General features: G+C 39.5%; 4 protein-coding genes across 4 annotated transcripts in view; 2 read left to right on the plus strand and 2 right to left on the minus strand.

The window, feature by feature from the left end:
- The window catches only part of LOC104419238, a 1,971-nt gene extending 1,451 nt beyond the window's left edge, over positions 1-520 (minus strand). Inside the window, exon 1 of the mRNA XM_010030843.3 lies at positions 1-520. This exon is cut by the window's left edge and continues 272 nt beyond it. The gene's annotated coding sequence lies outside the window, so the exon portion shown is untranslated.
- Positions 521-28,034: 27,514 nt separating this feature from the next.
- Positions 28,035-30,145, plus strand: LOC104419237 (glutaredoxin). Its single transcript, XM_010030842.3, has 4 exons — positions 28,035-28,231; positions 28,388-28,476; positions 29,599-29,697; positions 29,815-30,145. The coding sequence occupies exons 1-4, from the start codon at positions 28,176-28,178 to the stop codon at positions 29,889-29,891; spliced, it is 321 nt and encodes a 106-aa protein (XP_010029144.2). The 5' UTR covers positions 28,035-28,175; the 3' UTR covers positions 29,892-30,145.
- A 700-nt stretch (positions 30,146-30,845) lies between these two features.
- On the minus strand, positions 30,846-31,979 carry LOC104419236. Its single transcript, XM_010030841.3, has 4 exons — positions 31,661-31,979; positions 31,434-31,539; positions 31,267-31,344; positions 30,846-31,150 (listed from the first exon to the last, which is right to left on the minus strand). The coding sequence occupies exons 1-4, from the start codon at positions 31,739-31,741 to the stop codon at positions 31,098-31,100; spliced, it is 318 nt and encodes a 105-aa protein (XP_010029143.2). The 5' UTR covers positions 31,742-31,979; the 3' UTR covers positions 30,846-31,097.
- A 1,957-nt stretch (positions 31,980-33,936) lies between these two features.
- LOC104419242 (tRNA (adenine(58)-N(1))-methyltransferase catalytic subunit TRMT61A) lies at positions 33,937-36,982 on the plus strand. The gene is made up of 4 exons (XM_010030847.3): positions 33,937-34,102; positions 34,437-34,940; positions 35,723-35,967; positions 36,138-36,982. The coding sequence occupies exons 2-4, from the start codon at positions 34,492-34,494 to the stop codon at positions 36,371-36,373; spliced, it is 930 nt and encodes a 309-aa protein (XP_010029149.2). The 5' UTR covers positions 33,937-34,102; positions 34,437-34,491; the 3' UTR covers positions 36,374-36,982.
- Positions 36,983-72,089: the final 35,107 nt, after the last annotated feature.

Genomic DNA, 72,089 nt, shown 5'->3' on the forward strand with positions numbered 1-72,089 from the left:
TTTATCCGATGGAGATCCAAGTGAAGGGCCGAAAGAGCACCATCAATCTCACCCAAACTTTCTGACGCCCTCATCTCTTTTCAATCCCTCTCGCGTTACGCGAGCTGCCGTAGCTGCTCTGCTTGGTGTCTCGAGACTTGGGTAATCGGGGTGCTTTTAATTTGACTGTGACCTTTCCATCTCTTCGCAAGTTGTCCTCTTCGTCCGTAACGACCAGCTCATCCGTTAGAATCCCTTTTTTTTCTTCTAGATCACCAAGATCCATGAGGTCTCGGGTTGATTCCCATATTCCGCTCCTATACCTATTAGAAGGAGAGAATAAACAGAGATCTATAGAAATTTCCGGATTTTGTTTCCATTAAAGCATGCGGAGATCCTCGGTTTTCGAAGTGAATTTCGTCTCTGAACTTCATTTTCTACTAGTGCATCGTGTCGAGTTCGGGATTGCGAAGGCCTGGTTTGGGGGGATTCGGCCTGCGATACGCGATCGTCAGGCTCCCCAATTCGGCTATGGATTCAGTATTCGCACGCTGAGTGGGAGGAGCTTTGGTAGAGCAGGCAAGTTAAGAGCATTGTCCTTTGGCCTTAAAAAGGGTCTTGTTCCATGTCGTTGCTTCGGGTGGAATTTTCATGGTTCAGTCTCTGGAAGAATGATGAATGGCGCTCCTTATCGCGGCTGTCGCTGCTGCTAGCCTTGTGTAGCAGTTCTAATTGCGGCATTTGGCTCTGTTCAGTATATGCTTTATATAACGTTATGTTAATTGTCATCAAGAACTACATGGCAGGATCTCCATTTTCAGCTGGAGTCATAGCCGCTGATGGCTTTCGAAATTCCGCTGCTGAAGTTGGAGAATTTGCAGTCCGTGGAGAGCCCTGCACTTCTCAGCAACATTTTTCGTACTCGAACCAAACAACCTCAACTGAATGTTTTACTCGATCACCCTTTTCAAGTCTTAGAATTATAGAAATGATTTAGTATGAGATTATTAAAAAAATTAAAAATTTCGAAAATGTGCTAGAACTGGAGTTTGAAGGACACATGGATCAATTTTCTTGCTTCTGTGAAAATGGACAGTTGGATCTTTCTTAGAGATTCAAAGGGGGCACACAAAACACATATCTCAAGGCCTTATATGACCTTATCGAGAACATGCTCCTTGGAAGCATGCAAACAAGAAAAATTATTTATTTAATCTATACTTGAGATGACAAAAACATTGCACGTCATTATAATTTACAATTTGCTACTTTCTCTTTCTGATATGCAAGAGAATTTATAAATGAAAGATATGTCACTTTGAAGCTGAAATCATTTTGCTGCATTTGATGATGTTACTTTGACCGCCCCCCACTTGCTGTCTTGGATAAGAAGTCCCCATCGGCAAATTGGCATCGCTCTTTTCCCAAAAAAGAAAAAGGAAAAAAGAAATTGGCATTGCTCCTTTTTTTCCTTGTCTTGTGCAGGTGGGTCCTCTCGATGATAAATTTTGAAGAACTACAATAAAGACTTACATGGAAAATCGAAAGCTAAAAACAAATGAAATAAAAAATAAAGAGTGAAGTACATCAAGTGAGAGTCAGCTATTTTGATGACTGAATTGGTCAAAACCTCAACCAAACGCATCTTTTTCGCTGATTTTTTCACTGCCAAAAGTCAGCTCAGGACTTGCAAATCAAAGTCGGGTGCGCTGGTAATTTGAAGATGTGATTGGGGGGTCATTTGGGGAAGTGCCTGGTGGCTACACTAATGAAGAAGCTGACCGGTTCAGTCGCCGGAAAAGGCATTTTTTTCCTCCTCGCCGGTCAACAAGTAAGGGAAGACCTCTTTATTGAGTGATTTGATGGCATTTAAGTTGATTTGTACGAGAACATTTGTTTTGATTTGAATGAGAGAGAGAAGCCGTCTTTCTGTTTTTAGTTATCATAACACCTTTGCAATGAATTGATAAAGCAAAAAAAAAAAAAAAAAAAGAAGAAGAAGAAGAAGAAGAAGAAGAAGAAGAAGAAGAGAGAGCAAGAAGTTATCATCTATCTTAATTGATTCTTAAACATTTTCTTTATCAGTGATTCTTGAACATTACACAACATTCATAAGAAATGAAATGTGAGGTATGTATGACGACGTGAACTTGGTAGTGTCTATATACTAAAGGTCAAAACCCGAACATTTAAGCTCTTTTACAACAATAAATCAAGATTCGAGTGATCTAATAATAAATAAAGATCTTGCTATTGGAGATAAATCCATTGTGGGAATGATTTTTATAGACCAATATTGGTTTTAATGATAGATTGAAGACATTGTATGATGTGATGGGTAATGTGACTATTTCATACGTTTTTTTTAAGAGTGTCACTAAGCTTTCTAAGTTGCCTCACTAGATATTTGTCAAATTCCCGGGGAACCTAATTGAATTGACTTGATAATGATTGCTATCATATTAATTTATCACAAGTGGTCCTTATGGGCCCGTAATAGAAAGTTTGTGTGGATGGCCTTGGAAACTATTTCAAATCACTTCAATAAGAAGAAATCTCATGATTCTTTAGATTAATTTTATTTATTTATTTATCATATATGTCAAATTTGGATGCTTTTGAAAGTGCCGGACAGTATTATATATATCTGAAACAATTGATGTTTGTAGAGATTGCTAAACTCATTTATCTGGGGTGTCATTGTCTTCAAATCTTATCTTATAATCTGTAAATACCCAAAGGATTAGGAAAAATATAGCTGTTGGTGGGCCATAACCCTATCCACTGATTTGTATCTATAGTCGTTCCCTTGTTTTGCTGATTTGATCTCTATGACTAGGACAGTAATTAAGGTTGCCGTTATACAAGCAAGCTGGAACGTTTCCTTCTTCTTCCTTCTCTTCAATCTGTGTTACTGTTATTGGATCAATTATTGGAGAATCCAAGATGATTGAGTTCAACCATATGGGTGCGTCGTTTTAGGCATAAAGATAAGACAAGCTATCTCTAGTTTGAAATATTGCAAGTCAACAAAATATCTAGAGGTTTCAGAGAGAGACAACATGTCAACGTATGACAAACTCAACCATAGAGACGCATGAAAAGGAAAGGAGGGAGAAGAAAATAAACGACGAAGAAAATAAACACGTTACGATATGTCTTTGTCTCGTATACTGATCAATGTGCGAAGGTTGATGCTCCTTTGGGTATGATGGCGTCGTTCGTGGACATGTCTGGTCGGATGTTTAATGTTACCCAATTTGTTTATCATTTTTCCCGACTGTAGCCAGCGAATTCATGAACATTGCCCTGAAAATACACCGCCAGAGAAAGTCAAGAGAATAAAATTGATTTTATCCATCGAAAATCCTAGATGGGCATTGATTTGGGTGTTTAATGCTCAAGAAAGAAAAATTCTGACAATCGCAGAATGGAATTTGTTTAATCTCACCATTTATCTTTATATTAGCATCTTTTTTTATGCAGATCGGTGGAAAATGCATATGTCTGACCCGATATAAATGTCCGAATTAATGACTATAGAAAATTATTTGGTCAATGAAAGTATATAAAGCAGGTGGGATGACCAGCAAAAACAAGTGATGTGCGACAATTTCAGTCAATAATTACTATTTAATCTCAATTGGTTACAATTCCAAAACTTTGGTCTCCGATGATCTTAACTCCTATCTCTTTTTGTGGTTCCATCCAAAACGAAGACAATATCCTCGAATATTTTCAATTAAGAACTTTGAAGATTATTAGGCTCCTCTACGGCCAAAATGTTATCACTACTTATTCCAACACGTAACATAAGATATAAAAAAAAAAATCTACTTTGATGCTATAATTCCATTCACTAGTTAGGCCCAGTGTTACATTGTGGTACATTTGGACCTTCTCGGCCAGTTATGGGCCATCTGGAATGATTGCAGGACCAACCGCCTACTGGGCCCAATATTCTTGTACGTCCACATCCAAGTTCTGCAATAATTTCCTTTTTCGTTTCTATCTTCTTTTTTTCGGGGTAAACAAGTTCGCTAATATATTACTTTCATTTTCACAGGAGTCAGTCGTTAGAGATGCTCAAGAAAAGTTGAAGTTTGATAATGAGAAGCCGACCAAATGAGGGAGGGGCTAAACTCGTTAAGCTATATAGATATCCCCACAAGTGGACCTAAAAATTGGTCCCAAAAATTGAGTCATTGGACGATGACCCAAGCAGGCCCAACGCCAGGCAAGGAACGGTGGACCAGACACTTATGCTACTTTATTTGTGTTATTCATTTAGTTTAAGTTCAAAGACCTGCTTTGCTCTCAAAAATGTGTTTTCCCAAGGCAATGGCGCTGAATCTTACATGAGGGATCTGCACCAGTTCACTAGTGAATTCCAAGCAGACCATTGACAAACTCCCCACTTACGTATGAGGCAATCTCTCGCAGCCTTACCGGAGACGGCACTCTCCTTTATTATTTTTTAGTCAAATTATTTGAAATTTGAACATACTCTGAGTATATCACTAAACATTTTTCTGCTCAACTTTGACCTATGTTTACTATCAAAGATGATGTACAGTAGCTTACAGTTCACAACCTACTATTCACCTGCAACTTCAAAGATTTTAGTGTTGATTCTTCAGGATACTTTTCCTCGGCACATTAAGTTATTAGCTACTTTGGCTGAATGGGTTAATTCTTCACATCTAATTCTGCATGGATAAATAAAAGCTACGCACATCAAGGAAAATATATCTGTAAGGTTAATGACACTTGCTATTTTTCTATTTTTAGCTTCATTTTTTAAAGTCATGTGCTTGATAGATCTCATTATTCATCTTCTCAATTAGATACATATAGTTGCAACAAGAAACAACAAGACAAGACATTGAAAACAAGCCTCTATAAGGAAAATGATATTTCAAATTGGTTTCAAGACATTTTTATTCAGTGAATCTACCTTGCGATCAAAGAGATAACTCCTCAAACAATTTCATTGTCCATGAAATTTGATGGCCTTCCACTTTGGCCTCTCCATCCACTCGGCTGCTCTTCTCTCTAGCATTTTCACACCTCGCGTAAGCCATTTGGGCCTTCCTATTTCAAATGCAATGTATGCTATGGAAATTCCAATTACGATTCCAGATGCATAACCTATCCACACTGTTTTTTGTTTGAACCAACTCTCATGCCCTTCACAATTGAAAGTAGATGACGGCGATGGTTGAGGAGGTTGAGCATTGCTAGGGCATGCTTTTGGTAATGGAGTTCCACATAAGCCTGGATTCCCACTAAATGAGTTGCTTGAAAATGTGCTCAATTGCTTGTCTTGAGGTATGCGTCCTGTGAGTTGGTTCTTCGAGAGATTCAAGCTGCCAAGGAATGACAAATCTCCCAATTTTCTAGGAATCCCCCCACTGAGCTTGTTTGAAGATAGGTCGAGCCATTCAAGATTAGTCAAATTCCCTAGAGTCAGAGGGATGGAACCTGTAAGGTAATTGTGTGACAGGTTGAGCCCTATGAGAGAGCGAAGATGTCCAAACACTTCGGAATGTCTCCTTGGAAAGAATTATGTGACAAATCGACAATTGTCAAGATGGTCAAGATTTTCACTAGCTCAATCTCTAGCCCTTTTATGGTTAGTGTCATAGAATTTTCATACGACATCGTATATTTTCATATGACTGCATTGTCATATACAATAATTTGTCTTGCCCACTTTTCCCATCCGTCATGGCTTTAAGGTTCATCAATAGGTTGGTTGGCAAAGGGCCGTGAAAGTTGTTGTTTGATAGGTCCAAAATGTGTAAATTGGAAAAGAGGTGAGCTCCCCTAGGAATATTCAAAAGATCCTTAAAATTGTTTGACCTCAAATTGAGAACTTTTAGTTCTGGGAGTTTTCCCAACCAACTCGGGAACGTATCCTCAATCTGATTGTTACTGAGATCTAGAACTTCAAGATGTTTACATTTGACTAGGGATCGGGGCAATGTGCCTTCAAACCAATTTTGACTCAAGTCAAGAGTTGCTAAGTTACTTCTCGAAGAAAATGATTGAGGAATTGTGCCCTCAAGGTGATTTTTTCGCAAGTTCAAAACCAATAGTTTGGTGCTAAAATTTGTTAAACACTGAGGCAATCTCCTTGTTAAGCCATTGTTTGACAAGTTGATGACCTCTAGCTTGGTAGCATTGCATATCAAAGGATTTATCTTTCCCGTAATATCATTCCTTGCAATGTCATAATAAAATGTGATGGGAGATGGAAGTGGAATTGACCCTGTAAAATAATTGTTGCTCAAGTCTAGGACTTGGAGATTGGTCATATTACTAAAACATGGTGGCATATTCGCAAAGAGACTATTGTTCAACAAACCTAATATCTTTAGTGAACTCAACTGCAAAGGATCTCAGAGTGGCCCTTGGAGGCTAAAAAGTATTTCTACTCAAGCGATTAGGCCGAGAGATTGGTCATACTACCAAGACATGGTGGTATATTGCCAGAGAGATTATTGGTAGACAAAGATAAATAATCGAGTGATTTCAATTGGCAAATCGACAAGGGAATTTCACCGGTGAACCCATTGTCGGAGGCAGAAAAGTAAGAAGTAGAAGGTGGAAGGATCGGGAGTGGCCCTTGGAAGTTATTTCCACCCAAGAATAAGTGTGAGAGATTGGTCATACTACCAAGACATGGTGGTATATTGCCAAAGAGATTATTGGCAAACAAATTTAAAAGACTGAGTGATTTCAATTGGCAAATCGACAAGGGAATTTCACCAGTGAAACCATTGGAGGAGGCTGAAAAGTAAAAAGTAGAAGGTGGAGGGATCGGGAGTGGCCCTTGGAAGTTATTTCCACTCAAGATTAGGTCTGAGAGATTGGTCATACTACCAAGACATGGTGGTATATTGCCAGAGAGATTATTGTCCGACAAATATAAATAACGGAGTGATTTCAATTGGCAAATCGACAAGGGAATTTCACCAGTGAAACCATTGGAGGAGGCATCAAAGTAAGAAGTAGAAGGTGGAGGGATCGGGAGTGGCCCTTGGAAGTTATTTAAACTCAAGATTAGGTGTGAGAGATTGGTCATACTACCAAGACATGGTGGTATATTGCCATAGAGATTATTAGCAGACAAATCTAAAAAACTGAGTGATTTCAATTGGCAAATCGACAAGGGAATTTCACCGGTGAACCCATTGTCGGAGGCAGAAAAGTAAGAAGTAAAAGGTGGAGGGATCAGGAGTGGCCCTTGGAAGTTATTTCCACCCAAGAATAAGTGTGAGAGATTGGTCATACTACCAAGACATGGTGGTATATTGCCAGAGAGATTATTGGTAGACAAAGATAAATAATCGAGTGATTTCAATTGGCAAATCGACAAGGGAATTTCACCGGTGAAACCATTGTTGGAGCCATCAAAGTAAGAAGTAGAAGGTGGAGGGATCGGGAGTGGCCCTTGGACAAAGTTTCCCAACCAATTCTAAAAGTTTCAACTCATTACTTATGCCCCAAAACAATTGCAACACTTCAAGCTTTGGGAGAATGAGGGAAATATTGGAATGGAGGGTGCCACGAAGCCAACTGCAACTAAGATTGAGACTGATGACGTTACCGGTGACATTGGCGCAAGTGACACCGTCCCATGAGCAGCAATCCACGGCCTTGTTCCATGAGTTTGTCTTTGGATAAGATGACATTTGGTAAAAATCACAAAAGTCCAATGCCTTGGTATCAATCATGAAGGATTTTTTAAACAGGAGCAAGGAATCACGCTGGTCAGGAGGGCAAAGGGGTGAGGCAAAAGCATGTGAGGAATGTAAGAAAATGAGGAAATAGAGGAGGCCGAGAATTTGATGCCACCCCATTTTGCAATTCAGCATGTGAGGAAGTTTATTGACGATGGAAAGTGCTTCAACTTATATAGCCCTTCTTACTTGCATGTTGGTGGGCCCACAACATGTGCAAGCCATTCTAAAAGCTCTACTGGTCAGCATACGACTAATTTCATGTAATGTTATAGTTCCCAATCAGTGCACATGGAGCAATGGTAAAGTGTCTGATTAATTTGAAATGAATGTTTGATATGTAAGATCAATATGTAGTGATATGTAAGATCAATATGTAGTGTTCAACATTGCAATCTTTCAGATTTTTTCTTTTTTAAATTCAAAAATCTAGAACTACAAGATTAAATTAGCCACAAAAGGAAATTGAATTGAAACTGAGCTGTTCTAATTATAAAGAAAGGCTACCTAATCAACAACCCGTAACAATTTGAAAGCCTCCAATGATTTTTTCATGTACAAGAGCAAATAAATGCCTAGAAAAGTTATTTGACACTTCACTCAAAAAACAATTGATATAAACACGTCCAATAAAAGCGTACTTCAGATTAATACTATTCAACATTAAATCATTGTAGAATTTAATATAAATCGATAATGTCAAATATTACACATTGGGAGATGAAGTAGGAAGTTCGTGCATAAGGTATATAAATGAGATATCCCCTATTACCAACTTTACTCCTTCGCATTGGCAAAACTGAAGGAGATTTTGCAAGAATTGTAGGTGTGGATTATCTGGAAATTGGTTGCAAGCCATAACATCTGATTTTGGCAGAATTAGAAGGAATCTGTGGCAATTGAATTGGCATACTAATCTTTTTAATAATGATTGTCTTGTGAACTTATCTGGGTTTGACTTGGTGGAATATGAAATGCAAGTATCAGATCATCATCGCATTTCCAACATGAACTGACTCTTGGTGACCCATACTCTCATATTTTAAGTCAAAAAGTCTGTTTTTACATGACAAAAGTATGATCAAACACACTTCAATCAATCGTTCGACAAGCTTAATCAAGGGGAAAAGAAAGTGGCTTTAGAAAAAGTGAGAGGGCATTGTTGTATGCCCTCGGGGTCGTTGTTCTGCTTTTCGTTTCACCCATCCGGATGCAAGTCAAGTCTCCTCCATAATTGATAAGCAAGATATATTGGCAATCGGTCCATGCATTCATTATTCATCGTGGTTGTTGGATGTCATACTCTCTCTCTCTCTCTCTCTCTCTCTCTCTCTCTCTCTCTCTCTCTCTCTATATATATATATATATATATCCTGCTTACGGAATCCTTCAAGCACTCGATTAATTATGATTCGTATTAAGCATGATAGTCCTCTCATCCTATATGGATGTTTCTACGCACATCCAATAAAAGTTGCTTTTTATATATAGATTAGTATGTCCATAATAGTTACCCAACTTAATCAAATAACTCTTTCTCAAGTTAGGTTCTTTCTTTATCATCCCTCCAATCTTTTGACTAGTCATTTTTCTTTTCATTTATCAGGGCAAACATGAGCAGTATATGAAAGTTAATCTTATGTAAGTGATGGTTTATACATTAAGATAATCAAGATCAATTGAGGATTAGCATTTCTAGAATCCTCACGTCATTGATTATTTTGGTTTCGTGTAGTCCAGATAGACATTTTTGTCATTGGCTTTGGCTTGAAGTTTCAAAAATCTTCCCATGCATGTTATTCTGAATAAGAGCTTCATTTTTTTCACTTATTGTGACAGGAGAGTGTGCATTTTTTTATAGGTATATCTTAGTCCCTTGATGATATAAACACATGTTTCGAATTATCCACCAAAGAATAAGGATCACAGTTTTTTGGATGAAAAATTGGTCTTGCTTTTTCATTTGTAACTTTGAATGTAATTTAAAATCACTAAAATATTATCTTGTGATGAATCAATCACATGAGAGTTGCTGTTATGCTTTTTGTTACTCTAAAAATGTTTGTTTCGAGTGAAAAATGCCGCGTGCAAGCAGAAGCAAGATTTTTTTCGGCTTCATCGTTCGCTATTCATAATAAATAATTGTTTTGTGTGTCAGATCGAAGGGTCGAGTGTATATGACGTAACCAAAGTACTTTTCACCGACAAAATTCTCCAATCTCGCCTTACAAAAATGGTTAATATCATGAAAAAATTTAAATCGGTAAACCTATAACAAATTTACCTCAAAGTAATTTTTTGACAACGAAAAACTCCAAACTAATATATTTGCGATAAATTTACCAAAAACTAATTTTTTGACCACTAATAATGTCAAATTGATATATTTGTGACAAATATATTTTCTAGTAAATTGAAGTAATATCATAAAAATCACAAAACTAGTATAACTGTAACAAATGAAGAGTAAAATTTTAAATTGATACATCAGTCAACTGTCACATGTCACCTAACTTAGTAATTTGACAATAAAATTTAATGGAAGGCAAAAATTTATCACAAGTGTATTGATTCGAGTAAATTTGTTAAATGTGTAATGGTTTAGGTTTTTGGTGGTAAAAAGAAGTTTGATAAATTTGTCAAACTAATTTGAGATTTTTTTGTTATTAGTCCTTACAAAAAATGTTGAAACAATTAATTTTTAAAAGATCATAACTAAATACACACTAACCTGGCGAAGTGGATAATCATGATTCAAAAAATGGCATGTAACATACAAATTTTCAAGAACTCGAAGCCTGTTCAATATAACAAGCCACAAAATGAAATCAAATTTCGGCAGGTTTGGATTAAACCAGACATACTATGCCAAAACATCTTTTGCTTCTTTTCTTGTACCTATTTCACCAACCCACGTATCAGCTGAGTAAACTGACCAGAAGACCTGAACGAATTCGAGACGGACCTGCGCTATCTTTTTATACTCACGACAAAGTAATCTTCACGTTTGTGCCGTTCAAATCACTTTCTTCCCTCATCAACGGCAGGTCTCTTGATTACTATTATGACGATTGGGGGTCCAGAGAGAATATTCTGATACCGAGGGAGCGTCTGATATACGATTGTTTCAATATAAAGCAAGAAAAACTTCCAGAGAGGCTGATTTTATTTGTGATGCTTCCAGAAAGCATATGGAAACGCTTTACTGCTTTTTATTCCAAGACATGTGAGGTCCACATTTACGTACAATTAGTCCGAGCATAAAGTCCTTGTGGAAAGGCCTGGGTAATTACTTGGGAGACCGAGAATTTGATGCCACCCCATTTTGCGCTTTGGCTTGGGAGTGAAGGTGGGGGTAGGGATTCATCAACTTAGGTAGACTTCCAGCACAAGTCTTCTCTGGAAAGTCTGTTGGTGGGCTCACATAGACTTCGAACTTCTTCTCCCATCGTCTCCCACAAGACCACTTCAACTTGCCTTTCGGGTTGGGAGTTGAATCAAGATCGATCTCGCTTTATTTTAGAGTAAGAAGGTGTTTACACTCTAAATTACCCCTGTTGCCACGTGCTGGCCACGAGGGGAATAATATGAATGATACGCCCTGTTTTGTTCATAAAAGTTGAGGGCAGCCAGTGTTTGTGAAGGGTATTTAAGCTAAGTGTCGATACGATTCTAGACAAGTATACCAGAGTCGACAGCAAGGTAATCAATTGCCACATGTTAGGCTATGAGAGCAATGCATCAGACTTGGAATTTAGGTGGAATTAGCACTAGAGCTCAGGCAAGAATAATGCTGTGTGAAATGTGCATAAAAATAGGAAAGCTATTATTTACTTGATGGGCAAGTTGTGTGAGCATCGTCGATAAGTCAAGAAATAGTTGCTCATGAACAATGTTGCTAAGAAGAAAAGGAAAATGTGGGGAAGGCTAAGAGTGGTGCCCAAGGAAAAGTAATCGATTGATGGCTACGAGCTTGCCCTATACATACCGCAACCTGTTCAACGAAGAACCCCCTGAACAATGCAACAACTATTTTTACTTTTTCCATCGTTGATTAGATTCCGACATGTGTGTTTATTCGGTTTAGCATCGTCGATTAAATTCCGGTGGAACTGTTGTTCCACAAGCTTAGCATCGTTGATTAAATTCTGACATTGTGTTTCCTATACATGGATATTGATGTTGATTAAATTCCAACTATACGCCTAATACAAGCTGTGTCGTAAATTAAATTCCAGCACAGTTTGAGCCCGAAGTGTAAGCTATCTAGCTACTTGTGTTCAGATTACATCGTTGATTAAATCCCGGTGTAATTTGTGCTTGAAAGGTGTTGGTCTTTGAGTTATTTAAGTATCAATTTTCAAGGTTGTATATATAAGTTGATAATAAAATTTACTCTTGCATTTGACATTCTTTTTCCGGATTTAACACAGAACCTGAGTCTCCTATAATAAAACCAAAGCACATTATTTGGGGAAAGATTTTTTGTGGGAAACGAAAGCAGTGAAACATAAGGTAATTATTCAAAATAATCTTTGTCGCTCGTTAGTAACACCACTACTTTTTCTATATACTAAGTAACCTTGAATTGCTCAAGGTAATGTTCAAGAAATCTATAGTGAATTTTTCTCAATTTTGATAGTAATAAAAAGCATATTTCGTTGGGCAAATTGATGGTATTAACAAAATGACTTAATTGCACCAATTTGACAAATTTGAGTACTTAATTGCACTTTTTTTTGAAAATTTTAGAGCTTAATCACATTTTCATGATAAGTTTTAGGATTTCTAGTATAGTTATCCTATTTTTATATGAATAAGTGAAGTTCGACCATTCAAGTAACTAGTAACTTCTTCTCATCAATTAGTAACTTTCAATATAGAATGATAACGTATTTCGCGTGGCTAATAGCTTATTCATCCAGCTATTAATATTTTTAAACTGTTCAGCAATTTTTACATGCGCTAAAGTAACTCAAACTATGTCTACATATATCAATAATTTCTTATACGAATCAAATAATGTTTAACTACACCCAGCATCCTAGAATAAATCCTGGATGATGGCTTCTTTTTTTCCTGCTCATGAGACGAAGGGCTATTCATGATTGACCTCACTAGCGAACCGACATAGGTTTTCCTTGCCAAATTCTACGTCTCGACAGCCATAAAAGTCCTACGACTTCGGCATATGTTGAATGGAACCTTGCTAAAACTGCACGACAGTCGTGCTTTTCGTGGCGTCTAGCGCAAGTTCTTAAATGTATCAGCTTGATTTAGTAGACTAAAATTCCGTTTATTTTGTGAAATTTGAATGATTTAACGATCGCTTATATGACTTGAAATAATAAGTTAATGGAGAATATTTTCATTATTAATAATAACTTATGGTTAAATATTTTTATGAATGATAAAAATATTTTTCGTTCATTTATATATATTATATAAGTGATCGTTTTTAAAAAATTATTTTTTGAATTTTTATTTTTTCGCGCAACAAGTGGTCACCTTATAAGTCTATTAAGTACTTGTTCCAAGTCTTTGCAGAAGGAATGGTGGGTAGGGACGGATAACGACTTGGAGAGAGAGCGGGAGACTTTAACTCCAAAGCACGATGATGAGTCATGCATAATCGATCTTTTGTTCGAAGTCCTTAAGAGACTTGACTCTCAGATAGAATTGTGGACAGTGAAGAGGAGCTAATTCAGAATTTTTTTTTTCTAAAATTTGGAAAATTTGAAGAGAAAATTACTAGAAGTTCAAACTTTTTTCCTTTCCGTCTAATACAAGTTTAGAATTTTTAACTTTGCTTCCTCTGAGAGATTCCCTTTGACGAGGCCAACAAGGCGCAGGACTACGAGAGAGAGGTCTGATAATTAATTGGAGATAAATTATCATCTTTGATAATGAACCGACATAGGTTTCCCTCGCTCCAAGTCTAAGTCTCGAAAGCCATAAAAGTCCTAGGACTTCAATGTCAACTTAGCCTATCAGTGACATGGTGAATAGAACCTTGCAGAATTGCATGACAATCATGCTTCTAGTGGCGTCCAACATGGGTCGCACAAGTTCCTATAAATGTATTGGCTTGATTTAGTGGATTAAATTTCTATTTGATTTGTGAAAAATGAATTATACGAGAAACATTATCATAAAACGAACGCTTGTATCACTTGAAATAATTAGTCAATAGTTAATATTTTCATTATCGACAATAATTTATGTTCAAATATTTTTCATTCATTTACATTTGTAAACTATATAACTGATCATTTTAATTTTTTTTTTAATTATTCATTCTTCTCGAAACATACCGTGTCTAATAAGTCTATGCATACCGTGTCTAATAAGTCTATGCAGTGCTTGTTCCATGTCTTTGCAAAAGTCCATGGTGGGTAGGGACGGAGAACGACTTTGGAGGGAGAGTGGGGAGATTTTTTTAACTCCAGAACATGATGATGAGACGTACATGATGTTTTGTTCAAAGTCCTTAAGAAGACTTGACTCTCCGGAAGGATTGTCGACAGTGAAGGTGCTAAATCAGACGAAGAAAATTACTTAACTTTGGAAAATTTGTTGAGAAAATTACTAAAAATTTCCATTTTTTTTTTCCCTTCCGTCTTATACAAGTTTTGAATTTTCAACCCTGCTTCATCTGAGAGATTCCCTTTGATGAGGCCAACGAAGTGCAGGACCACGAAAGAGGGAGGAGTCTGGTAATTAATTGGAGATAAAATCATCATCTTTGATATATCCTCGAGAGGTTACCTCATTAGAGAGATCTAATGAATAAGATTGGATAGGTTAATTTCCAGGACAATGAAGTGCTTACCAACATTTAACTATTCAACAATTAAAATTTGGGTTACTACTAATAAAAACCCCAAATTAGTACCTTAAGATATGTTATTCCAAATAAATTTTCGTCTCACAAAAATTTTCAAAACAGTACCGTTTATCCAAATTAACCTTCGTTAGCATTCCGTGTAATCGTGTTAAAATGCGTATGTGTCAACACACTGTACATTTGTCAGATATTTATCTGGAAGTTTTCCAATCTCCAAAGCCCAAAATCCAATCTTTCTCATGTCCACTACAGCCCAATGCCCTATCTGGAACAGAAAGCTTTATCTGCATCAGTCTAAAACATATACTTTTCCTGCAACACAGCTTGAATTCGAACTCTATCAGAGAAAACAACCCACTTGATAACTTTGAACAGCCCACCGTGAAAAATGATGAACGAGCGAAGACGTGGGATGAGCCCAATCTGGAAGATAATCCCAAGGCCTTGTGAGCCCTTGCGAGAAAACTTTGGCTCCCCATCTTTTTCCTTGTTACTGTATTTTTGAACTGGGACCATCCTATTGAACTTGCAATGAGAAGTTTCTATTCCTTCTCAGCACAAAGCCCAGTCCTTTATCAGTTTATCTTCCTATAGAGAAGGTAAGTGGTGTGCTTACTTGTGTTTTATTGGTCTCTATACTTGTACCTGATTATAGAGCTAGTCTAGGAATCAAGAATACAATATGGACAAGGGCGTGGTCCATGCTTCAGGCTTACCAAGATCACCAAGATCCATGAGGTATTGGGTTGACGCCCATATTCCGCTCCCATACCTATTAGAAGGAGAAAAAAACAGAGATCCATAGAAATGGACAATTATAAGTTTGTTTTGGTCTGTAATATGTCGAGTTGACGGGCAACTTCACATGGGCTCCTCTAAGCATCAAGAATTCAAATTTTCAAATTTTATTTATTGACAAAGCTTTTTTGTTTTCTATCATTCTCTTTGGTATCATGTGAGTGCATCTGTGATTATGAGGGGGATATAATTGCTCTTTTGACATAATTCCAGTATTGAGAGAGATGTTTGATCTGCTTCATTAACTGTTGACAGTTACTGAATTGATATAATATGTAATCAACCTGTGTTACTTAGAGCTCTTTCTCACGAAGTATAACTTCAAATGGAAAGATGGCTCGATTTTAATGATCCTTGGAAGTTCCATCCCCAATAATTATTAAATTGGAGATGTGGAAACATTCGATGCTTTAGGGTACATTTGGTAACGATATTCTCGGGAGTAGATTTTGATCAGAAATTATTATTTTTGATTATGTTCTCGGAATTGATTCTAAGTATTTTAAACCGTTTGATAACTATCCAAAATTTCGATTACGGAATAGAATTGCGTTTGAGACCGTGCTTCATTAATTACTCCAAATCAATTTCTTTTAATTTTTAAATAAAATTTTTACTTTTTTTCCTTTTCTTTTTCTCCTATTCTTCTTCTTCTTCTTGTGGCCGGTCGCCGCGACTAGCGACGGCCGATGAGGGTTGGTGACCATCGGAGCATCGCCGGCCCTCGTCGGCCGAGCCTTGCCGGTAGCTGGGCGAGGCTCGCTTAGCCTCACCGGTGGCCACGCCGGTCTCGTCGGGGCTGGGCGAGGCCTGCCTGGCCATCGGCGGGGCTGGGCGAGCCTTGCCTGGCCATCGGTGAAGCTTGGCCTCGCCAAATCTAGGAGGCTGAGCCTCGCCGGTGGATTAGGCTTGCCTCCGGCGAGCTCGCGACGTCACCTCTTGGCGAGCCTCTGGCGAGCTCGGCGGACGGCGGCCGTTGGCGGTGGACGGCGGCGGATGGCGGCGGGCGGTGGTGGACGGCAGTCACGAGATGGCCGAAGGGAAGAAGAAGAGTTGTTGGTTTTGATTTTCAAATTTGTTCCCGGAACAAAAATAAACTTTTTTTTTTTTTTATTCTTGATTCCACTCCCAATCTGTTTTCGGGAACAAAAATTTTATCAAACGCGATTCTAGGCTCAAACTAATTTTGGAAATAAAGAATCAGAATTTGGCACTGTTTGGATGGTTACCAAACAGGGCCTTAATGTTCATGTGGCTATGTCTTATATTTCTTTAGATATTTGAAAGGAAATGGACTTTTGTCATTGTCGATTTATTAAAATCTACTGCTGTTGTTTAGCAACTGCTTGACATCGAATCTTTTGTGTTCTAGCTGTGTAGTCAATCTACATCAAGAGTCTGACCTATACAGACTAAAGGTATGTTCACTACTGCCATAAGCTTTTCTGATCTTCCACTTTGAGCCATGAGTGAGGAGGCGGATAATGGAAGATGTTTGAATGTGCCAATAGATATCTGTCCGAAATCTTCATTGAAAGCTCTCTTGCATTTGCTTATAGATATTATCCTGGGATCTTCATCTGCATATCATTTCTCAATTAATCTGAGAAAAATTTCATGACTGTCCTGCAGCCACACATGTCTTATTGATCCTTCATTTGTTGATCATGATTTGCATAGTAATCTGAAAATCATTACACTTGTTATGGAAGTGAAATTTATGGGTTGATGTTTCAGCAAAAACTGTCATTTTGGCTCTCTCCTGGATGGGCTCTGAGTACATCTAAAAAGTATTCATCTCATATATGACTCTAGTCTACGATTTTTTTTTTTTTTTTTGAGGAAATGTTGTGAAGTATACTTATGGGTCCAGTGCAGTAGCTATTTCTTTTTCTCCCTTTTTCTAACAACTCAGTTCTTAGAGGCAAAAGGTGGTTCTTTTTTTAAACCACCGGTTGCATATTCAAGACTCGAGACAATTTGGAAAAACAAGCATTTGTAAATCAAGGAAAAGATTCATCTTTTTATGGGTTAAACAGTTCATCTGTAGATTGTGTTTGTTTTCATATAGTGGCACCCTGCAATTTTTTGCCCCTTTTTCTTTGTCCGGTGATGATCATGATTGACAGCTTCTTGGGCATTCACATGCATTTGTCTTAACTATATTCACGTTGAGATTATCTATGAGTTTCCTAGAGCATGTTCTCTACCAATGACGTGAAGAACCATTGTCTCTTCTTAACTCTAACTTATATATCTGCCGGTCATCCACTTTATAGTCATTATGTGCCAAGAAGGTTGAAGTTCAGGACTATAAGTTCTTCTGCCTTGTAAAGATTGAATCGACTGGTCAGAAATACATTTTGGTCGGAATTCTAGGTGGTTGGCGGTCTGTATAATCTTTTCTAAGGGAGGGAGCTCTTTAACCGAGAGAAATAGTCAAAAGAACGGCTGACTAAACATAGAGATATGGTAATAACATTGGTATCCCTAAATGCACATTTCATTGGGAGTTCCTAGTCTTGAATTTCTTCCATAGGTTTTGCAGTTCATCCAGCAGACGTTCTCTTGTATAGTATTTTGAATCAATGGGCCGATTCCTTTGACTACTTTTGCTGAAGAGGGAGCGGAAAGTTTCCTCTCAAAAATTACTTGCAGAATTGCCTTGTGGTGTTGGTTTGTGATGTGGCATACTCAGAGGATTGCTTTCATGTCGGCAAAGTTTTGTCGGAATAAACGCTGCATAGTTCAGCTGCACTTGGTTGAGAATCGAAATTACTAGTCTAGCGGGATAAATGAATTATACTCAGGAAGCAAAATTGCAGGCAGTTGAGCATGTTGGAAGACATTTTCCTGATTAATTTTTCCATGGCTTTCCAATTAGTTTTAGTTCCTTTTTGGGGCTTGAATGATGTTCATTCCTTCTAAAAGCCAGTGACTGTCTGAGATGGTTCTACAAATCCCTAATTTATTAACACGTTTGGAGAGTTACTCATGTAGCCATGATATTTGCTATCATGAAATAATAACACAATTGAGAATCATCTATGGAAAAACCGTGATTTCACTTCATGAATTTGTATGATTTTAAGATGGTTTATGGTGGAGGGAGAATTATAGCTCTTGTCCTTGGCTGTGTATTCAATTAGAGAAAATGTATTCTTACAAAGTGTAGTGTACAGGCACAACATATGTTAAAAATTTTTCTGTCGGGATTAATGATGCAACTAGGCATGAAGCCCAGTGATATGTTAGTAAGATAAGCTCATAAGTTATAGGGGATAGAGGAGGAGAACATAACAGGTCCTAAGGTGAAATTTAGGGGAAAATTATTAAGAAAAAAAGTCTTAAATTTATTATATGAATGACAATTTGGTTTTAAGCTTTTTAATTTGGCCAATTGAATCTTAAATTTTTAATGATTTGTCAATATAGCCCTTTTAGTCAATTTTAGTTGGTGATTGTTGACGTGGATGTTGTACTTTCTACATGGCACAATTGGCATTGATATGAGCAATGTTATTGAAATGATCATAATCTTTATGAATTTTTTTATATAGATTTTCTTTTCTTTCTTTTTTTCCTTCTTTCTCCACTAGTCACCGGGCCTTTGAAGGCCAAACTCGCTAGCTTTAGGTGAGGCTCACTATCGCAAGATCCAGTTAGGGGTGAGTGGTTCCAGATTCCACGTCTATTTCACCTAAAATTTGGAACCTACCCGTTGTAATAGGTTTTTCATTATTTTTGGAATCTAGAACCTATCTTAAATACCTTAGAAACTATAACTCACCCTTTCATAGGTTTTAGGATCGGTTCCAGAATCTATCAAGTTCCAACTATATTATTAATTGAACGATTACAATGAATTAAACCTTTAATAACCACCACTTGCTGTATAATTCACTAACCATAAGGGCATATGGAAAATATGAACATTAATAAAGTAAAAATCTCAGTCATAAAATAGAAGCTCAAACTACATCACAAGATCGCATGAAGACATAAACTAAGAAAAAAATTAGAACTTGTTATATGTTCCTTTAATTAAGAATATGGAATTAACCCGTCAAAATAGGTTCATTATTTTTTTTTTGGAATTTGAAATCTACTTTGTATACTATGGAATCTGGAATCTATAGGTTCCCATCGATCTAGTTCTCAAATTTCAAGTTCTACTCTAAAACCATACTTATCCCTAGATCCAGTGAGGTTGAGCCTTGCTGCCTTCGTCTATGGCCAGTGGCCAGTCGGCAACTAGACATGGAAGAAGAGAAAAAAAGAAAATGAAAGAGGGAGAAAAAAATTAGAACTTGCTATTGAGTTCATGCTCTTATTTAAGACTAAATTATCACATCGGACCCTCAATTGAAATAAAGTTCACTTTAGGCTCTCTTTTGAAAAAAGAGAGAGTCAATGGCCCCAATTTGAATTTTATGTGACATGGCATGAAGGGATACTCCACAAAATATCTATGTTACTTTCACTTTTTCGGTAGAATTTGGTAAATTTTGAGATTACATGAAAATATAACCGTGATGATACTAAAATGAAAAGGATCAAGTTTAGAACTTGAATATATTATGATAGTCACAAGATACTCAATCCATATATATCAACTACTCATTTATCATATTCATCCGGAATTTGAGTATAACATGGCTCATCAACCCTGAAACAATGACATGACACAATATGGTACAATTTTGTAGTTAATGATGTTTGGCATTGTCTCTCCTAGAATTTCCGCATCTAAATATTGTGCACAAAAATGAGACAATAATCAAAGTTGCACGTTTTTGCAATCTTCATGGGTTTCACCTTTTTCCATTTACTTATGTTGGCCAATTACTAAAGCATACCATCAATGAGACTATAAATTCTAGCCTGGCCTTGGTTTGATTATCTATTTCACTTTTAAACAACTATCTAAGTCGATCTAGCCATCCGAACTTAGTTCAAAGACCATTTGATAAAACTAGGTCTTAATTTATATATCACTTCAAAGTCCAATTTTTCTACCGATTGAAAAATACTTTGTTGAATTCATATCAATTTGAGATAAGACTCGGGCGTGACTCAGACTAGTGAACTAACTCAATACTAATCGACTAACTAAATTGCCCAATTTATCTTATTGATTTTTTTTTAATTTCAAACTAAGTTGTTATTGTTCTCTCTTAAATGTTAGGGGTTTTCAGTCTTTTGCTATTGTTTTCCCTAAACCTAGCGAATCTCTTTTTTAATCTCCAATTGCTAAGTTTCTTCTTTGACAATAAATTGTACGTATATGTCCTTCTCAATCCCCCATTAACCACTCAACCTCAAAAAAATGGAAAAAAAAATAAAAATGAGGCCAATGCTATTGCCACAACCAAGATTGCTCTTGCCTTAACCTTTAGTGACCAAATTAACCTCGTCCTGGGACCGCTATGCTGATCACATATTCCCCTTCCCTCTGGCCTCCTCTCTCTTAAACACATACATTTGAGAGGATTTCTGCAGACCTCAAAAGATCATCATGGGGGAAATTTCCACGATGACATCCTTCGAGATCTAAAAAGAGAGAATCTGCTTGTATATGGATTAACTTCCAAACTCAAAGAGACAATACTCTCCCCGGCAAGAGCATCATAAGCACAAGATGGAGAAATCATTTCTCGGGGACTTGATTAGATTTTGCTGGACTTTGAGCTAAGGAGACACGATGGAAACCTAACGCCGTAGAGATTTTCGCCATCAAAGCCGGTTGAATGCCCCACTAGACAAACCGAAAAGGCTATATTCCATTATAAAGCCCACCCATTCTTGTAAATACAAAAACTAATCTGATAAATTTTTCCTTTCCTCGTCCCTTCATTTGCTCTTTTGCCGCGAAAGAGCGCCTCTCAACGCGTTCGTCCTCCAAGCAAAAGGGTATTTTGGTCAAAGTACTTTAAAGGGCGGTACCCTGGGTCATCTCGGCCGTGGCGATAGTGCCGCCCAAAAATGGAAAGGAGAAAAAAATAAACAAATTGTTATGAAATACATGAATGGATAGAATACATGAATGGATATTCATTATATTCATCTTATCCAATGTACTTATTATGGTACATTTGTATCAAATGTTCTAAGTACATCTCCCTATACAATAAACATTCGTCTCCCTTATCCTGTACATGTATCATTCGATACATTGATATTAATGATAAGTACATTCTTGTTCTCCTATAAATAGGAGTTTAGTTTTGATGTACAATACACAATCACACATAAACACGACACGTGAGATACTAGAAATAAAGCTCTCTCATCTTGCTACTATCTCTAGTGTTCACTTGCTTTCTCTTCTTTAATCTCTTCTCTATTATATATTCGCCACGCGATATTTTACAACACGTTATCAGCACGAGGATCTACCGATTGAGTAAGTAACTTTTGCAAGCACGAAGATCTACCGATTGAGTAAGTAAATTTTGCAAGGTGGGTATTATTTTTATTAATCAACTTATACTTCATCTTCTTCTATCAATTCTTCATTTTTATTTTTCTTGGCCCGAAGCCAAAATTCAAATCTAAAAGTATCCTTCTGCTCCTGAAGTAGCGGTGGATATTTGGAAATCCTTTTAATTAATTTAAGGATTTATTTTTGTAAGGATTATGGCAAATATTAAAAAACCCAAATTCCACATCCTGAAAGTGAGTGGAAAGAATTATCTATCCTGGCGCCTTGACATGGAAATGCACCTCCAAGGGCAAGGTCTCGCTAATACAATTACAGAGGATGAAACCTCAAATGAAAATGATAAAGCAAATGCGCTGATTTTTATTCGCCGTCATTTGCATGAGAGCCTGCAGACTCAATATTTATCCGTTCGAGACCCGCATATCTTGTGGAGGAGGTTGAAGGATAGGTATGATCATACCAAAACTGTTATCCTCCCTCAAGCACAATATGATTGACAAAATCTCAGGCTGCAAGATTTTAAATCAAAGTGTCACTATAATTCTGCTTTATTTGATATCATTTCTCGGCTAGAGTTATGCGGTATCAAACTCACTGATGCAGAATTGCTTGAGAAAATTTTTTCCACCTTTCATGCTTCGAATATTGTATTGCAACAGTAATACCGGCAACGTCAATTTGCCACATATTATGAATTAATTTCTGTGTTTCTTACTGCCGAGCAAACTAATGAATTGCTGCTCAAAAATCATGATCTTAGACTTGCTGGCTCAAAAGCATTGCCCGAAGCACATGCTAACTTTGAGAAAAATACTAGCCATTTTAAGGGCTATAAGCGCAGCAAGAACATAATCCTAGAAGGGATGGCAAGAAATTTAACCGCCCTAGGAAATCAAACTTTGGCCTGAATCACGGCAAAGAAAAGAAGCAAAAGAAGGTGATTAATGAAAGTATTTGTCATCGCTGTGGCATGACTGGGCACTGGTCACGTACCTGTCGTACGCCAAAACATTTTGTTGACTTATACCGAGGCATCTTTAAAGAATACGGGCAAGCGTGATGAATCTCATGCCATTGAAATCAATCCTACTGCCATAACCACCGTTGAGGCCAACAATATCTCCGTTGGTGGGACTCCTTTTGCTCTGAAGTAGCAAATGCATCATTGGATGTCTCGATTTCTTTGAGGACCTCGATTACTTTGATGAATCGGATTGGTGGATAATAATTTGAACTTTGAAATTTATGTTGTTTCGCTTTAAATGTATTACTTTTTTATTGTTCTTTATGAAATACTTATGAACCTTATATAATATTTATCTTCGAAATTTTATTCGACTATATAACTAATATGCAACTTTTATGATACTTGACACCTGAAGTTGTCAACATAAATGCAAATGGAAAATACCGAGAAAAAGGAAGATGTTTGTTTGCTTGATAGTGCAACAACACATACTATATTTTGTAGTAGACACTTTTTCTCGAGTATGACATTGCGTAAGGCACAAATCCATACAATATCAGGTCCTATTTCGATTATTGATGGTTTTGGGAATATGCTACAATTATTTTGCCAAATGGTACAATCCTGCATATTGCGAATGCGTTTCTAAGCATTCGATCAAAAAGGAATCTGCTCAGTTTCAAAGATGTACGTCGTAATGGGTACCATATTGAGACTATTTATGAGCAAGATAAGGAATATATTGGCATTTCCTCTTATAAGATGGGCCTGAAGACCATCCATGAGAAGCTAGAAGCTTCTTCTATGGGTTTGTATTGTGTCATGATTAAAGCTGTTGAAACCTACACTACCATATCCTGGAGATTGGTAAGCCCTGATCAGTTTGGACTGTGGCATGATCGCCTTGATCATCCTGGTGCTTCAATGATGCGTAGGATAATTCAAAATACAAAAGGGCACCCTTTAAAGGATATAAATGTATTGTTGTCCAAAGATTATAATTGTGAGGCTTGCTCACAAGAAAAGCTCATTATCAAACCTTCTATAACAAAGGTTAATTTTGAATCTCCTTTATTCTTGCAAAGAATTCAGGGTGATATTTGTGGACCAATACAACCACCAAGTGGACCATTTCGATATTTTATGGTATTAGTGGACGCATCCTGTAGATGGTCCCATATTTGCCTATTATCTACGCGCAATGTCGCATTTGCACGTTTACTTGGGCAGATTATAAAGCTCCGGGCACAATTCCCTGATTATCCAATTAAGAGCATAAGGATGGATAATGCTGGTGAATTTACATCAAAGAGTTTTGATACATATTGTGCTTCACTCGGAATCGAGGTTGAGCACCCGGTTGCATATGTTCATACTCAAAATAGATTGGCAGAATCCTTGATTAAACGTATCCAAATCATTGCCCGCACTCTATTATTGAGAACGAATCTCAACGATACAGCATGGGGTCATGCAGTTTTGCATGTGGCAGCTCTAATAAGATTATGCCCCACTGCTAGTATTTTACAATCTCCCCTTCAAATGGTTTTTGGTTATGAACCAGATATTTCACATCTACACACCTTTGGTTGTGCAGTACAGGTGCCTGTAGCACCGCCAAAAAGGACGAAAATGGGTCCCAAACGCCGTTTGGGCATTTATGTTGGGTTTAATTCACCATCTATCATTAGGTTCTTGGAACCAACTACCGGTGATCTTTTTACTGCTGGTTTGTAGATTGTCATTTCGATGAGACTAGGTTTCCATCAATTGGGATACCTACAACTTCCATGACTGCAAAACAAAAACCAGTTAAGGTTTTTTCCTAGAATGAGAAAAATTTATCTCAATTAGACCCAAGGACTCCTGAATGTGAAAACGAGGTGCAGCGCATAATCCATTTACAAGCTATGGCCAATAGACTTCCTGACACATTTAATGATGCTACTAAGGTAACGAAGTCTCATATTCCAGCCAAATGCCCCAGCTAGGATAGTCTGTTCTCGAAGAACAAGGCTAAAATGGATCAAAATCCCCGCACTTGAAGCGTGGTAGACCGATAGGATCAAAAGATACTTGCTCCTCGAAAAGAAGGGGAAAGAATCAGGAATCCGCTCCCGAAGAGCACTGGTTGTGCTCGCTCCCAAAGAGCTTATTGCCCTTGAAGAGGTGCAAACCCATGAAAGGAGCACTAGCCCCGGAATGCGAGAATTCCATTACATACCGTAATGAAATTTGGGATCGAAATGAAATCATCATTGATGATGCTTTTGCATTCTCGCTTGCTCATAAAATTATGGATGATGATTGTGAACTACAATCTATTATTGAATGTCGTCAAAGGCAAGATTGGCATAAGTGGGAGGAAGCAATTAAAGCTGAATTAGCTTCCCTAACTAAACGAGAGGTTTTTGGACCTATAACTCGTATCCCCGATAATGTAAAGCCCGTTGGATATAAATGGGTATTTATCTGAAAACAAAATGAGAAAAACGAGGTTGTCAGGTATAAAGCCCGACTCGTTGCCCAAGGATTCTCCCAGAGACCTGGGATTGATTATAATGAGACATGTTCATCTGTGATGGATATGATTACATTTCTTTTTCTCATTAGCCTAGAAATCTTTGAAAGATTGGAAATGCGTCTTATGGACGTTGTGACGGCATATCTATATGGCTCATTAGACTTTGATATTTATATGAAAATTCATGAGGGATTCAAAATGCCTGAAGCATGCACTCCCCGCAATTTATTCTCAATAAAATTGCAAAGATCCTTGTACGGGTTAAAGCAATCCGGTCGCATGTGGTATCAATGCCTAAGTGAGTACCTAATTAAGGAAATGTACAAAAATGATCCTATCTGCCCATGCGTGTTTATTAAGAAATCAGAAACCGGATTTGCTATTATAGCAGTTTATGTCGACGGTATAAATTTAATTGGAACTCTAGAAGAGTTAGCTGAAACTGCTGAATATTTGAAAAGGGAGTTTGAAGTTAAAGATTTGGGTAAAACCAAACTTTGTCTTGGTCTAGAGCTTGAGCATAAAGCAAATGGAATAATCGTCCATCAATCAGCATATGTTGAAAGATTGCTTAAACGTTTCAACATGGACAAATCTCACCCATTGAGCACCCCTATGGTTGTAAGGTCTCTAGATCCCCAAAAGGACCCATTTCGTCCTAGAGAATCTGATGAAGAGATACTTGGTCCTGAAGTATCATATCTCAATGCAATTGGGGCTTTGATGTACTTGGCACAATGTACGAGACCAGATATCGCTTTTGCGGTAAATTTATTGGCACGTTTTAGTTCTGAGACAACTCGGAGACATTGGAATGGAGTTAAACATATTTTCCGTTATCTTCAAGGAACCATAGATTTGTGATTATATTATTCAAAGGATTCCACTAACTCTGGTTTAGTTGGATATGCTGATGCTGGATATATATCCGATCCACATAAGGCTCGCTCTCAAACCGGGTATTTATTTTGTTATAACGGCACTGCTATTTCTTGGCGTTCTACGAAGCAATCGCTAGTAGCTACATCTTCTAACCACTTTGAGATTATTGCTTTATATGAAGCTGGAAGAGAGTGTGTTTGGTTAAGATCCGTTATAACACATATTCATAATTCTTGTTGCTTAATACCGGTTACCAATTCTCCCATTATAATTTATGAAGATAATGCTATTTGTGTTACACAAGTCAGGGGAGGATCTATATCCAGTTGATGCTGGATATAGATCCGCACATAAGCTCGCTCTCAAACCGGGTATTTATTTTGTTATAATGGCACCGCTATTTCTTGGCGTTCTACGAAGCAATCGCTAGTAGTTATATCTTCTAACCACTTTGAGATTATTGCTTTATATGAAGTTGGAAGAGAGTATGTTTGGTTAAGATCCGTTATAACACATATTCATAATTCTTGTTGCTTAATACCGGTTACCAATTCTCTCATTATAATTTATGAAGATAATGCTACTTGTGTTACACAAGTCAGGGGAGGATATATCAAAGGTGATAGGACCTAGCATATCTCGCCGAAATTTTTCTATACTCATGAACTTCAAGAAAGTCAACTAATTGATGTTAAACAGATTCGATCCATAAATAATCTTGCAGATCTTTTTACCAAATCATTACTAACATCAACCTTTGAGAAATTAGTATATGGCATTGGTATGAGGTGAGTTCATAAGATGTAAGATTGATTAGCCCTAGAAGTGGCTATATGGCTCAATTGAGGGGGAGATATTATGAATTATACATTGCAGCATTGATATGTGACTAGTTCACAAGATGCAATAATGATTAGCCCCAGGAGTGGCTATATATGCATTGCACTCTTTTTTCTTTATGTCTGGTTTTTTCCCATAGGGTTTTTTCGGCTTAAAGTTTTTAACGAGACAATTAATGCATCCATAAAGGGAGATATCATAACATTTGTGCTCTGCACTCTTTTTCCCTTTTGTCCTTTTTATCCCATTTGGTTTTTCCTACTTAAGGTTTTTAATGAGGCAGTATCATTCAATACACATTCGTAATGAATATGATGAATATTCAGGGAGGAGTGTTATGAAATACATGAATGGATAGAATACATGAATGAATATTCATTATATTCATCTTATCCAATGTACTTATTATGGTACATTTATATCAAATGTTTTAAGTACATCTCCCTATACAATGAACATTCGTCTCCCTTATCCTGTATATGTATCATTCGATACATTGATATTAATGATAAGTACATTCTTGTTCTTCTATAAATAGGAGTTTAGTTTTGATGTACAATACACAATCACACAGAAACACGACAGTGAAATACTAGAAATAAAGCTCTCTCATCTTACTACTATCTCTAGTGTTTACTTGCTTTCTCTTCTTTAATCTCTTCTCGATTATATATTCGCCACGCGATATTTTACGACACAAATCTTTTTGGTCCGCAAAAATAAAGATAAACATTAAGGTGGACGACCTTGACTCGCACTTGATTAGTGCCCCGGAGTCTCGGGGCGCCCGTCAGATCCGCCGTACGAGGGGCAAATCCAGCGGCAGGTGATCCGCCACGTGACGTTCCCAAGCCCCCGCCCGACAGATCCCCACATAAAGACAAAAATCTAGCACCGCCGGTAAAAATTCCAGCCTTTCTGAACCCTTTCCGCGTCATATTTCCAGATATACACGACTAAAGTAAAACATAAAAATAAAAAACTGACCAATCCAGGAAAACGGGATTATCCAATCCTCTCTCTCCCCACTACTACAAGGACGCGCGCCTCTGTGAATCCGTATTTCGCGAAGCTTCTTCCGATTTGGGGCTCGGACTGTAGAGAGATTTTCTCACAGGCGAAGAGCAGCGAGAGAGATCGCGAAAATGGCGATGCCGAAGGCGAAGGAGCTCGTGTCCGCCAACCCCGTCGTCGTCTTCAGGTATTATTGTTGTTATTAATCTCCTCGTCCGGTTTCTTTCTCTCCACCCTCTTCTTTCGTGCGGTGCGGGCGGGCCGAGCCGCGCGACCGCCGATCGTCGTCGTGGTGTTCCGAGTTCTGACGGCGAGAGGGGGGGCGTGTGTTTTTGTGGCGCAGCAAAACGACCTGTCCCTACTGCGTCAAAGTGAAGGAGCTGTTGTCTCAATTGGGAGTCAATTTCAAGGCCATCGAATTAAATCAGGAGAGTGAGTCCCTCTCTCTGTCTCCCTCTGGATGTTCCCTACAGCTTCTGTTCTGGACTTAGTTTCGTTTGAAGTTGTTACGATGTTTTGTGTTCACATCCATTACGAGATGTCTAGCTGTGCTTGTATCTTTGACGCGAGAGTATTTGTTTATTCGGTCAGGTCTCTTATTTGTTTCACAGAAAATAATGAACGATTTGAAAAATATTTTCCTAAAATTGATCAGTTGCATTGCTTACCAATTGTCGTCGAGAAGAAAAGAGTTTCTTCTCGACTGATCTTTTCAGGTGATATATGAGATCTTTTTTAGGAAAGATTTTTCAGATTATTCATTTTCCATAAAATTAATGGAGCCTACAGTCGATTAGAGTTGCTTCGTGAGTGTAAACTGATTTCGATCTTGGTCTGTTTCTTCATTGATGCGAACTAGAATTGTTGAATTGTTGTGACCCTTGAGGATGATATTGGATGTTTGATCTGTGATTTGTGACTTCGTGCCTCCAGGGTGTTGATGCTGGAAATCGTTATATTTGTTTTGATCGGCTGGGTATCCTTTTTGCTTGAAATTTGTCTCGTGGTGTCATGATGACCTTGACCGACGACTTTTGGTTGTTCAAACTGTTTCTTTGCAACTTATGCTCTAAGCCACAGTTGTTATGTCTTGTCACTGGCCTGGAGGTCGATTTGCGATATGCAGACTGTGAGAAACACAGTGAAGGCTCTGGGGAAGAAAAGAACTTAATATTGATGCTGGTTTCCTTGTGCTGGATTAGATTTTTTTATTTAGCGATGCTTATTATTGAAATCAGGGAAGTGTGTATTGGAATTTTAGATCTCTAATGTGAGAACTAAGGGAGCAAGAGATCGGTTAGCTGAAGATCTGCTGAACGTTTACCACTAGAAATCCATGAAAGATTCTCTGTATTGGATAGATATAGGTATAGTGAAGAACCAAGACCTGACTGTCTAATTCTGTTGGACATGAAAATGCGTGTGATTTCGTTCTGTTCGTATGGCTTATTCATATTTTCCACTTAAACTGGTTGACAGCAATAATCTTATGTCTTTAGTTCTTCATTCTTATGTGATAAAGCTGCTCAATGCATCTAATTTGGTTTTCTATAGATGATGGGAGTGAGATTCAATCTGCACTGGCTGAGTGGACTGGACAAAAGACTGTGCCAAATGTGTTTATCGGGGGGAATCATATTGGTGGCTGTGATGGTAAGTCTCTCATTCCTAGCTGAAATTGCAATGCCGAGTTTTAATTTATTTTGTTTTGTGATATCCGTCTTTGGTTGGTTCATTTTGACGTTTTTTTTTTTTTTAATTGTTTTGCAGCTACAACTGCAATGCACAATGAGGGAAAGCTCGTGCCCTTGCTGACTCAGGCAGGAGCTCTCGCTGAAGCTGCTTAAGGAAAATTTCAGCTACTTGGTTGGTCTGTCCAATAGTAAATAAGTGCAAACTATTGCCATATGGTGGTTAAGTGTTGTCTTTTGGCTCAGTTTTATGCACATTGACCTGGCCTTGTTCTAGTCGACAGAGTGACCAATTCAAACTGTGTGTATTACAGTGATTGGACAGGTTCTTTATAGAGGCTGTCTTAAAATACGGTAGCTTGTATTGCTCTGCTCAAGGTGCTAATGGATAAGTCATTCTGTTGGAGCTATGCCGTTGGTGTTCTTGGATGGGGACATCTTGTTATTTTCGCATTTTGCTCCTCACAGTATTTTTCTTATCCTTCGAACGGATGATACGCTCGCCATTTAGTATGTCTCAGCATACGGTGTGGTGCAGTCCTTTGATACCATGAAAAGCCTAAGGCCCTTAAGCAACGAATATTGTGGTAGTCCATTCTGGATCAGAATTCCAAACCTTCATCAATCAACTGAGTATTAGTAGGCCAGGATATCAATTCCTCTGCAGCACAGGACTCCCTGACTTATACATGTGAATGCTCAGATTCGAAGCACCTCACAATCTTAGGGGACGAAAACATAAAGATTACCTCGCAATCCTAATTGCTGGGTCATAGCTATTTATTCCTCTCAATAAGTTGTGTTGTTCAATTCATACTGTGGATTTCTTCTTCCATTGGAACAGAACAAAACTGTCGAAAATGGTTGTGATCAACTTATCCGACCTGCGTGTTTTCTTTCCAACCTTGCTATGCTGGGTCAAGCTTTGCTTGTGATGTCAAATGCCGATAGCCCTCCCTATCTTACATGTCAAGTACGTTCTTGAAATGGCTTATGCTTTACATGTGTCATGTTCCCACAATTTTTTGAGAAACGTTGAGAAGTCTTTTGTCTAGGTCAAAAATAGGAATGCTTGTCCATCATTTTTAGGTCCTAGAAGATGGAGCGTCATTGCTTCAAGGTTGAGATCTCATTGGCAAGGTTGCTATTGAATGAATAAGAGAATTACAACCATGAAATATACTCGTTCAATTCAACGCACAAAATGCATAATCCCTGATTCGTCTATTTTCTGTCTAAGCCGATATAAACCTGGGTCGTGGGCAAACCCAATCCCGAATCTTGGCTGTAACTTGAGTCAAGCATCGTGTAATCCTAAACAAATACTCTTTTTTCTCCTCAACATGTCACTTTCTTTATTCTTCACCTCCATTGATTTCTGCTTTTCCCGTTCGAGATTCTCTCTGATGGCTTATCTGACAAACGAGCAAGCATATGTAAGAGCTCAGAATGAACATATATGTAAGACCAAAATGATGAGAACCTTTCAACATGATCATCGAAGAACTTGCACAGTCTGTTGATGGCTTACATTGCGGATAGCTTTGGGGAGCAACTTGGTAATACGCTTCAAAGAAGCTTTTATTCTCCTTCAGCAGCCCTTTCCACACTGCCAAAAGCACAAACAGTCAAGTACTTGTTATGGAGAGAGGGAGGGAGGGAGAGAGAGAGAGAGAGAGAGAGAGAGAGAGAGAGAACCGGTGAGGGTGACAATGGGCTGAATGCTTGCGTGTTTGGCTAGAGCTTGGATGCAGTCATCTCTGGTCATATGGAAGAGAAGGCATCTCTCGATCAAATGTTGCACCTGCAAACACATCATTGATCAGATGAGCTTGAAAGAAGAACCAAAATAACAGAGAGAAAACCCATCAAAGTTTTTAGACAAAGCCGAGTTCAGCTTAAGGTATATGAACGCACCCACATACCATTCTTATGTAGCTTTGCGGGTGGCAGTGCAAACAGGGCTGGTGGTGGTGGTGGTGGTGGCGGCGCTCACGGTACACCATGTTTTTCCCTCCTCAAGCAGTAGCCAGATACGATAGAGAGAGAGAGAGAAGTGAGTGTGAAAAAGTGCAAGGTTTGGAGATATTTTGGTGGGAGATATTTTGGTGATACGTACGTATGTATATATATGCTGTCGAGGTGCGTGCGCGGAGGGATGATGGAGGATGGAAGAGGAGGGCAGAAGAGGAGATGAGGTGTGAATTTTATCCGATGGAGATCCAAGTGAAGGGCCGAAAGAGCACCAGCAATCTCACCCAAACTTTCTGACGCCCTCATCTCTTTTCAAACCCTCTCGCGTTACGCGAGCTGCCGTGGCTGCTCTTCTCGGTGTCTTTGAGGGATTGGGCAATTGGGTGCTTTTAATTTGATTGTGACCTTTCCATCTCTTCGCAGGTTGTCCTTTTCGATCCATAACGACCAGCCCATCGCTTGGATTCCCTTTTTGTTTTCTTCAATTGGGCCGCCGCCACGCGAGGTCGAACTTGCTCCGGCTGTCGATTTGATGATTCGTTCTAAAAATAAACTCTATTTCTGTAATCGAACAACGTATCCATTTACTTTAAAAAGTGGACTTGAAATTTCTCTTCCAACATAAAGATTGATGACAAGATGGAAGTTTGATAGATATGATCGCAACATGTGCGAAAGAGAGAGATTCGAGTAATCGAATAAATCAAACCAACTTTTCATTCGTTGTGATTGTGATTATAGAATTATAGTGTATAATGATATTTGAGTTTCATAACCATGGTGGCAACATCAAATTTGTACTAAATTATAGATTTGTTGAAAGAGCACACGACTCTTGATTATTTAATCATCACGGAATTACAAAATCAAATTTGTTTGTTTGGCAAAAATATGTTTTTCATGTTTTTCAAGAAGTCATTTTTCAAGGAAAAATAACAATATTTTCTTTATTTTTCAGTATTTTGCTAATATTTGAAAATGAATTGAAATTTTTTTCCACCATTTGCATAATTTGGTTTGATTTCTTAATAAATATGCATTATTCTTGCGCATGACAACTAGGGAGTCGACTATTGGTACTAGAATCTCAAGTCCGACCTCGATGGACCCCAACCTAGGTGCATGGAATCCAAAAATGGTTACTTAGGCCTCGAGTGCGACCTCGATGGACTTACGCATGAGCATTGGGCCCAACCTTGATGGACCAAAGCATGACCGTTGTGGGCCTAGGTTTGGGTGTTGGGGATCCAAGTTTGAGTATTAGGATCCCATACTTGACATTTGTGAACCCGGACACAGGTTTTGGGGCATTTAGGATGGGCATCGGGGTTTCGAGCTCGACCTTGATGGACTTGGGCCCAAGCGTGAGGGACCTGATCTTGGATGCGAGGGATATCGGAACTTGCATTAGGGTTTTCGTGCCTAAAGCTAGAATTTCGAACCAAGCATAAATGCCTAGTTATATTTAGCATTATAATTTTCAATTTTTTAAAGAGAAAATTATTTTTTTAAATTAAATATAATTTTTCTATTGATTAATTTTTCTAAATTTCTTAAAAACTTCAAATGTTAGGTCTAGTCCCAAATCTATTCCAAATTTTATTTTGTCTAAAAAAATATTAATTTTTAATTTATTCTTAAATCTATATCATGGTCCAATTCCAACTTAATGTGACATTTCCACATCGATGATAAATACACATTGACAAGACGGCATAGAAAATTATTTTCAAAATAAAACCATTCAAAAATATAAAAATTAGGGGCGACTAATCGAGATTTTTGGACAAAGGGCTAACTGAGGTAAATTTAGGATTAGAGTAAAAATTGATGGTATTCTTTTTTACCAAAAAATTGGGGTACATATTTGGGATTGGCTTTGGGGTTTTTTTTCAAGACAAAAAAAGTGTAGGGCAGACTTTAGATTAGATCTAAATTTGTAGGTTATTTCTAAAACAAAAAAAAAATATTTTGGGCAAATTTGAGACTAAGATAAAATTTGAGATTTTTTATGAGATAAAAAAAGTTCGAGATAGAATTGGGATTAAACTTAAAGTTTGAGAATTTTGTAGGGAATTAACCTCCTAGCCAAATACTAAAAAACGAATAAAAAATTAGCTTTTGCGAAATTAACGGGAACTTTAATAAGAGCGATTACCAATTTCCTTTCAATCCGAGGAAATATGTGAAATACCTTTGTTAAGTTTAGCCCGCACATAACCCAAAATATTCCTACTAAAAATTGAGGAAAAGAACGCAAAAACCCATCTAAAACCCCAGTCTTCCCTCCTCTCAATCCGAACCTAATTCGACCAACACCACCGCCGCCGCCGCCGCCGCCCGAAACCACTACGACCGCCTCCGTCGCCGGCCTCCGCATCTGCCGGCTCTGGGTGCGTCTCTCTATCTCTCCGTTTCTCTCTCTCTCTCTCCTCCGTCTGCGTCTCTTGCTCCCTCCGTCTCGCGGCTCCAACCGTCGCTGGACGGAGCTCGATGACGCGCGAGCTCCGTCCAGTCTCCCTCGACGAGCCGTACCTCATCGACGGCGGCGAATGCAGCGGCTTTGGCCCACGCGATGGACCTCAAAGGCGTCGATCTCCCCGCCGTCGACGGAGCTCGACGCTCGGAAGAGCCCGAGTTCCTCGCCGTCACGATCGCAAGAACAAGTATTTTTCTCACATATGCGCTACGCGAATTGGCTAATCCTTGTACTTCGTGCTCTTTCAGCTGATCGTACCGTGTCGATTTGCGATAAGCGAATCGAGATCTTCAACAAAAAAAGATGTTGGCGCTCGACACCTCGAAGAAATTATCCTTCAATAAGCTCATCGCCGATGGAGATTTGGCGATCGTTTACGAGAGACACGATACGATGAAGGCCGTCAACGTGTGCGAGGGGTCGGTCTTTCAGAACCGTTTCGGCGTGTTTAAGCATTCCGATTGGATCGGGAAGCCCTTCGGGTCCAAGGTGTACAGCAACAAGAGCGGATACGTCTACTTGCTGGCTCCGTCTCCGGAGCTGTGGACTCTGGTGTTGAGCCACAGGACTCAAATACTTTACATCGCGGACATCAGCTTCGTGATCATGTACTTGGAGATAGTTCCCGGTTGTCTGGTTCTCGAATCGGGGACGGGAAGCGGGTCGTTAACGACCTCGCTTGCGAGGGCTGTGGCTCCAACCGGTCATGTCTATACATTTGATTTTCATGAACAAAGAGCTGCCTCTGCTAGGTAATATTGATGAATCCCTCACTATGGTGGTGTAACTTACAAGTTGGAAATAGGTGTGCTTTGCTGTTTTGTTTTGGCCGTTTGGCTTGATCTTTTGGTTCTTAGATTCTGTGGCTACATTTGTCAAACAGGTTTGGTGATTTCTTGTTAGGAAATTGAGTATTTTGGCTTTCTTAAGTTACTCCTTGAGATCCTCTAAGCTAAAACAAAGTTATGCATATGCAATTGTTCACTGTTTTCTCCGTGTCTTCCATTTGCCTCCAAAAGGAAGCTTCTACAGTTAGTAGAAAGGACGAGGAACGATTTACATAATTACTGGAGAAAAGAAGAAAAAGGGTTTGGAAGGATCTGAGTTAAAATGTTGTCTGAATGCTAATGACTAATGAGGGGAAAAAATGGAATAAGAATGCATTATGGCATAAATACCCTTTTATGTATTTGGAAAAAAATATAAAACAAGGATATAAGTGAGAAACAAGAAAAAAAAATTGTTTATTAGTATACAAGTCCTTTCCTTTTTCCTTTTCCCCCATCCGAACACGATTGTATTTCTAAAATCATTTCTCTTCCTTTCTTATCCCTCCTTCAAGCTATGTGTTAAATTGGCGCTGAAATAGTCATGGGTGAAGTCATAGCTGTGTAATTGGACTTTGAGAGTTTATCTGATTTCAAACGTTAAGAATTTGCTAGAGAGAGTTTCTGGTTTAATTGCTTGAAAACTCGAAACTCTGTTTCCCTTCATAATGTCTAAACATGCTGGCTTGACTTTTTTCTTCCTACAGGGAGGACTTTGAGAGAACAGGAGTGAGCAGCGTGGTCACTGTTGGGGTTAGGGACATCCAGGGAAATGGATTTCCCGATGAACTTTGTGGCATGGCTGATGCTATGTTCTTGGACCTACCGCAACCTTGGTTGGTCATAGCATCGGCTGCAAAAATGCTAAAACCAGATGGCACATTATGCTCCTTCTCACCCTGTATTGAACAAGTGCAACGCTCATGTGAAGCACTCAGGATGAACTTTACTGGTAAATGCTCTCATTTCTACCAACTCTTCCATGTTTTGATATTTTTTATGGATTGAGATGACTGTACAAGATTTCCCTTGTCTATAAGTAATTCATTTTTGGTAGATATTCTTGCTGTAATTCTTTTTCACTCTAACATCAATGGCCATGCGTCTGTTTCATGTGTCTAGACATACGTACCTTTGAGGTGCTTCTTCGCACATATGAAGTCCGGGAGGTTAAGAACGATAGTATGCGAGGTCACGGAGGCAGCCCTAGTCAGCAGCCTCCATGCAAAAGGAGACAGACTAATGAAGGAAGCAACAATCAGGAGAGCATCAGTTCAACTATCATGGCAAGGCCTTCTGCTGAAGCCAGAGGCCATACTGGGTATTTGACATTTGCAAGACTCAAATGTTCCGCATAAAAGCTGTAGCAAGTCTGATGATACTACTAAGAGTTATCAATTCTACATGCGAGTACCATCTTTGGAGCAGGATGCGGTTGGTTGGTGGCATTGTCTGTTCTTGATTCAGGCAACCTAGAATTGCTGCCGCCTGAATGATAGGAGTCACGATATTTGCTTATAGAAGCTTGTTCAAAGGTGCTCTATGAAGAAGCTCAGGAGTTGCATCTCAAATCAGTGAACTTTTTCCCCAAAGAAATGTCTCCTTTATGCTGATCCTCATCTGTGGACTACTTTCATTTCGCATTCTCATGTGCAATATCTGAGGTTTCACGAAGTTGAAGTTGAAGAACTTCACAGTTGATGAAATGAAACCATTATTCTTTGAAGGTCTCTTTCGTCCAGTTCAGATATGCTAATGTTAACTGGTCTAGCAATCTGTTGCATGATATAATTTTTGCACTCCTTGAGGTGAAAGATGTTTGTTAACACGTGGACATGTATTGCCAATGACTAGTTTGACATGAAATTTTGTCTCCAGGGTCTTCACTCTGTGAAGGCTTATACCTAATACCTTTCTTGTGACGGAGATCAATTCAAGTCCATATATCCTCCAAGAGGTTTATCCAACTTCCCAGGTCTTTTATGATGGATAATTTTTATATCCAATAGTGGCTTTTCCCTCTATGTTGGTCAGGCATTATATTATATCAATGTCATGGGTAATCCATGCACGCAGATTGATCATTCTTGTATTTGGCTTATGTTTGTGCATCAAGCTAGGATATGCATGGCGTCTTCAGTTTATTCTGTTGATCTTTTACAGTTGGTGCATAGAGTCTGGAATCTGACTTCAGGGGGCATTCGTTGACGATTAAGCTGCTTTCTGATCTTTCAATAAGTCAGCTAACGATTGATAGTGGTACTTGAGGTCTGCCTGGAGACCAACTGAAAAGAACTTTCGGAAGTTGAGTTCTCTTTCTGATCATACTGTTGGTTAAGGGTTACTAGTTTAGGTTGCACACGATGGATTGTCCTTACCTACGTCCTGCCATCATCAGGAAGTGGAGATTCTCTTGCTTTCACTTTAAAGTGCTTGAGTTAGGTTCGATGCTCTGCAGGTATCGTTTTGATATTATATGGCAGTTGCTCAAGTACTTTTCTTTTCCATTGTACAGAGTCTCACCCAGTTTACCAAGAGCATATTCAATGGTTGTAAAGGGCCATGTCAATTGTTAATGTGGCGTGTTTTTTTACTTATACACAATAATACATTGTCACGTGTCAGCTGAGGTGGAACAAAAAGTAAAAATCCGATTTTTCTCTTCTTCCTCCATCACTCACTTTCCTCTGCCGATCCGGTTGTAGTCTGTGGCTAGTGGCGTCACATTTAAGCTTCTTTTTGGCAGGCTCTTCAGATCTAGCTATCCATGGCCACCGGTGTCAAACGAATGGTTGTCACTTGTGGCCATGGTGAGCAAGGACGATGGAGGGTGTTCGGCTTGGACGCAGCAGTGTCGGGTTGGGCTGCACTGCAGTCCTTAGGTATGGAGTGATGGTAACCAGATTTGGACTTTGTCGCTTGCAATTGTTACCATGGCGACTAGATCTGGACTTTGTAGCTCGCCTTAGTTGCTTGCAGTTACAATCACAAAAACCAAATCTGAACTCTGTTGCTCACTCGTTGCCTTCAATGGATGGGCAAACTCAAGTCACGGCTAGAGGTGGCAAAATGAGTCATAGACCCATATATGATCAATTTAAATCATAAATGGGTCATATATGGGTCACTTGTTTTTTGAAGGAATTAGTTAAATGGGTTTAACAACTAAAGACTTAAGATGGGTGGGTCTTAAGTGGGTTTTAAATGGGTTAAATTTAGAATCCATTTTCATCCAAAACTTCACAATCTCTCTCTTCTCTCTTTAACTTTACAATATATATAAAAACCAAAATTACAATTATTTTTATTTTTATTATTTTTTTTTCCTTCTTCCTCCGGTTGCCAGCACGGCAATGGTCAACGATTGATCAGGTGAGCCTCGAGCTCGCCGGATCTGGTGAGGTAGAGGCCTCGTCGACACCCGGGGAGGCTCGAGCCTCGCCAATCTGGGCGAGACTTGAGCTCACCATATTTGGTGAGGTGGAGGCCTCGCCGACATCCGGCGAGGCTCGAGCTCACCAGTGTTGGGCAAGCTTGAGCTCGAGACTTGCCTATGGCCGGCCGTCGGTATCGTCGTGGTCGGCGGTCGGCCAAAGAAGAAGAAGAAGAATAAAAAAGAAAAAAAGAAAAAGAAAATTAAAAATTATATTTAAAAAATAAAAAATAACTAAAAATTTAATCTTAAAAATAATAATTAAAAATTGATTTTTAAAATAATTAATTTAAAAATTATAAAAATTGTCCATTAAATTTGTGTTGTATAAACTATTTTAGCAATACCACTATATATATAAGCTTTCTTAAGTTTAGTTAAATGGATCAGGTATGAGTCGAGTCGGGTATGAGTAAAAAAATTTGCATTGATTTGGTCACACCATTTATGACCCGACTCAAACCCGATCCGACCCATCCGTTTAACGGGTCTAGTCACAGCTTGTTGCAGTGTTGTTGTGGTTTGAGTTGGTGGATGGACGAGCAAAGCTTGCGGCCATATCTGAGTCCAGATTTGGACGAGTAATGAGCCGACCGCGAGTGATGACAGAGGGGTTGCTTGGGCTGACTCCAAGCGACACCGGAAGGGGTGGAGATAGGTGGTGCTGTGTGATGAAGAGGGAAGCCGTAGCGGCCATGGACGACAAAGCGGAGGAAGGTGGGTAATGGAGGAAGGAGAGAAAAATCAGATTTTTAGTTTTTGGTTCCACCTCAGTTGACTTGTGTTGATTTATCATTGAGTATGAGTAAAAAAACGTGCGTCAATTGATTGCAACTACCGAATATTTTCTCCGGTTTAACCTCCCTTTTGCGCACACTTGCTAGGAGTGCCTTCTTTACCTGGATCCATACCTTCTGGCAGTGATTCTTCAACCCCGTCGATGAATGACAAAGGACTCCAAGGCCAAAGTGGTAGACGTGGAGTGTCTGATGACAGTTTGTGATTCAATTCTGCGTACTCTACCGCTTCTAATGTTGTTAGAGCCGAGTAATAATGGTCCCAAAGGCTTATACCTATATTATTCTCGTGACCGAGATCGATACAAGTCCCTATATCCTTCGAGTGGGAAGACAACTTTCCAGGCCTTTGCTTTACCTTTTGGGCAATTGTATCAATTGATCTACCAAACGAGGGGTTATCATTAAGTACATTGAATTCATTATTATCAACAGTGGCTTGCTTGATTTTACTAACAGTACACAATGCACATAATGTGTGCCCGATTTTTTTCTTACGAAGAAGTGTGAATATGATATCGTTATAGTTTTTTTGACTCTCGGGATCAATTCTTACATATAAATGGGATTAGTTCTTACATACAGATGCAGAGAAAAAGTGGGTTGGAGATTGAGAGCAATTTGTAAACTCACAGTTAAGAGATGGATTTAAGAAACGCAGTTATGAAAGTCGTGTAACAAGCAATCTGATCAATTCTAAAGAAAGCCGCTTGGGTTTCACAATTCTTGATCTATGGCAAGTTTGATTAGACTAGTTAGGTTTAATCGTATAAAAAAAGAGTCAAGCAAAGCCCGTTCAAATAATGGGTTCAGTGGGCCTTGTGATCCAATAGTATCTTGATCAAGGATTAGCTCTAATGGGACCCTCAAAAGCCCTAAAAGGGGAGAACGCGACCATGTTTTCCATGCATATTGTCTTATCATCGACAATTTTTCCCAGTTGGAAATGCATTTTGAGCTTCAAAGGTGCATATTCGAGTCCACCATTTGCGGCTAAAGATTTGAAAGTTTAGACTATAGTTATTGTTGGGAATAACGGATCCCGAAAACCGGATTCGACACTAAATCGAACCCCTAAATCAATGCGGAAGCGAAGCCCGGGAAAACCACGTATCACCGATCCTAAAGCACACCACGGATTCGAGCGTACCTTGTTAGCCACAGATTAGACACCAACGCTGAAGAAGAGGAAGAAATTCTGATCCGATGATGTCAATTCGCCTTGAAGGGAAGACGGTGTCGCCGTTTGCGCTTCACTTGTTTTCTTCTTTTGGGAGAGAGAGAGCGGGAGAAGGAAGACGTACGTGCGTTCCAACCGATGCCATCTCTCTCTCTCTCCTCCCTTTTATACCTTCCCCCATCCACGGGCCCTATTCCCGTGGGCCGGGCTTTTTGGGCCTAGCATGGGCGGACGGGCCTTAAGCCCATCACCAATTAAATCCATCATCTCCCACTCGCACATGGTGGGCCGAACAGAATTCTTTTTACCTCTCTTCAACATTCATACCGGTGAATAATCCGTGCGACCAGATACTTTGAGAGCTCGTTGCTATACATCTCGTTAGGAATATATAGCAGCTCATAATGGGCATCACATCCTCAGTAGATTTAGTATGCAGTACCCTAGATCGATCGATCACATTTATATCTCTCTTGATCTCTTTCAAACAATGATATATATATATATATATATATATATATATATATATATATATTGTATTCACAATTATGATTATCCCAAAGATAGTCATAATTGGTTAACCGTGAATACAAAACTACAATGTGATTCTCCAAAATCGATCTTCCTCTTTCCTTCAAACTCTCAATTTCAGTTCAGCTTGCTTTTCTAGAAATGTCCCATTAGATCGAATCAAACTCATGACCATTGGCAACATCCTAAGATAGCAAACACTAAATAGAAATCTTGAGAATAAGTAAGAGTCATGAGGGGACTAAAAAATTGAAGAACTCTTTTCCTCAAGAGTCTCACACGACATAAAAGTTGAGATCAAACTTTTGCCACTCTTATTGGTCATCTCATGCATACATAGTATGAAATACGTATTACGGTATTAACTCATTTCCCATGGAGCGTATGTCTACACCTTTCAATACCGTACAGATGATAGTTCGACATACCCAATGTCTAACTTGAGTTCACGTATCTACTCTTTTACAAAAATCATCGAACTCACATCGGCATCTTAGACGAGATAAAGTAAAATATGTGGGTATTTTACTTTCGGACATCGTAAGTATTATGTCCTCATCTTAACACTTAGTTAAGGCGACATACGTGTTTTAAGCTTGAGCTCTCGATTATCACCTAGATAATAAGCTTAAAAACAGTCTCATCTCTATTTATCACACAAGAAATAGAGGCGATTACCCGTGTGAGTGGGCTAATCTTATATCTGTCCGACATACTTCTCTTAACTTAAAGTAATGCACTGAGCATTAAGATGCATAAAGATCAAACAAAGATTCATAGGCATTAATGATGAAAACACAAATTCATCAAATTGTGAACACTTAGGGAAATTACAATATTCAGTACATCAGCCTCTACGCAATCCTAGATATTTCATATAGCCACAAAACACATCTCTAGGTATTGGCTTTGTCATAGGATCTGCTACCATTCTATGCGTAGTATGTACTATAAGTTCACATCTTTTCGTGCAACCATATCTTTGACGAAATTATACTTGGTATATATATGTTTGGTCTTGCCATGATATTTTGGATCTTTGGTGTACACTTTTGCTGCTTGGCTATCACAGTTAACCAACAATGAATCTGCAGCACTTCCAATAACACCTAAATGATCCAAAAATCTCTTAAGCCAAACACCTTCTTATACTATCTCTTGATAATGCCACGAACTCAACTTACATCGTGAACAAGGCTATGCACTTTTGTTTCTTACTGCTCCAACATATGGTGCCATTATTTGGTAAGAAAACAAACCCAGAGATAGATTTTCTTTCATCTAAATCTCATTCCCAATCAGTATCAAAATAGCCTTTGAGTTGCAGATCATTTCCTTAATAACTCAGCATATAATCAGCAGTTCCCTTTAGATACCATAGTATTCTTTTTAACGGCTTTCCAATGTGCTTGACATGGATTGGATTGGTATCTTTTCACCATTCCAACTGCAAAACATATGTCGTCTTGTACACATCATAGTGTACATCAAGCTTCCAACAGCACTAGCATAAGGAACATCTTTCATTTGTTCCTTCTCTTTTGGAGTCCTTGGACACAGTCTATGGTTCAATCCTTCACATTTTGCAATATGAGTGTCTATGGGTTCGCAATCTTGAAATCTTAACTCCAAGAATGTATGCAACATCACCCATGTCTTTTATATCAAAGTTGGAAGATAACCAATTCTTCACAGTATTAACAAACTCCATATTACTTCCGGCAATCATTATATCATCAACATATAATGATATGATCACAAATTGATCATTGGATCTTTTGATATATACACAATGATCATTTGTCTATCATTGTAAAGTCATATGCCATTATGGCATTATGAAAACGTATATACCATTGTCTTGACGACTGCTTAAGGCCATATATCGACCCCCAAAGTCGACATACCTTTTCTTCTTGGCCTTTCACTATGAAACCAGCAGTTGTTCCATATATATTTCTTCCTCTAATTCTCCATTGAGAAAAGCAGTCTTTACATCCATATGATGTAACTCAAGATCCATACTAACCATTATTGCCGAATAATGCGAATCTAGGTAAATCTTACTACAGGAGAAAATGTATCTTAATAATCAATTCCTTCCTGTTGATTATATCTCTTCGCCACAAGGCGAGCCTTATGCCTTTCTATCGAGCCATCAGTCTTTTGCTTTATTTTGAGAACCCACTTGTTCCCAATAGCTCTGCGCCCTTTTTGGAAGATCAATCGGTTCCAGGACTTGGTTTGATTTCATTGACTCCATCTCCTCTTTCATTGCATAAATCCATTTTTTCCTTACTAGGGCAATTCGAGCCTTATTAATATTTCTTGGCTCATCCTCATCTTGTGGAGCAATTATAAAAGTGGCGACTTGTTCGCCGTATGGGAGATAGTACACTTAGCACATCATTCCCAATTATGCTCCCACTCGGATTAGATAATGACGATATCATCTCATCATGTGGTTGTAATTGAGAATGAGTTGAATTCAATTCATCATTTCTCATATTACTCCCACTTGGACGAACTCCACTAATATCATTATCTTGATCCAAGGTTTCAAATAGGGAGTAATATTCCCTTATTTCGCCCTTCTTAGGAAATTCATCCACTAAGAATGTGACATCCCGTGATTCAAATTCAGTTATACTCCCACTTTCCTGCTCACCTACGAACACATACCCTTTCGAGTGTTCGGAGTATCTCATGAAAATACTCTTATTTCATTTGGGACCATATTTCCCAAATTTGTGAGAGGATTCATTATAGGCAGCACAACCCCATGATTTAAGAAAACCTAAGTCCGGTTTTTCTACTTGTCCATAACTCATATGGAGTGGAATTAACTGATTTGGAAGGCACCCGGTTAAGTATATAGGCAGCAGTTAACAACGCATCACTCCAAAAAAAGTGATATGTAAGTTAGCATGCGCCATCATGGACCTAACCATTTCCAGTAGGGTTCTGTTTCTTCTCTGCAACACCATTTTGTTGAGGAGTATATAGAATAGATAATTGTCCTTCTATTCCTTTTTCATCACATAATTTTCTGAACTCATCAGATAAATATTCTCAACCTCGATCGGATCTAAATACTTTTATTTTCTTGTCTAATTGATTTTCTACCAAGTTCATAAACATTTTGAAACAACTTATGCTTCAGATTTATGAGAAATCAAATAGACATATCCGAATCGAGTAGAATCATCTATAAAAGTGATGAAATAAATAGCCTCATGCCTTCCTCTCACATTCATTGAACCACAGACGTCAGAATGGATTAAATGCAGAGGAAATTCAGCTCTTTTACCTTTTTCAAATGGTTTCCTTGTCGTTTTCCCTTCTAGGCAATGCTTACATATGAGCAAATCGACTTTTTCAATATTGCCCAACAAGCCCTCTTTGGCTAGTCTTTTCATATGTTGTTGGCCCATATGACCAAGTCTAGCATGCCACCATATTCACATCATTATCATATAAAGTAGAAGACGTGAAACAAGGGAATAACATATTGACATCACCACAGTCAACATTTAGTACAATAAAACCATCCAGAAAGTGACCAAAATCATAGTAGTTTGTATCCAAATACAAATCTACACATCTATTATGGAAGTTCATACTAAAACCAAGCTTAACCAACATCAAAACAGACACTTAAATTTCGACGAATCTCTGGAGCATATAGGACATCATGTAGGAACAAGGTGCATCCACCACGCATATTCAATTGGTAGGTGCCAATCCCTTTAACTTCAACTCTGAAATTATTTCCCACATAGATCCACATAGTTCTAGTTGGTATCGTCGGAATTTCACGAAGGATCCTCTATCCTTCCTTACATGGTCTGTCGTTCCTGAATCTACAGTCCACAAAGGATTGGATTCAGCCAATAATGCAGAACTCGACACATAAGCAAAGTTCTCAAATGTGCAAGAGGTGTTTATCCTTTTTTTTGGCTCACAACAGTTGCGAGCATAGTGACCTCTCTTGTCACAATTGTAACACCTCACCCTTGACATTTTCTTTACTTGAGGACATTTTCCTCTCTTGTGTTGGTTAACTCTTGACTTCTTGCAATAAGGACTTGATCTTTTGCATTCCCACATATTGACCGAATCAATACACTTGCGCTTAGAGCACAAAGTCCTTTCTGAGCTAGAACTAGCATTGAAAATATCTATTTTCGGCTCAAATGCCGTCAAACGGTCCTCTACCAGCTCAAGGTGGCGCACAGCATCCTCAAGATCTTCCATAACATGGTCAAGAGCTTTTAGTGTTTCTAGCTTTTCCAGCACATATTGAATCTTAGTACTCAATATTCCACAATTGTTGCCGTTCATATCAGCAATTACGTTCTTAGTTGCTGAAACTATCGATCTGAACACATCAGACTTATATGCACGAATAATTAATGCCTATCATTTATGCATCCCTATTTGCATAGACCCATCATATTAATGAATAATTTCAAGTAAGGCTTTAGAATCAAAATGTCACTATGTTTCCAATTATCCTCCAAAAATCCTAACTCAAAATTATTATTAATATAATTGTCTTATGCAAATAAATTCTATGAAGTTACAAAAACTTCTATTACTACCCACAGCTAATTACCCATAGCAATCATCAATAACAGAAGGCAAATAAAATCTAACATCCAATAAAATAACAATGCTTTCACATGATACAACTAACATATCGATTGCTACATCAACAACAATCAGGTAGTAAGCATTACATAATTAATCAAAGAAATAAATAGGGAATGTCCCTTCTAATCTATCAGTCAAAACATCTGAGAAAACTGAAGGCACACTTGCCAACCATGGAAAAAATTTTGGAGAGCTCTCTTGTCGCCACCAAGGCGCATTCACTCTGCGCCATGTGGCGCTCAATCTAAGGGTTGAAGTTTTGGCCAACTCAATCCTATAGTATTCTCTTACAAAAGCTTCCACTAGCCCCCTGTAATCCGGGACCACGTTGACCTCCCATAACCGATCTAACACTGCTTGCCATTCGGGTGGAAGAGTGTTCATCAAAGCCGGCACCTTCTCAAAGTCCGGCATAAGATAACCATTCCGAGATGATTTCTGTATCATCTGATTGACCTTGACCATGTGTGATACTAAATCACCATCAAGCCACCGATAATCAGCTAACTCTTTCATCAGCCTTTTCAGTCTAGCTCTTCCTTCGTCCGTTCTCGGGATTGCAGGTATCCGTGCATAACGCATCATAGTTCCTGCAACAAATGCAGAACCAATAAATGGATCACTTATAATCCACAATAAACAAAATGAAAAATACATAATTTTCCATGATTCATGCAACAAATGCACAATAAAAAATGGATTATCTCTTACCCACACAAACATAATTGAAAAAGAAACAATTTTTTTTTTTTTTTTTTTTTTTTTTTTTTTTTTTTTCCGGGTCAACGGTCAGGTCAACGGGTCAACGGCCAAGTCGTCGGACCGGTCGGGCCGGATCGCGCGAACCGCCCGCACGTGCCGCGCGTGCCGGGCGTCCGCTGTCGGGTCGGGTCGGGTCGCCGGCCGGTGACCGCCCGGCCAACCGGCGTCATTGCTGACGTCATCAATGACGTCACCCCAACGGTTACTAATCGTTGGGTGACGTCATGCTGACGTCAGCACGCGTTGGTCCGTCGATCGGCGCGTGCCGGTTCGCCGGCCGCTGGCGCCCATGTGCCGGTTCGCCGCCGCGCGTGGCGCACGCGCCGATGCCAGCGCTTCGGGCGCGTGACGCCCACGCGCGGCGGCCGCGCGCGTGTGGCGCGTACGGCGTCGTCTGGCGGCGCACGACATGTCGCCGGACTTGCCTCAACGACCTCTTTTACCCAGTGCTTTCAGAATTCGATTTTGACTTACGAAAACTCAAAAAAATGGCCGAACAGCGCTCGGGTGTCGGGATTTCTCGCCCCAATCCGTACGGCCGAAGGTTTTCGCGAAAAATCAATGAAAAAATGTCAAAACAAGTCGGGAAAAACGTGAACTAGGGCTCTAATACCAATGTTGGGAATAACGGATCCCCGAAAACCGGATTCGACACTAAATCGAACCCCTAAATCCAAATGCAGAACTAAAATGGATCACTTTTAATCCACAATAAAACAAAATGGAAAATATATAATTTTCCATAATTTATGTAACAAATGCAGAATAAAAAATGGATTACCTCTAACCCACACAGACATAATTGAAAAAGAAACAAATTCCTTTTTTTTTTTTTTTTTTTTTTTTTGTTTTGTTTTGTTTTTTTTTTTTTTTTTTTTTTCGGGTCAACGGTCAGGTCAATGGGTCAACGGCCGGTCAACGGTCAACGGGTCAACGGCCAAGTTGTCGGATCGTCGGGCCGCCGGGCCGGGTCGGGCCGGATCGCGCTTGAACCGCCCGCACGTGCTTTGCGCGTGCGCCGGGCCGACGTCACACAAACATCGATCGGCACGTGCCTCACGCGTGAGCGTCTTGGCGTCACGTAGACGTCGGCCGGCACGTGCGTGGCATGCGCCAGGTTGATCGGGTCGGGTCGGTCGCCGTCGGGTCGGTCGCCGACCGGTGACCGGCCGGCCAACCGTCATCGCGATGACGTCATCGGTGACGTCATCCGAGTGGTTACCGGCCGTTGGATGATGTCACGGTGACGCGATGCGCGTTGGTCTGCGGACCGGCGCGTGCCGTTTGCTAGTTGCCGGCGCGCACGTGCCGGTTCGTCACCGGCGCGTGTGGCGCACGCGCTGGCCATTGCCAGCGCTTCGGGCGCGTCGCGCCCAAGCGCAGCGCCTTCTGGCCGCGCGTGTGGGCGCGTGCGGCGTCTCCCGGCGGCGTGCGACGTGTCGCCGGACTCGTCTCGACGTCGCCTTTCTCGCCATCTGTTCAGAAAAGGATTTCGATTTACGAAAACTCAGAAAAATGGCCAAACAGTGCTCGGGTGTCGGGATTTTCTCCCGATCCATACGGCCGAAGGTTTTCGCGAAAAATCAATGAAAAAAAAACATCAAACAGGTCGGGAAAACGTGAACTAGGGCTCGATACCAATGTTGGGAATAACGGATCCCAGAAAATCGGATTCGACACTAAATCGAACCCCTAAATCAATGCGGAAGCGAAGCCGGGAAAACCACGTATCACCGATCCTAAAGCACACCACGGATTCGAGCGTACTTTGTTAGCCACAGATTAGACACCAACACTGAAGAAGAGGAAGAAATTCTGATCCGATGATGTCAATTCGCCTTGAAGGGAAGACGGTGTCGCCGTTTGCGCTTCACTGTTTTCTTCTTTTTGGGAGAGAGAGAGCGGGAGAAGGGAAGACGTACGTACGTTCCAACCGATGCCATCTCTCTCTCTCTCCCCCCTTTTATACCTTCCCCCATCCATCCCCAACGTCATCTCCAAGTCCAACTCACGATCATTATCACATCTCCCTCCACCCCCATTACCACCACCTTCACTCAGCCCCTGATGATAATGATGGTCCTTCACTTGATAAAGCCCCAGATTCCCATTCCCATCAACCATCGGATAACAGAAGTAACTGCTGGCTGGCCTCTGAGCTAGTGGAGGTGGCGGCTGGTGGTGGTGATCCGGCACCTGCTGGGGGCAGTTAGCCGCTTTGGACTGCATGTCCAAGCCACGGGAAATGGCTGCCTTCGACAAGGACAATGACTGCTTCTTGGTGTTGTGGTGGCGGTGGTCAGGACCACGAGCTGGTGGCGACCATTTCGGAGGAGATGGAGTGGTGACACTCCTGATGTAGTTTTGCAAGAGGTTGGAGTTGTTGCTATCGGGTAGCAACTTACGCTTAGTGAATTGTCTGCGCTTGGTGGCATTCCAGTGATTTTTTATGCTGTTCTCAGTTCTTCCAGGCAATCTCTTGGCTATCTCGGCCCATTTGTTCCCAATCTGTTTGTGTGCCTGAATCAGGATCTTGTCTTCTTCAATGCTCCACGAGTCCTTCTGCTAAGAAAATGATGAGAACTAAATGAAGAAGAAGAAGAAAAAGGGGAGGAGAAGAGATAGAAAAACTTACTCTAGGTTTTTTGTGAGTTTGAGCTTTTGGCGAAGTCTTTAATTTTGGTAATGCGTCTTTAACTACACTTCATTAATGCAAGCGATTGTAATTTGGTTTTTCAGTTTTAATCGATCAAATATAATACAAAATATTTGTGTTCATGTGCAAGTGTAAAATATTTTCTTGATATACAATATGGTGAAATTTATTGGAGGGAAAAAACAAGGGAAATTCATGATGAATGTCTTTACACCTTTCTAATATAATTGTGGATCTTATTCATTTTAGGCTTAATAGTGGTGTATTCCTAATTTTGGGGGTGTTTTATTAGGTATATACTGTGTTAAATGGAAGAATTTGGAGTTCATAAAAAGGATTTAACCTTTTGTTTTGTTCTTAAGTGGCTGCTGAACTAGGGCACGGAAGCGCGTGAAAGGTTCAGACAATTTGATCATCACTAAAACTTAAATTAAAAAAAAAAAATTTACGTTAAATAAGAATCAAAGCATCTTTAGAAATTTTTACGGCCTGATTATAAGGCATGGTTTCCAAACAATCCGGTCCGCATGGGCACTCGTCGCCATGCATGCCTATGAGTTGGACTAAACGACATAGGATAAGTAGCGTATCGGCAAACTTTAAGAAGTAAGTGAACCAAAAACTTAATAAGAACAAAAAAATGAGATAGAGTCACGAGTTCCACGCACTAGACTACACGTGTCAATAAATATAAGGGAATGAGGTTTTTTTTTTTTGTGGACAACTAATAAAAGAAACGCATATATGGTGTGTATGGATGAGCGCTTATGGCATGAATTTATGATAAATTTGCATCCGATGAGTGTTGAATGCTCACATTCCTTAATCTATATGTATATCGCATATCTGTCATTAGATATACTTCCTATGTATGCGAATCATTTATCAAACCTAACCGTGATTCTTTTTCTGAATATTTGACTAAATGAGTATGGCGGTCAATGGACATTCATATAATGGAAGGTACAATGGAGGAAGGAGTCTAAAGATGGAGCAAATTATGGGCAAGATAAATTTAAAGGAAAAAAAGGGAAAAAACCTTGATATCAGGCCTCAAATGATTATGCCATCTCTCCCTGCACTGTTTTCCGACTCTCCCCTTCATCATTTGAGCAATCTGAGACCACTTTTTCGTTCCATGCGTCTCAACCAACATTCTTAAAAGGCTGCACAAAAATCAGAAGAAAAAAAAAAGATATACAGACAATGAATAATTTTCTTCAACTCCAAAATTTTGAGGAAAAAAAATGCCCACACTCTAAAGAGGAAAATAATCTAAAAACACAGAAATCAAAAGAAAAACATTCAAAATCGGGGAAAAGAAGAAGAAGAAGAAGAAGCAATCAGAAAAAGGGCGTTTTTTCAGTCTTAACCTGTCTTCGGTAGGAGTCCACTGGCCTTTGACGACCAAGGGATCCTAGTCAGCCTCGTCCTTCTCATTCTCTTTTTTAATTTTCTCCATCTTCTGCTTCGGCTGCTGCTGCGGCAAACCCGTCGCCACCTCTCTCTTCCTCCGATCATCACGACCGTCGTCCCGCTCACGACCCCATTGGTGGTCCGAGCTCACACCGGCCTCCTCACCAAGCCTCTCGTTCAGTGATCCGAGGTCATTTAAGTCGAGCAAAGGCACGACCTGGCGGTCCTCTGTCACCGGATCGTGATAAGGACGTTGATCCACTGGGCCGTAGTGAAAGAGGCTCTTGAACTTGAGCTGGCCATGCTCCGCTATGCCGTCACTGCTCTCTGGTGAGGTTTCCATGGACGGAGGAGGAGGGGTCGGTGGCAGCGGCGGTGCACAGAGGTCGAACCCTCTGGGGAGCGTTGCGGCTGGGTTAGGATCAGGGCATGGGTGAGGAAATGAAGGTTCGAGCTGTGGGGTCGAGACCACCCGAGATAAAGGATTCGATGAGGACCCTTCGATGGTGAAGGCGTGGTCATCATCGAGAATGTCGGGGCTACGGCTGTGGAGGAGATTGTAGAAGAAGCCTTTCACGTTTAAAGGAGGCGGAGGAGGAGTTTCGAGGTCAAGAGAGAAGCCAAGGTTGAGCTCCATGAGGGAGGGAGGGAGCGAACGAGGGAGAGAGAGAGAGAGAGAGAGAGGGGGTTGGATGCTGGTTTTGGCTTTGGGAGTGAGTGAATTCTGTGTGTGAGTTGGGGCTGTTTAACAAGGGAAAAGACGGGGCCCAAGACAGCGCCATAGGGTCCACGTTGATTTCCCATGGTCCACTTGGAACCGACGGTCAGGATCGGGAACCATCGAGGACCTGGGCCCATCTTGGATTTCGGATTTAGTCGATGGGACCCGTATGCTGACGTGGCGCCATTTGTCAATCATTAAGTGGTCTAAGACTACTGACGTGATGAGGAGGGATTATGTAATATTTTGTCCATTTTTTAATTTTATGTTAAAGAATAGTGGACTCCCGTCGAGTGTCACAAGAAAACGCAGGTTTTTATATGGGTATGCACTCTGACACATGGGCACAATTGAAATAAAGTTCGGTTAATACACCTCATTACTTATAATCTAACTCGATTTTACTTTATTTAAATATTCAAAACTTGACTCTACTATTAAGCTCCATTGAGAGTATGAATTTTTAAACTCGAGCTCAATTTAAATAACTTTTCAACAATGTTGAATGATTGGACTTGTCAATAAAATTCTCATGAATCTTGAACTAAACTCGGACTTATAGTCTAAAAACACACTGCAGTTGAAAATTGACTATTTGATAGGTCTGGAGAGCAATTCAAGAAGCGAATTCACAAGACAAGCTCGGCTTGATTCAATACTTTGATGTATACAAACTCGACAAGAATCAAGATGTGCGGGGGAGATCCAATAGCTTGCGAGCAATTTGAGTAGTTCATACCCTTGCATGTGATTAGATATGTACATAATTTCACATAGAAAGGTGCCACCCCGTCTAAGAGAGAGAGAGAGAGAGAGAGAGAGAGAGAGGGGCACAAACTAGGACTGGCGGAAAGGAAAGTGGAAGGCAGTGGTAGTGGTCTCTTAGCACGGTGGCCACTGGCGATTTTGTTGGAAGTCCAGTTCAATATACGGACACATTTCAACATACAGATAACTTAATATTAACATATTATTTTGATTAAAGAGTTATGACTAGAACTTACTGAACTTAAACAAATTAATTTAATAAACATGATACCGCTGCCAATATTTTATGTACTTTTTCATATATATTAAAGTGAAGATACTTTTAAAAAGTAAATGAATTGCGACTTAAGTCAAGAAACAATGAAGTTGAGGGAGATAAGTAACATATATGTAGTTTATGGAGGGAGATGAAAAAGCCCTACGATTTCCAACTAAGTAAAATAGTAGAAAAAGAGCAACAAAACTCTTAGATCACTTCATTAGCAATTGCTTTCCCTAAGTACTACATAGATGGCTGCAGTTCTCGAGGAAAAATCAACATGTGAAGTAGTTAGTCCAAAAAAATATATTGAAATTATTTTGGAATATAATCAAAATTCTTTATAGAATCAATGTATAATGCCCAAGAAAGTGCTAATGAGATGAGAATGAGAAGGATAAATTTTCTATAATTCATATATTTTAATCTTTTTTGTAGATTTCAAATACATATTAATCAAGTTCATTCAAATACTGATTGATGGACAAAGACAAAAGACACTATCTTAGTCGCATTGTCCAATCAATGATTTTAAAAAGGAATATCTATTTTGCAAGAAGTTTTGATCATAAAGAAGTGAGTTTCATCTAAGGCTCCATATATATATATATATATATATATATATATATATTTAAATTATCGTTTGAAAAGCTTGAAATAATTAGCTAATGTAAATATTTTCTTTATCAATAACAATTTAGGTCTCAACATTTTTGTGGATCATAATTTTTTTTTTTCATTCATACATTTTTAAGCAATATAAATGATCAACTTTAGGAATACATTTTCAAAATTATTAATTTTTCACGAAATAAATAATGTCTAAATTAGAAAGTAGAGGGTTGTTGGATAGGTTTAGACAAAATGGGAAAGTGTTTAAGACTAATTAGCATTGAGGAAATACATAAATATGGCAATATGAAAAGAACCAAAGAGGAAGATTAAATACTGGATTTCATTCCAAAATTAGGGACTTCTTCAAAAGCTAATATGTCATTGACATTTAACCCTTTTACACAAAAATCGAGAAAAGAGACACATGGGGTGGCTGCCCTCTCTTATGTTCGATCAAATCAAAGGAGTATATTGAACATTGGAAAAATATTTTAGGTACCATATTATGTAGGTCGAAAGTACAAAAATGACATTATACGTTGAGATTGAAATTCAAAATTCATGGGATATCAATATTATTTTATATAATGACCAGATGCTAGTTTCTTGGCAGTATGATGCAACTTCTAATTTTGCAAATAAGTTTGACATGATTCTTCCAAGTCTCAACAGCCAAAAAAGTTTCTGCATTGCAATGATGAAACTCATGCAAAGTGCCATGGCATATTGGGTGCTCGATAGAGGGCTAAAATCAAGATAAATTTCTCAACAAAGCTCCTGTCCTTTTCTTTGGCTGTTTTGTGCTTTGTTCCCCGCCGTTGCGGTGCCTCTCTTGTTTCTGGCTCCATTTCACTCACGCTGACTTGTTGTCTTGCTGAGTAAAAGTTTTGTGGAGCCGGTTTTGTAATTATTGGTTCAAAGCTTTTTATATTATTACTTCTTACCCAAAAAAAAAAAAAAAATCCTGTCCTTTTATAATTCATGTTGCAAAAAATAAGGAGTAAAGTTTGATGCCATGACATTACAGGTAACGCCAAAGCACTAAAAATATCATAATAGATTAAACATTCTGATTAAAAATCATATGGATATTCAGCTAAGATCAATTCAAGCCGATTAAAAAAAAAAAAGGAAAAAAAAGGACGCCCAATGCATTTTTCTGGAGCAGTTAGGGCTGCCAAGTAGGGGTGTGCAAAATACCGGAACCGCCCGGACCGCCCGGAACCCGACGGAACCGCCCGGAACCGGTGATTCTTGAGGGAACCAGTCCGGTTCCCGGTTCCAATTTTGAGAACCGGTGGGAACTGGTCCGGTTCCCGGTTCCATGGGCGGATCTGCCCACCCGGACCGGACCGGTTCCCTTTTAATATTAAAAAAATACTAAAATTGAATACAAAGCAATTGTTTTGTGGCAATTGTTTTTGCTGCAGGATGAATACAAAGCTAAATATTGGGGAATTCTTATACTTTTTCGTTGTTTAGTTTATTTATTAATATAATGATGAAGGTGATGTATTCAATAAAGTCTTGTTTAGTTGCACTTCCTTTGTTTTCCTGTGTTTGGATGGTGCCTCATTTCACCTCCTTTGATTTGTTTGTGCGACTTGTGATATTTTGCCGAACCTAATGAAGGATATGTCCAGTTCATAGCTTTAAGAGAGACCCATTTTCTTAAACACTTACTACTCTCTCTGTCTCTATATCAACTTACGTACATCCATTCCTTCATTGGTTGCATTTATAATTGCAACAAATGAATTTTTGTTCCACGTACTTAAATTTGGTTTTTTTTTTTGGCTTGCTTTGATGTCATGTAGTCATTTTAAGTTGAAAATCAAAAAAATTGTTTCGCGTCAAGATCGGTTCCATGGATCCACCCAGAACCGGACCCGGACCGGCGGTCCGGTTCCCGGTGGATCCATGCAACAAACGGGTGGATTCCGGTTCCAATTTTTCGGAACCGGTCCTTAGCGGGCGGTTCTCGGTTCTAGGTCGGGAACCGTCCGCCCAGACCATGCACACCCCTACTGCCAAGTCTACTACATCAAAAGCCTGCGATTGGTAACCCTCTTGAGGCTTCAGTTATTGCAAGCCATAGATCGAAAAGCGGAGAAAGACCCTCTAACCCGCTCGGTGCCTCCCCTGTATCTCAATAAGGATTGGTGGTTGGGATGAATGAAGCACGGACAAAGATGGAGGCAAAGGATCCCTTCCCCTAAAAACAACCTCTACCGTTACCCCACTCAAACACCCACATTTATCACGGTAACAGTGATGATGATTCACGTCCCATCCAATCGGCAGCCGCTGAAGTGAACATCAGAAAAAACCATCACTAAAATTTTAGTAACGGATACTCATATATTTTCAGCGGCACCGAGAATCGGAGTCCTCGGTTTCGTACAAAAAGTAGCAAACGGCAATCACAAACATCTTAATTTTATCCCACCCAATTATCGATATGGAGGCCCTCAGCTCAAGCCACCGCAGTTCCAAAACTGCAAAACCGCCTAAAAAGCACATCTCATCCAGTAAAATTTCTAGTGAAAGACTTCGTTTTCCATAATACAGTATCCACAAAACTTCGTTCGGTCCACTGCAGACAAATATGCAAAGAAAACCAGTTCTAGGAGATCGTGGGTCAACAATATCATAGATCCTGTAATTCTAGGGAAACCAAGTTTCTCTTTACAACTTCCCCTATTGCTAGTTCCATAACTTTCTAAACAAACAAAAAAAGAAGGGCAAACAAAGGACTGGCCCGACCTCAGAAAGATGAGGGGATCTTCAGCTGCACCCACTTCTCTGCCTCCGTCAAAAACAGGAATCATGCCTTCCTCTTCCCCGAGGTAAGAAGAGCGGGACCAACACCATATCCTCCATCCCATTTCGATGGAGCATCACCATGCGATCCCCCAAAATTCCCTCTCTCGCTATCCTTCCCACGAGCGAAGAAGACCTTGCAGGTCGAGGATTCTGCGAACTCTCCCTTGTTTTCTCACTGTGGCTTCCTGGGCGATGGGATTGGCTTTTCTCCATCATTGCTTGGTGGAAGCTGCGAACTGGGGAACGAGCCCTGTCATGTTCAGACCTATTCGGGCTACGGCTGCGATCACGACTCCAGTTACTAGCATGATCAACCCAGCCACCCGATCCCCTGCGACTCTTGACTTCTAGCTCTCTCATGGCCATCAAGGCCACTGCCGAACCTGTTTCAATATAGGAGAAGACCTCTTAAGCATCCCGATCATCCAACTGCAATTTATCAGAGAGGAAAAGAACTTCCAACAATTGGAGTGCTAATGAGATGAGAGGGAGATAGGGAAATTTTTTTTAGTTCATACTTTTCTCATTTTTATTTTTTGTAGCTTTCAAATGAATATTAATCAAGTTCACTTCAATGATAGACTGCGGGATCAGGACAAAAAGACACAGTCTTCGTTGTATTGTTAGATCAATGACTCTAAAAAGGAATGCCTATTTTGCACAAAGTTTTGATCATAGAGAATATAGGAGAAGATTGAGAGTTTTGTTTAAGGCTCCGTTTGTTTCATAAAAATAAATGATTTTCAAAAGCATTTTCCAAAAAATAATCATTTGTATCACTTGAAATAATTAGTCAATGAAAATACTTTCATTTTTTACGACAATTTTATGTTTAAACATTTTTGTGAATGATAAAAAAAAATTAATCATTCACTTTTTGTAAGCGATATTATTTTAAGAAAATATTTTTATTATGAAATAAACAGCCTAAATGAGAAAGTGGAGGTTTACTAGATAGGTTTGACAAAATGGGAAAATGCTTAAGACCTGTTAGTATTGAGGAATTACATAAATATTGCATTATTTAAGAACCAAAGAGGAGGGTGAATGATGGATTTCTTTCCGAAATTAAGGACCTCTTAAAAAGCTAATGTATCATTAATGTTTCTCTTTTATTCAAAATAATCGAGACAAAATAGACATGTCGATGACTTTCTCCTCATTTGTTTGATAAAACAAAAACAATACATTCAATGTTTAAGAGTAATTCGAGTTCCACATTAAACAAGTGAAAAGTTCAAGGATATTATGCGCTTAGATCAAAATTTATGGGCTACCAATATCATATTATATATTATATATGACCAAATGTTCTTTTTGGAGAGAAGTTCATCCAAAAACGGTTTAAAAATAAGAAGAGCTTACTCTGACTCAAGAACAAGATCAATGCCACAAACAAAAAAGAAGTTTTCTTGGTTGTACCATGTAATTGTGATATCGAAAAGAAGTTTTGACGTGATTTTCTAAAGTTTCAACACGCAAAAGCTTTCTGCATCACAACAATGAAACCCATGCAAAGTCGTGCTGTATTTGGCACTCAAAGAGAGCTAAAATCGAAAAAAATAAAAAATTAAATCTCAACAGATTACCTATCCTTTTGCAGTTCGTCTTGAATAAAATAAATAGCAAAGCCCGATGCATGACATCATAGCTAATACTAAAGCACTAAATATTTCGTAACGGATTAAATGTTCTGGTTTAAAAATCATGCCATCTCAATATACAGACAACTTGATATTAACATATCATTTTAATTAAAGAATTACGATGAGAACTTACTATTAAGAATTCTTAAACAATTTAATGTAATAAGCATGATGTCAAGCCGGTATATTATGTCATTTTTTTTTTATATATTTCAAAGTGAAGATAAAAGATAACTTTTGAAACATAATTGAGTTACGACTTAAATGAAGAAAATGTGAAGAGAGATGGCGGAGGGAGATGAGTAATATACGTAGTTTATGGAGGGGGACGAAAGTACTCTACAAATTACAACTAAGCAAAACAACAAAAAAGAGAAGCAAAACTCTAAGATCACTCCATTAGCAATTGCTTTCATTACGAACTACATAAATGGCTGTAATTCACCAAAAAAAAATATATCAATATGCGAAGTAGTCGGTCCAAAAAAAATTAAATGAAATCATTTTCGAATATAATGGAAATTCCTCATGGAATCAATGTCTAATGCCTAAGAAAGTGCTAATGAGATGAGCGCGAGATGGAGAGATTTTGATAATTCATACATTTTCCATTTTTTATGCAGCTAGCAAAGTCTCATTAATCAAGTTCATTTCAAAGACAAACTGATGAATTAGGACGAAAGACACGATCTCAGTTGCATTGTTAGACCATTGATTTGAAAAAGGAATGTCTTTTTTGCAAGAAGTTTTGATTAGAGAGACTAGAGGAGAGGATTGAGGGTTTTGTCTAAAGTTTCGTTTTGTTTTGTTGAAAATGAATGTTTTAAAAAAAAATTCCTTAAAATAATTGTTTGTATTGCCTGGAATAATTGATCAATAAAATATTTTCATTATTGATAATAATTTATATCTAAATATTTTCATGGATAATAAAAAAATATTCTGTTTATTATCTTGAAAGCAATATAGATAATTAATTTTTTTAAAAATATATATATTTTCCAAATAATTCATCTTTTGCGAAATAAATAGAGCTTGAACGAGAAAGTGGAGGGTTGTTGGATAGGTTTTACTAAATGGGAAAGTGTGTAAGACTAGTGCAATATGAAAAGAACCAAAGAGGAGGATTGAATATTGGATTTCTTTCCAAAATTAGAGACCTCTTCAAAAGCTAAATTGTCATTAATGTTTAACTATTTATGCATAAAATCGAGATAAATAGAGATGCCGGATGACTTCCCCTCTTATACTCATGTAACACATTACTCCAATTTATTTTTTTCTGACACAAAAAACCCCAAACTTATACTCATACTACACAGTTATCCCAAATTTTGAGGTAGATGTGCTACATGGACACAAGTTTAGAATTATTAGTGTTACCAAAGATAATTTGGCATAAATGTGTTACGGGAAGCATAGTTTAGAGTTTTTAATGGCTTTTTCTTTTTTAATGTTCTTTTTCGGAGTTTAATTCAACTTAAAATGGTTTAAAAATAAGAAGGGCTCACTCTACACTACAACAATGAAACTCATGCAAAGCGCCAAGTTGTATTGGGCGCTTGAGAGAGAGCTAAAATTGAAATAAACTCAGCAAAATTCATGTCCTTTTGCTGTTCATGTTGAAAAAAGATAAAGAGCAAACCCTGATGCCATGACATCATAGCTAACACCATATCCTTCATCCCATTTCGACGGAGCATCACCAAGCGATCCACCAAAATTCCCTCTCGTTATCCTTCCCACGGGGCGAGGGAAACCTGGTACGTCGCGGACTCCGTGAACCCTCTCTTGTTTTCTAATGTGGGAGGAAGATGCACCTGGGCGATGAGATTGGCTTCTCTCCATCATTGCTTGGTGGAAGCTGCGAACTGGGGAACGAGCCCTGTCATGTTCAGACCTATCAGTTACTAGCACGATCAACCCAGCCACCCGATCACCTGGGACTCTGACTTCTAGCTCTTTCATAGCCATCATGACCACTGCCAAACCTGTTTTAATATAGGAGAAGACCTCTTAAGCATCCCGATCAGCCAAATGAAGTTTATCAAATAGAAAAAAAAAAAAAAAAACTTCCAACAAACAAAGTTGCTGCCAACATTACTTAACGCGCAACTCCGAATCGTAGCCACGATCACCACCCTCGTCTGGCCCGCTGGAAGCGGAAGCACAAATTGACCAACCTCCCCTTCCAGGATAACCAGAATTACCTCGTCCACCTCGGCCTCCATCTCTACCACCAGAATTAGAGCTCTAGCGTGTAAACCTCCCCGTTCCACCGCAACAAGAAGCCATATTGCGAAATCTGGTGGGACTCGCTGGTTTGCCCCCTTAAGAACTTTGATGAATTCTGCCGCGTATTTTGTGATAGGATAATTTGAACGTGAAAACTGTTGGATATTTCGGATCCGTTCATTTCGGAAAATAATCTCCAAGAAAACTTTTTCCGAATTTTCTGGCGTTCGTTTCACAGAAAATAAATTTTTAGGGAAAATGTTTTCTATGAAAAGAAAAAAGTCTTTTAAATTAAGGGAAAATATTTTCCACTTTTGAAAATTAAGTGGAAAACATTTTCATCACTTGATCTCTCTTATCTCACACCTGTACAAATTCTCACTTCCTCCTCCCATTTCTTCTTTTTCTTTTCTTTTTTTTTTATTCGAATTATTTTTAATTTCTTTTCTTTTCTTTGTTTCCCATCTTCTTCTTTCTTGGCTAGTTGTTGGTCATCACCAGATGAACCTCAAGCTCGTCGATCTCAAGCTCACGTTTGTCAATCTGGCGAACCTCGAGGTTAACGCTTGCGCTCGCCAATCTAGTGAACGGAAAATATTTTCCTTATCAAACGCCGGAAAATATTTTACCGGAAAATATTTTTCAAACATTTTCAGGTTTTAGCCGAACACTAGAAAATATTGTCATTTTCTTTGAAAATGACTTCTAAGAAAATATTTTCCAGAAATGGTTCATTTTCCGCGAAACGAACGGACCCTTCAATGATTTTGAAATATTTATTAGAAGTTACGATTGTTACAAAATTCATCATTTTTGTAATGGTTGTGCAACGGCTTGCAACGGCCATGGCTTTCTAACAACCATATACCGATTTTTTAACGATTTTATAAAGTTGGATTTGTTTCTTCATAAACTTCATTATTTTATAACGGTTATATTCTTTCTCTAATTACCAATTTATTTATAACTGTTTCTTAGCATCTCTTCTTTTCTTTTCCTTTCTTTTCCTATAAATTGTTACTCAAGACGTAATTGGAAAGCGTTATCGATATATCAAAACTAGAATATCTTTATTTCTCCTTTCCTATCTTGTTATATATCAATTTACCAAGACAATAATATTCTCGTTTCTCTTTATGTATTTTTCTTTTCTTGCTGGATTATGCACAAAACTGTTTCCTTTTAATATTTAGTGCGGAGTATAAAAGGAGGTTTATTGTATGATGATAGTTGTTAAAGCCTTACGCATCGAGTTTCAAACTCTGGGGCGGAATAATCCTAAGGAACAATGTTTGCACACCTTAGACAATTCATTTTATTTTTTAATTTCATGTAAATCTGATATTTTTTTCCAACAAAAACACTCACGACTCAAGGAAGACAAGGAGGTGAATATGCTTTTTTTTTTCTTTTGATTTCACCTTGTTAGAAATGATCACAAGACTTGCCTTTACATAAGATTATTACATGACTCTTACTCTTAAACGACTCATAACTATGTCTAGCATTTCAAGTAGATAGATTCACGAAAAAAGAAGAAGAAGAAGAAGAAGAAGAAGGAGATGATTCTCGGGAAGTTACAAACCATTAAGCTGGACATAGAAACACGAACAATCAAGTTATATGATACGCATATAGACCCATTTGAGGCTTGATATCAAGCTTTTTTCCCCTTTTGTCCTTTAAAAATATGTTTTTCCTTGCCCATAGTTTGCTTCTGCCTAGACTCTACCGCCATTATACCTTCCGTTATACGAATTTACATTGACTATCATATTCGCCTCCTTCCCTTCCATTCCACTGGCCTTTGACGACCAAGGGCTCCTCGTCAGCCTCGTCATTCTCATTCTTCTTTTTCCCTGTTGTCTGCTTTGGTTGCTGCTGCCGCGGACCAACAACCACCTCTCTCTTCCTCCGATCATCACCACCGTTGTCCCGCTCATGACCCCATTGGCGGCCCGAGCTCATGCCAGCCGAAGAGAACTCCTCACCAAACCTCTCGTTCAACTATCCAAGGTCATTCAAGTCCAGCAAAGGCATTGTCTGGTGGTAAAGGACGGTGATCCACTGGACTGTAGTGAAAGAGGCTCTTGAACTCAAGCTGGCCATGCACCGCTACACTGTCGCTGCTCTCTGGCGAGGTTTCCATGAACTGAGGAAGAGTAGGAGGGTTGGTGGCGGCGGCTGTGCGCAAAGATTGGACCCTCTGGGGGACGTTGCGGGCTAGGTGAGGATCAACGGATAGAGAAAGGATTCGATGAGGACCCTTCAATGGTGAAGCTGGGGTCAAGGAATGTCAGGGTTATGGCTGTGAAGAAGCTTGTGGAAGAAGCCATTCACATTCAGAGGAGGCGGAGGAGTCTCGATATCAAGAGAGAAGCCGCCCCCTGGTTTTGGGGTGGAATTTTCCTGGAAAATGTCCGGAAGGAGAGGTAAATCATCTCGGAAAGTGGAGGAGGGAGTAGGGGAGGAAAGGTTGAGCTCCATGCAGAAGGAGGGACATAGAAAGAGAAGGGAGCCGGGGGGGGGGTGGGGAGGAGAAGAGAGGAGTGGTTGGACGCCGTTTTTGGCTTTAGGAGTGAGTGAAATCTGCGAGCGAGTTGGGGCCTTTTTATAAGGGAAAAGAGGGGGGCCAAAAAAGTGCCAGGGTGCACGCTGATTTCCCACGGTTCACTAGGAATCGACCATCGGGATTCAGTATTGTAAATTGGATTTCCTGGACTTCAGCCCATCTTGGATCTCGAATCTGTCCAGTGGGACCCATCTGCTGACGTGGTGCCACATGTAGATCAATGAGTGGCTTAGGACTACGCTAATTTGATGGGGCGGGATTATTTTTGAAATTATCAATTTTTCGTGAAATAAATATAGCCTAAATGAGAAAGTGGAGAATGATTGGATAGATTTAAGAAAATAAGAATGTGTTTAAGACTACTTAGCATTGAGGAAGTACATAAATATTGCAATAAAAAAAGCACCAAAAAAGAGGATTGAATGCCGGATTTCTTTTCAAAATTAGGGACCTCTTAAAAAGCTAATGTGTCATTAATGTTTGCTCTTTTACACAAAAAAAAACCTAGGTAGAATAGAGAGATGAGAGAGAGGGAAAGTGTTTAAGACTAATTAGCATTGAGGAAGTACATAAATATTGTAATAAAAAAGCACCAATGAGGAGGATTGAATGCCGGATTCTTTCCGAAATTAGGGACCTCTTAAAAAGCTAATTTGTCATTAATGTTTAGCTCTTTTACAAAAAAAAAAAAAAAAAAAAAAAAAAAAAACCTATACTCTGTCTCATTTTGAGGTTTGAGTGTAGGTTTTTGGTGCCGATCTTTTGTAAATTGCCTTAGCTATATATATTTATTACCTTTTACCCCCAAAAAAAAACTAGGTAGAATAGAGAGATGAGAGAGAGGGAAGGTGTTTAAGACTAATTAGCATTGAGGAAGTATACAAATATTGCAATAAGAAAAGCACCAAAGAGGAGGATTGAATGCCAGATTTTTTCCGAAATTAGGGACCTCTTAAAAAGCTAACGTGTGATTAATGTTTGGCTCTTTTACCCACAAAAAACCTAGGTAGAATGGACAGATGAGAGAGAGGGAAAGTGTTTAAGACTAATTAGCATTGAGGAAGTACATAAATATTGCAATAAAAAAGCACCAAAAAGGAGGATTGAATATCGGATTTCTTTCCAAAATTAGGGACCTCTTAAATAGCGAATCTATCGTTAATGTTCAACTCTTTTACACAAAAAAAAAAAAAAAAAAAAAAAAAGCCTAGATAGAATAGACAGAGGACTTCCCCTTCGTCTGTTTGATTAGATCAAAGGAATCCGATGAACATTTAAAAATAGTTTGAGTTTCACACTAAAAAAGTTAAAAGCCTTTTTATTTTTATTTTATCTTACTCTAATTCTCAATTTACTCTTAAACTTTTGCTATGCTTATTTGTAGAGCGTATGAGTTAAATCCCATATTTGAAACTAAACGTCTTTATCTTTAGCCTTCTTTGAGAAGGTGGGGAGATCAAATTCACTACCTTTCTCTTCTCATATGGGAAGGGTGGCTACTGGCACAACCCCTTGTGGTTAAACAAGTTAGAAAGTTCACAAATGATATTACACGATTGGACCAAAATTCATGGACTACCCATATCACTTTTTATAGGGCCAAATGTTCTTTTTGGAGATAAATTCAGCTAAGAATGGTTAAAAAATAAGAAGGGTTTATTCAGACTCAAGAATAGCATCAATGTCACAAATAAAGAAAGAAGTTTTCTTGGCCGTATGATGTGACCGTGATATTGTAAAGAGGTTTTGACATGATTCTTTCAAAGTTTCAACGGCCAAAAACTTTATGCACCACAACAATGAAACTCATGCAAAGCCATACTATGTTTGGCGCTTGAGAAAAGGCTAATATCGGGGGAAAAATTCAACAACCTTTCTGTTCTTTTGCAGTACATGTTGAATAAAATGAGTAGCAAAGCCTGATGCCATGACATTATAGCAAACATCAAAACACTAAATATTTCGAAACAGTCTACATGTTCCGGTTCAGAAATCATGGAAACTCAACTATAATGTAAGGGTCCTTTATTAACTACTAGGGTATTTATGAATTTGAATTAGCCATCGGCGAGCGATCTTCTCGAGCAAGTCCAACTCCTTAATCTTCGACGGTGATGATCATTTTGGTGCTGATGGCGACGATGGCGGTGGCGATCACCATCCATCTCCACGGTCATCTCCAAGTCGAACTTATGTTCATTATCATATCTCTTTTTAATCCCATTACCACCACCTTCACTTAGCACCCGATGATAATGATGGTCCTTTACCTGATAAAGCCCTAGATCCCCATTCCCACCAACAATTGGAAAACCAAAGTAATTGCTGGCTAGCCTTTGAGCTAGCAGTTGCAGCGATGCTGGTTGGTGGTGGGGCGGTATTGATACCTAAATTTTGATTACCCAGTCATTTATTGCATAAAAAATTAGGAATTAATTTTTACCCCTAAAAAATAGAATTAAAATTGCATAGCATATAATTTTAGTTGCACTTACTTATTTATTTATTTCTTTTGCATTTGATCAGCGGCAGATGAGCTTCAATTTTATGAGTTGATAATTCGATATTTTCAGAAAAGATTTATATTATTCTTCCAATATTCGGTAAATATTTTATATATTCATGTGATTGATACTTCAGGCGATATATTTTACAGAAGATTGGAAGTTTAAGGATGAAATATCAAGAGAGAATATTACATGTGGGGCATATATTGAGTAATATATTCTTTGATCAAAGGCAATTTTGTGCGTGAGCCAAAAAAGGAAGTGAAATAATCCATGAAAATCAAGTTCTTCACCTATAAAAGAGCCGGCTCGCATACGGATAAGGAAGGCCACACATTGAACATAAGGCCACAATTCTGAAAAAGAGAAGACATTGAATACACGGCACAGAGAGAGAGAAGGTTTCTGTTCTTCCTGCAGGTTCTGAAAGAGGACACAAAAGAAGAGTAACAAGCGTCCATAAGTACAGGGAGAAGAAGACAAAGGAGGGGTCTTTGCTTCGTCCAATAGGAGGGGGGCCTTCTCTCTCTTCCTTGGTCAACACCGGGCACACAAGAATCCAGAGAGAGAATAGAGGCTAGAGGTATTTTCTTCGCGGTCTCGGCTTCACGACTCCTCCCACCGTGACGCTGTGCTCCTGCTAGCTACAGCGCTTCCCGTATTGGACCGAGTGAACGAGCTGTAGTCCTGGTCTTCACCACCATCACGTCGGCTGTGACATCCCGATTTTCTGATTCTATTTTCAATAAATTAAGACGGGCATTTAGTTGGCACGCATATAGTTCTTTTCCTTGAGTTGGCCACTCATGTGGAAACTAGTCTATCTAGGGTGAAGCTTGTCACGCCCGATCCTCGGGCACGCACACATCCTTCTCATTTGGTCGATTTTATAATGCGATATCCCGGACAAGTATCGCCGACCCTTTAGTTTATTAAGCACATGCGGAAGCAGTTAAAATCCCAAGACAATAAAACGATGGGATAGAAAAGCAGGGCCATATTTTTCATATTGAAAATTATAACCAAACTTTTATACAAAACAAAAACCACTTCAAAACTATTCACATCAAAATGGAGATCTCAAAAGAAGATAGGATCTCAATCCATCCATGCCATACTCAAGGCCCATCTCGGTATTATCTTCTTCTTTCAAAATCCTTCCCTTCAAGTTTCACCTCCAAGATCTCCTTCCCAGACTTCTCCTCCTCGCTCCTTATCGGGTCCCGAAATGTTTTTCCCCAAACTGGGATGAGACTACGTCTCGGCGAGTTCTACCCCACTAAGCCCGATTAGTAAACCATTATACTACAGGCCGCCTAAACACGCATAGGGCGAAGACGTACCTTGGCATCGGATCCCACCTCGCAAGTCGACAATTCATAATAGGCACCCAAGCAATCATAAACGACGATCGAAGCATCGATCAAATCGACATAGTCGATTATATGCCAACAAGACCACTCACGGTCATTTCCATTCGATCAATCAATTCACAACATCAAATCAAAGAATGATCAATCGACCTCGTCGATTACATGTCGACGGACCATTCTAGGTCAATTCGATTATTCCATCTCAATCATCAATTACGAACTACGGTCCTCATATCACATCTTAAGTAAAGGTGGAAGACACAGTCCACCACTCGACAACATTCAATATTTAATGGCTTTACGGTCCCACTCGACCACTTTCGAAATTCAATGGCTTTACGGTCCCACTCGACCACTTGCAAAGATTCAATGGCTTTACTGGTCCCCACTCGACCACTTGCAAGATTCAATGGCTTTTACTATCCCCACTCGACCACTTGCAAGATTCAATGGCTTTACTGCAGGTCCCACTCGACCACTTTCAAGATTCAATGGCTTTACGGTCCCACTCGACCACTTGCAAGATTCAATGGCTTTACTGGTCCCACTCGACCACTTTCAAGATTCAATGGCTTTACGGTCCCACTCGACCACTTGCAAGATTCACCCGGCTTTTACGGTCCCACTCGACCACTTTCAAGATTCACCCGCTTTACGGTCCCACTCGACCACTTGCAAGATTCAATGCTCAACGATTTCTGAATGAAATAATTAACCACAACCATTTAGGAATATATCCTAAATTCCACATTCAATTCAATTTGGCACAATTCAACGCTCAAATAAATAAACAGACTGCGCCACGACAATCAGCACGAGATTTCGGTCGTAGGCCATCTCAATCTTAATTTCCGAAAAATAATTAATTATTAATTAATTTCGAAAATTAATTATTAAACATTAAAAATTCCGTTTAGCTCAAAATAAGGCCCAATTAAATAAACGGACTTCACCACGGTCATCAGCAAAATTTTCCGGTCACGGGCCATCCCAGTTGAATTTTCGGAAAATAATTAATTAATTAATAAATTTCGAAAATTAAATAATTAGTATTAAAAATTCGATTTAACTCAATTTAAAGCCCAATTAAATAAACGGACTTCACCACGGTCACCAGCATAATTTTCCGGTCACAAACCATCTCCCTTGAATTTTCGGAAAATAAATAATTATTTAATTTAATTCCGAAAATTAATATTTAAATGCCCAAAAATCTCACTTAGGCCCGAATTGCCAAATTGAAGCCCAATTAGGGGTCGGAAAATTCCTTTGAGATACTTCCAATAAATAGTAGACCACGTCTACTTGCTAATTGCACAATCAGTTTATCTAAATCACATCACAATTGACTAATAATTGCTAATTAATTCTAATCTAACAACCTAAACATAATTAATTAAAACTAAACCAACCTAAAGCATAATTAGCCAACTAATCAAAGATTAGTGAGATTACTCACCAAATCGCGCGCAAATCGGATCAATCCGACGGCGGCGACGCGAGGAACACTTCTTCCCAAAGCGGGCCTCGGGTTCGAGGCTCGGAAACGGCCCAAAATGGCCCACGAACAGCTGGATACCCACTCCGTGGGTTTGCTGGTTCGGCCACAAAACAGCAAGAAAGAGAGAGGGTTGGGGGCGGCAAGAGGTCGGGAGAGCGGGTGGTGGCTTGGCGAGGCCGAGCGGTGGCCCACGGTGGCCGGAGGTGGCCGGATCGTGGCCGAACGGAGCTGGACAGAGGATGGGCAGTAGCTGGATCGTGCGGGGGAGCACGCCTGGGCGCGAGGGATGGCCGGCGGAACGCGCGGCGTTGTGCAGGCGGCGTCCGGGCGGTTCGGCTCCGGTGCGGCGACGGGACGGGCGACGGTGGTCCTCGGCGAGCTGCTGCTCTTCTTTGCTGGTTTTGGTCTGGTTCGCACAAAGAAGAATGAAGAAGAAGAAGAAGGTCACGTGGGGGAGAAGAGAGAGGAGAGAGAAGAAGAGATAAGGTTGAATGGTCAAAGGGAGAGAGAAAGAGAGAGTTGGCGTGGGGAGGGGGCTGTCCGCACGGAAGAAAAGGGGAGAGAAGAGAGAGAAAAGAGAGAAAAAGAAAAAGAAAGAAAAGAAGAGAGAGGAGAGAAAAGAAATACTAATATAATACCACATGGTATTATTTTTCTTTTCTTTTCTTTTCTTTTCTTTTCTCTTTCCCTTTCTATTTTCTTTTGGTCTTCGATTTTCCTCTGATAATTTCTTTCTTGAAATTTCGGACTCGTCAATAAATTGACGAAATACGAGGATCCTATTTATCCACCAAATTAAAACCCGAAAATCCTGATGTCACAAAATTAAGAGTTTCTAATGCATCGACTCGAGAATTTGACCAGGAGTCGACCTTCGACCAAACCTCTGATGCAGCGGGTCATTACGACACAATTAAAATCGATTAAAGATCAGAGATAGGTCGACTCGACAGAAGCATGCGATCAGGTGTGGGTTATTCCACCAGATCGCACAATTCGTGTCGATCGGCACTAGACCGACTTTTCTGTCGATTGGATACCCTGTGTTCGTATTTGAAACCTTGAGATTACCCCCCGACAACCGAAAGTCGCCAATGTTTCAAAGATGTACATTGTGGCTTGAGATGATCAACCACAGGTCAAATGCGGAAAATTTCTAAAAGCTACCTAGTAGGTTGGGCCGCGCTAGATCGTGCCAAAGTGAAATTAACCGTGGAATTGAGATCGAATTCGAAATTGGAAGTCTGGGTGTGTCACAAATCATTTCAGATCATCGAATCATCTTCGGAAGATTTTTCATGCAATCGAGTTCTTTGGCAAATTAAATCCGAGAATAGCTATTTTAGCTCGAGAAATTAGTAGGCCGGTCTTTGGTCACGTTTTTGGGACTTAAGTTGATTCTATGGACAAGTGAAGATGTGAATTGAAGTGTGGTGACATTGGATTAATTTTATGGACTTCAATTTGATTTAATTGGAAGAGAATCAAGTGGAATTGAAGAATTGGCATGCAAGATTTTATCCTGGCGAAAAATAAATTGCACCTATTGAAGATTGTTGTGGGAGGGTTGGAGATAGTGGAATGTGACATCACAGTGATGTCGTGGGTGAAACTTTGGCCCGCTGGATCTCGACTAATGGAGGGTGGAGATTGACTCTTGAAAAGGTGGGGTTTCACTTCATCTTCTTCCTTGAATTAAGGGACTTGGTTGGATTTTTTGAAAAGAGGAGAGAGAGTGGAGAACCGACCGGTTGAGCTTGCCCGACGCCCCCTTCGTCCACCGCTCGGCCACCCGTTCGTCGTCGCCGTTTGCCGCCGCCGGTGCCGTTCCTCCTCCGCCCACGCGACCAGCTAGCTCATGCCATCCTTCACCCTAGTCAGCCCAACTGAGACGCCGTCCGCTCGAACCAGGCTAGCCCGACGCCGCCCCTTTTGCCCGCTCGGTCCCCTGCTCGCCGCCGCACGTCGCCGTCGCCGGCACCGCTCGTCCGCGCACGCCAGCGTGCGCGCTCGCCGGTCGGCCGTCACGCGTTGCTTCTCCTTGCTCGCACGGCTCCAAGCTTCCAGCACCTTTGTTCAGTTGCTGCCGTCGTCGCTAGGGCCGCCGGAGAGCTGCCGGAGCCACCGCCAGCAACCGTTCGAGCAGCCACCATCCTTCCTCCGCCGTTCCTCCGCCCGAATCGCCACCGGACAGCTCTCCTCCGCCCATGATCAGTGGCTGGAAAAATGGGTATGGCAGCCCATGTTTGGCCCGTTTTGGCCGCCTTCCCGAGCCCGGATGCTCGGCCCGCTTTGAGGAAAGTCGATCCTCGCGTCGTCCCCGTAGTTTTGGTCCGCTCGGTTCGCTAATCCGGTGAGTTTAACTCACTAAATCTTGATTAGAGTGTTAATGATGCCCTGGGTGTGCTTAGTTTAAATTAAGTAAGTTTAGGTGTGTGGATTAGTGCATTTAATTATAAATTGGATTAAGATGTTGGTTTATGTTAAAGTGTGTTTAAATTAAAGGTTAAAAGAAGTTATTTAAAGTTAAGCCTTGATGTGACACAAAATGATTTTAGTTTTGAATTATTTAAGTGCTTCGAAATTCTGGAAAATATTATATTATATTATAATCCGAAATTATTAAAATATTATTATTTAAAAAAAAAAAATCAGAAAAATTATTTTTGACCCCGGTTGCTCAGAATTTCGTGCCGGTCGCTACGGTACATTCGGATTTTGAAATTGATGATTGGATATTATGAATTGAGTGTGGATTTCGAAAACTATGGATATTATTATTTAATTAATTTTCGGAATAAATTTAATTATCTATTAAATTCCAAAAATTTTCATTGGGACCTTATTTGCTCAGAATTTCGTGCCGATCGCTGCTTTGTGCATTTAGAATTTGATATTTATGATTGGTTGTGGCGAATTGAATGTGATTTCGATTTATGAGGATTCTTTATAAAATCCTAAATGTGGAAATTGAGGGGCGGTTGGTCGTGAAATACCACCTATTAGAGGTTGTGTCGATGAGGCCGTGAAATACCACCTATTAGAGGTCGTGCCTGATAAGGCCGTGATATACCACCTATTAGAGGTCGTGCCCGATGAGGCCGTGAAATACCACCTATTAGAGGTCGTGCCCGATGAGGCCGTGATATACCACCTATTAGAGGTCGTGCCCGATGAGGTCGTGAAATACCACCTATTAGAGGTCGTGCCTGATGAGGCTGTGAATTACCACCTGATTACAGGTCGTGCCGAGTGGAGCCGTGATTGCCACTGGTTACTAAATCTTCCTATCAGGTCGAGATGGGTAGTGGTAATTGAATTGCTAGAGTGACATGTAATTGGCCGAGTTGATTGATCGCTGAGACGATCCAAGTGGTTGAATTGTTTGATAATGTGATTGAGCCATGATTGTTTGGTTATCATAATTGTATGTGGTTGAATTATATAAATTGTGCTAACCTGTAGATGAAGGCTGAGGCGAGGTAAGTCTTCTGTGTGATGTGGCTAGGCCACCCGGGGCGTATTTTCTTTTTAATAGGGGTTTAGGGGGTTGAACTTGTTGAGACATCGTGTCATTTCGGTTGTGGGATGAAAATTTCAGGTCCCTGGTGGACGGAGTGGCCAGATAGCTTTGGTTGCCTTGAGGAGTTGCAGATGTGAAGTCGTAAGATTGGAGAACATGTCCGACTTGTAGGTCGTAGGACAATTCATTTTTAAGAGCCGGTCTTTTGTAGACTTTTGGCCGTAGACCTCTGTTTGTAACTTTGTTGAATTATGGAAGTGTTATGTTTTGGTTTTGCTTCCTGCTTTTCTATCCCGCGTTTTATTGTCAGGGGTTTTATAATACGTTCCGCTTGCACATTAATAAATGTATGGGGTCGGCGACACTACCTGGGAAGGTCGCATTTGCATGACCATGGTGGGATGTTGGCGCGCTCGAGGTTCGGGGTGTGACATCCTCGTTTAAGTGGTATCAGAGCATGATCTGTGTATAGAGTGATAAGGTGTGATGAGTCATGGGATAGTTAGTAGGAAAGGCTTTTAATATGCTGATGCATGTGGTTGATAGCTGTTTGGTAAAATGTTTGTGGGGTCACTCAAATTCTAACCTGATGTTGGAATCGGAAAACAGGTTTCTATAAAGAGCCTGTAGGATGAGTGACCGGGAGTGGAGGACTCCTTGGAAGAGGTCGATAGGACCCGTACCTCGGGGTAGGATGCGACAAGAGTTGGTACCCGAGGTAGAGCGCAGCTTAGTCCGGCGTGTGTGTGAGAGTACCGCCGTAGGCTGGTGCGAGAGTGTAGCAGCACTAAGCGATCCTAGGTTTAATGGGATCGTTAAGGCGCTAGTGTTCCTGGAAGCTTGTTGGGTCGGTGAGCTCGGGGCCGAGCCGTTGTTGTTGCCGTTGTTTCTACCGCTGCCGCATGGTGACCGTTGTTGTTGCCGCGCCTGTTGAGGCCCAATATGGAGTTGTGATCGAGGATCAAGCCGTCGTATCTTAGTAAAGGTTCGGTTTAGACGAGAGATTGAAATCGATTGGGGAGAAAGGCCGATGTTAGAAGAAAGGTGTCCTGTTTCACCCAACCTAAGAGTAGAGTTGGAAAGTCAATGCTCAACTT

This window comes from Eucalyptus grandis, chromosome 9 (assembly GCF_016545825.1).
Source record: "Eucalyptus grandis isolate ANBG69807.140 chromosome 9, ASM1654582v1, whole genome shotgun sequence".
NCBI lineage: Eukaryota > Viridiplantae > Streptophyta > Magnoliopsida > Myrtales > Myrtaceae > Eucalyptus > Eucalyptus grandis.

Bases quoted from the DNA above. Each gene is read 5' to 3' on its own strand.
- LOC104419236 (XM_010030841.3), bottom strand. From the start codon at position 31,741: ATGGTGTACCGTGAGCGCCGCCACCACCACCACCACCACCAGCCCTGT. The intron at 31,540-31,660 runs GTATGTGGGTGC...ATGTGTTTGCAG, and splicing joins CGCAAAGCTACATAAGAATG to GTGCAACATTTGATCGAGAG. The intron at 31,345-31,433 runs GTTCTCTCTCTC...TGCTTTTGGCAG, and splicing joins GCCCATTGTCACCCTCACCG to TGTGGAAAGGGCTGCTGAAG.
- LOC104419242 (XM_010030847.3), top strand. From the start codon at position 34,492: ATGTTGGCGCTCGACACCTCGAAGAAATTATCCTTCAATAAGCTCATC. The intron at 34,941-35,722 runs GTAATATTGATG...TTCTTCCTACAG, and splicing joins CAAAGAGCTGCCTCTGCTAG to GGAGGACTTTGAGAGAACAG. The intron at 35,968-36,137 runs GTAAATGCTCTC...TCATGTGTCTAG, and splicing joins ACTCAGGATGAACTTTACTG to ACATACGTACCTTTGAGGTG.
- LOC104419237 (XM_010030842.3), top strand. From the start codon at position 28,176: ATGGCGATGCCGAAGGCGAAGGAGCTCGTGTCCGCCAACCCCGTCGTC. The intron at 28,232-28,387 runs GTATTATTGTTG...TTTGTGGCGCAG, and splicing joins AACCCCGTCGTCGTCTTCAG to CAAAACGACCTGTCCCTACT. The intron at 29,698-29,814 runs GTAAGTCTCTCA...ATTGTTTTGCAG, and splicing joins TCATATTGGTGGCTGTGATG to CTACAACTGCAATGCACAAT.